The sequence below is a fragment of the Halichoerus grypus genome, chromosome 4 (genome assembly GCF_964656455.1).
Source record: "Halichoerus grypus chromosome 4, mHalGry1.hap1.1, whole genome shotgun sequence".
Classification (NCBI taxonomy): Eukaryota; Metazoa; Chordata; class Mammalia; order Carnivora; family Phocidae; genus Halichoerus; species Halichoerus grypus.
In genome coordinates, this window is record NC_135715.1 from 45,614,787 (window position 1) to 45,686,875 (window position 72,089).

The window sequence follows — 72,089 nt, forward strand, 5'->3', positions numbered from 1 at the left end:
CTTAATGACACTTGGTAACAGGTATTTGATGTTCAGGTATAAACCCCAAGAAGGGCTGATCTCTGTCACGGGACTTTTCTCAAAGAGCTCAATAATAAAACCAATGCCAAATTTTTGTATGTTAAAAAAATGAAGGTTCTAGGACCCCACCACTACTGAATCAGAAAAGGAAGGGGCATACTGGAATCTGAGTTTTAAATAAACATCAGACATGATTTTCATGCAGGTGAAGTTTGAGAATCACTGTTATAAGCAGTGGGAAATTGTTGGTGAATTCTGAATAAGAATGAAACAGGACAGAAGCAGTGTTTTTATATGCTAGGTTGGTATGGAGGATGCACTGGAGGAGGGAGAGAGGGTAGATACCTCAACAGAAGACCTCAGGTAGGGAGCCTTATAATTGTTCAGGAGAAAAAGTAGATTTGTTGGTGCCAGCATGAAAGGAAATGAAAATATGAGTACAAGAAACAGGATGAGTTACTGTGAAATCCTAACACAGAGAGAAGGCGTCAAAGGTGATTCCAAGCTTTTAAGCTTGGATGGTGGGAACACTGATACTCCCCTCTTCCCAGTGAACATAACTGCAGGGGAGGATAGTGGCAGCTGCTGCCTGTAAACCCATGCTGATCTGTAGGAGGTTTCATATCCCACACGTGTGCGTCATGCTCTGTTTTGGAGTACGTGTACCCACAACAAAACTCAGGCTCCGCTCTGTGTGTGGCATCTCCCTCCCCTACTCAGGATGTAGAGGCAAAGTTGGGTGGATAGAGCTCAGCGATGCTGATGCTGCCATGTTTAGGCTGAAATTGGCCTTTAAGCTTACCCTAGCATTTATCCTACTAGGTGATTTTATTTCAAAGCCGTTTTTAATTGCTCACAATGTAATTAAAATCTTTCATATTTATATGTTTTACAAACATATTCCATCTAGTCTCAAAGCAGCATTCTGAGCTAGGCTGAACAGGAAGGAGTTCTCATATCTATGAGGAGAGTCTCGTGTCTGCGCTCCCTTTATATGGCATACATTTCCATTCCCTCCCCTCTGCTATGTGGCCTTAAAAAGGCCCAGTGGAAATGTGGCCTCTTTGAAAGTGTACCCTGTTCCCCTTGATGAACTCTTACTATTTTATTTCAGTTGCTCTAGAACTTTCTACACATTTATATTATTACTGTTATTTCATTGCCCTGTGGTTATTTATTACCTGTCATTCTCTCTGTCATTAGACTCTGGACCAGGAGAGCATCTCTGAACCAAGGCTGTGATTATCTCTGTTCTGAGCTAAGATCAGGGGTGTCAGAGTTGAGAAAGTATGAACAAACTTGTCCCATCAGATTTTGGTCGAAGAGGCGATCTATTCAATGGGCATGATCAGATTCCTGCCATACCATATTTAATCCTACAGTCTGGTTTGGGGAATGAATCCCAGACAGTAAATGAATCACAGAAACTGCAATTAGAGAAGATGGAAAGAGAACACAATCCAGGATTTCTTGATTATTGGTCCTGAGGGCTTTTCCCTTAGCTCAGTCTGTTTTATTTTAGTGAAGAGACAGTTGTTGCAGGGATCTCATTTAAGATACTTTTAGATTATCCATTGTATTTCAAAGTCTGCCTAATTGTGTTTCATGAGATGTGCTATTCACTAAGTATGTTATACACAATTCTGATATACCTTTTCCCTTTCATCGGTTTAGGAAATGCAGTGAATGAGCTTTATTAACTTGAGCATCCCACAACGGCCTGCGTTGTCGTTATCTATGACATTTTAGTTTTTTTTTTTTTTTAGGACTTTTTAGAAAGCATTCATAGCTGAATCAGTTTTATCTATGGTTGAATTTAAAATTCACAGGGACCATTTTAAATGCATTGTGATAGTGAAAATAGGCAACATTTACCTGATTCCCTTCATCCTCTAATTTTATCATTCTGCTGAAAAGAGCTATTGATTGTGTCGGGCATGATTTGTTCTTTATAAAATCATGCTGCTTATTGCTGATGATTCCATCATCCTCTGGATTTTGATAAATTTCATCTCATTGGGCCTGTTTCGTTATTTTACTGTTGATATTAGACTTACGAGGTCATCATTTTCAGCTTCACTTCTCTTGCCTTTAGTGAAGTATGTACTTGCCCCCCATATACTCTAAGATTATCTGTCTCTATTATGCAGTTGATACTACAGTGACTGAAATTTCACCACTTGAGATTTACACAATATAGAAAGCACAACTATTACAGAAAAGCCTCTTTTAAAATGCAAACATTGTGGGAAGTGTGACACACATTTAATACTTTGATGACAATTAGTTTTAATCACCTTGTTTTATATTGAAGTAACATGAGGACACAGAGAGCCCTCAGGAAGCAGGGATATTAGAAGCAGGGAGGGATGGCAAGAGGGAACAAAGGGCAAATGAAAGGTTGTCAATGACCGCTTCTTGCCCTCTAGGATTAATGACTCCTGTTTTTCAAGGAAGGGATCTTATTAGGGATAATTCTTCTACCCTCGTCCGCCACAAACATGCCTATAATAATGCTGGACCAAGAGTTAAATACAAAATGATAATCTACATTAAATTTAGAAAAGGGAAAACTCCCTGATGCACAAATGAACTTTAGGGCAAGCGATACTGGAAAAATACATTAATTTAAAAATGTTGTCTATATCCCAGAAAAAGAGTATGGATTTTCTATAATGATAATAACAGCTAACACTTTTTGGAATACTTATTGTATGAATGTTCCCACTTAATTCTTCTGATAAGCTTAGGGGATAAATGCTATTATTGTCTGCAGTTTAACCATGAGAAAAGTGAAGCACAGAGAGGTTACTTGTTCTCTCAGAGCTAAAATGGAGGGCCTGGGGTTTAGACCCAGTCTGACAGAGCACACGCTTCTCAGCACCACCCTCTGCTCAAGCTGTGGCTGGTGGTGGTAATGCTGTCTTCTGGTGTCTTAACTTTCTGTTATAATCTTGAAGGGATTCAGGCTTTGATCTGGTACTTACTTGTTCTACTTAGTTTTGTCTATTTGTTGTTATTTGGTAAACGTAGCCTTTCACACTGTGATATATAAAATGAAGAGGGGAAAATGGACTTTTCTATAATGGAGGTGCCACTTATGAAAGCCTATGGAAGGAATTAAAACGTTTTCCAGCTGAACAGTCTTTCTTAATGCAGTGAAACTTTATTTAAAGTGAACAAATGCGACTTCTTCATGGTGATTGGGGGGGGTGGGAATGTTAACCATATTGTTTTAATAAAAACAAATCCTTATGTAACGGCTAGAGTTTGAAAATTACCATACTGGATACAGTAAGAGATCTGAAGAAGTAGAAAACCTAATATAACATTCTATTCAGTCCTGATTAGGCATAGTAATATTTATATTTTTATTCTGTCATTTGTCTACCTATTATTTCATTCACTATTTGTTTGATACACCATTGGGTGCCAGTTAACCATAGGATATCTTGTTCCATCTAATAAGAAATAGAACAGGATAGTGATACAATTATGTCTGAAGAGAGCTACAGTACATATAGAACTGATAAGCAAAGGAAAATCTAGCCGTTGTATGGTCTGTGAACACTGTTTCAGAATTTTTTTACATTTTGTTATTAATTCAGACGTTTACTTTTCCAGAACATACATATCATGTCATGTCATGAGTTTTCCGTTCCCATTAAGAACACACAATGTAATGGTCTGTTCTTGCTGATGCATATTAATGTTGGCCAAATGATGTGCATGGTTTTGTCAATAAAATAATTCACTATGTAAATATATATTTTGGGCATAAGGATTAAACCCTACCATGCAATTAAATACCTAGCAAAATAGCATACTTTTCTTAGAAGTATGTGTTCAGTTTGATTACTCAGGGCTCAGACTATGAATAAAGATATTATTATCAAGATTTAATAGGTTCATGATAATTTTCCACAATCTTATTAGTTATCTTTTGTATATATTATAATTTGACACTTTCAAGTTGTCTTGGAATGGTAGAAAAAAGTGGAATTATATAATTATATATCAGTCTGATTCATTAAAATTGTGCCTAGAACCTGAATTGGAAGCGTAAGTATAGTTTTCTAATGTGTGAGATTTTAGAGCATTAGTGTTATTTATTTTTATTTTTCTTCTCCACAGAAGTAGACCGATTCCATTGATGTAATTACACTGGTCAAGATAGCAAATTATTTTTCATAGTTTTGATCATTTCCCATTTTTTTGTTTATATGAATAAACTTATTAAGACATTTTATTTGCAAGTACAAAGACTCCCATAAGCCACTCTTTACAGCCTCCATCTTTTATTCCCTTTGTGAAAATGTGAAGTCCTCACAGCTGCTTTAGAGACATAAAAAGCTCTGATTTGTTTGAAAAAGCTTCAGTGCACATAGGCAATGTTTAAAGAGGCTTTGGCAAAATTAAAAGTAGAAAGCTTTTAAAGCAGATGTAGGGATTCTTTCAACTGTGAAGTGAGTCCAAGATGGCAGGGTACATTGGAAAACCATCTAACTTGAGTCATCAGTTGCTTCTTGAGGTTAGTCTAATATTCTCGTTATGGCTAAGGGTCCTTACTGGCCAGGAGTAAATTCAGCCCTGTCTTCAGGGTCCTCCAAACTGCTTTGCTAAATAACTGCAGTGGTCCAAAATAAGAAAAAAAAAGCAAATAAATGTAACTGCTATTACATATATTTTGCCAAGGCAGTAAAAACTGATTTCTATCATGTTGGAAGGTCTTTTTAATCATCAAAGAGAATTAAAATTATGTTGTCATATTTTTCTTTAGGTATTTAAAATATTTCACTTAAAAGTATTATTTCAGTTCTCTTTGAAAATATTATAGTATGCATAATAATAATGTTTCATCTAACAATAGGAGAACTGATGTCAGTTTTCTTATTCTGTATTTACTGAATGTGGATTTATATTCTGTGCTAGATGCTGTGGAAGATATAAAATGTAATAGGCAAAATCTCTGCCTTCAAAGGGAGTATGCTCTCCTTGGGAGAGAAAATAAATGCGTATATGAATAATTAAATAGCAATGGAAGGAACTCTAAAAAAATGTACTGAGCTCTTTATGCTAGAAAATGCTGGTAACTACATACCAAAGTGATTTACATAGAGACAGTAGTCTTTTTAGAATATTATAGCAGGAGATAGAACTGGCATAGAGAACATTCAGATTTTGAAAAAAAAATCGGGATTTAATATCTGGTCCTGCGACTTACATGTTGACTTACTTTGATTTCCCTGAGATAATTCCTACTTTATGGGGTCCTTTTCACCATTGAGAAAGTATAAGTCAAGCATCAAGCTTGATAAATGTGGACCTGCCAATTTTTAAAAAAAAGTTACTTATTTTTTAGTGAGACAACATGCATGTGTGGAGGATCAGGAAGACTCAGGCTTTTTCTTTGCCAAGAGAAAAAACGGAGTAGAGAAAGTGGAGAGGGGTAGTCTAAAGGTGAGTATTAAAAGGGATTAAGGAAAGGAGGAAGGATGACTAGTTGACAGGATGTCCTCTAGTTCAGTATTGCTCAAAATGGGATGATGAACTAGTGTTGGCTCATGAACTACTTACACTGAAATTTGCACAGGAATTGAGAGTTAAGTGTTTAGAATTTTTTATAGAAACTTGATAGAGTAATTATATGTTGACTTAGTAATAATGTTTGGGGTTATATTTTTTATGCCTTCATGGTTTTTCCTTTTCATTTTTCTAATAATATATTTTTATTGAGTTTTACAGATGTATCAGTCTGTAGTTGGTTCTTTAGTTCAGGTACTTTAAAAAGACCTGTTCTAGTAGAAAATTTGAATTCCACCAATTGAAAGTTGATGTTGTTTAACAGTGATTTTTTTTTTTAACTAACTACACAGTTCCTCCTGTTTTCCAATTACGATGTGCACAATACGCTATTGTCAATATGATATTGGCAGCTGGGGGTTTGAGGACTTCATGGCACCAGCCTGTCTACGACTACTCAAGTGAAAGACTTCCGGGAGACAGGGAAAATACACAGAATTTTTGCCAGTGTCATAGATGAGATGGAAAACTTGTAAACAAATCGGTGAAAGTTTAATAATGCAGAACATCACTGCAGCAAGGGAATAGCAGTTGTCCAACAAATAGCACCAAGGCAAATGCCAGGTCCTCTAGAATACTCATAGGACCACGGACACATTGATTCAGGCTGGCCCATGCTACTCAGGTAAACACCAGCAGTCAGCATTTCCTTCCCTGGTGACTTACGCTATCCAGTCTCAGTCTGGTAAATACCTTGAGGAAGTGAAGACCAAAAAAGGAATATCTGGCATTGAAGTAAACCAGGTGGGAAGGGCAAGAAAGACTTGTACAAACAAAATGTTTCCTGCTCCTATTTCCTTCTAACTTGTGACTGCTTTTTGTGTGTGTGTGTGTGTGTGTGTGTGTGTGTGTAAAGTTCCCATGCACAAATCCTGACATTCTTAGATTATAGATGTCAGGAGTTTAGGATGAGCTATTTTTGGATTTGGTGGTTGAAAATCAGGCAAGTCTGCACTAACCGACAACACTCAGTCTACAGACTGCAAGTAAACTGTCAATGAATGCCTAATTTTGTTTCTTCCTTTTCAAAGGAAAAACATAGTTGGCAAAGTCATTTATTGGCCTATCAATTCTAATCTGATATTTTTACAGGATTTTCAATAGCTATAAAATACAGTTTTACCAATACATTCTTTTATCTGTTAATTTTTTTCATGTGTCCTTCTTGAATAAGAAAAGACCAAAGATAGATGACTTAATTATAGGATCCCCAGAAAATTATTTTAGTGTTGTTTATTTTTTTTAACTTTTTGTTTGGAGATAGACATAAATTCATACTCAGTTATACAAAATAATACAGATATTCCATGGACCTTTCACTCAATTTCCCCCAAAGGTAATATCCTGCATAACTGAAGTATAGTATCACAACCAGGAAATTGACATTGATGTAATCCACAGAACTAATTCAGATCTCATCAGTTTCATGTGCATACACCTTTATATGTATGTGTATACTTAGTTCCCTGAAATTTTATCCCCTCTGTAGATTTGTGTAACTACCACCACAGTCAAGATTCAGAACATTTGCATCACAAGGATCTCTTGTGCTATCTTTTTATGGGCAGAATTGCTTTACTCCTTTTCCTCCCCTAACCTCTAGAAAGCACTAGTCTGTTCTCCATCTTTATTATTTTGTCATTTAAAAAATGTTGTGTAAATGGAATCACACAGTATGTGAGATTAAGTGATTGGCTTTTTTACTTAGTGTTATTCCCTTGAGATCTGCCAGGTTGTTGTATGTATTAGTAGTTTATTCTTTTTTATTGCCGAGTAGTATTCCATGGTATGATGTACCACAGTTTTAATCTTTCATTTCCTATTGAAGGACATTGTTTCCTCACAGACTGTTCTTTATAATTAAAATATATTCTCCTCCATTACCTTCTTTTAGAAGCATAGTAGACATTTACCAAGTGTTCCTTTGTACCAGGTGGTATGCTAGACATTTTTCATGTACCAACTTATTTAAAGTCCAACTCCATGCAGTGGATTCTATTATCTCTGCTTTATACTTGAGAACAGCCAGGTTCAGATAAGTTAAGTAGACTGTCCAGGTTACCATGCAAGCAAACAGTAGAAATGGTATGTGAACTCAGGCATTTTAATTCCAGTACCTATGGTTTGATTTCATCATTTCCCAAAGTAACAAATTAAATGCAGTTACAGTTTTATGGTTAAATGCTCTTACTTTTCCCAATGTATAATTTCATATATTTGTGCAAAATTTCTGAATACATAAATAATGAAAAGAGATATCAAAACATATCTGACATATAAATGGAAAACATTTACTTAAAATGACTGTTGTTTATTCCTGAATGCCAATTTTATATTATCATCCCATAAAGAACTTAGTTAAGCAAAGGGATTTGTAATTGTTTATATCCTCTAAACTATTCCTTGGGCTTGAGGGCTGAGTGCAAGGTGGGTAGGGAAGGAGAAGAGTGTATGTGTGGGGAGGTGGAGTTAGAGAAGGCTAAGTAGAATCCTGAGTTGACCAATTTACAGTTGTCTCAGGGGCAGGGCCCTTCATCCGATCTCTCTTCTGTATTGGGTGATGTCTTCTGTAACAGGAAGGAAAGTCAGATTACCCTGGGAGACTTGGGCTTCTCCTCTGTGTCTGATGATTATCTCACCCTTGACCCCAAGTTTCCTGTTTAGTGAGTATGTCTAGCTTGAAGTACTGGGGGTGATCTCAGTCCCTGGTAGAGTGACAGTGTGTGGGCAGCAAGGTGGCATTCATGGAGATTAGGCAGTAAGTGACCCAGGCGCTCTTAGAAGCTGTATATGTACAGGAATGGCAGTGGGGCCACCATTGGCAAGCTGAGGTTTGTCTTTTTGTGGAGAAACTGAAAAGCCTTGTTTGGGTGATTCCAAAACACAGGGGTCATGGCCTGCATGCTTAACCAGAATTGAGGGATATGGTAGGTAAGAGGCAGGGAGTGAAGCAGTGAAGCATACCCAGCAATTAGGTGAGTAATATGGTGGGAACAGCACTACAGCTTGAGGGAATGTGAGGCCCACTAGTTCATGTCAAAAATCTGGGTGATGAATCCTGAGCGGGTGAAGGGACCAAAGTGGATGTCATCAGTTAGGATATGGGAAATACAAGGTCAGCAGGAGGACAGGCACTCTGGCAGGTTCTCTCTTCACTTGTTTGTCTCTTTTGATCCTTAATGGAGTTACCACTGGCCCCGGTTAGGTCTCAGGTTGATAATTTCAATAACTATTACTCAGTGAGATTTACAATAAGACCTGAAAAGTCTGTGATTTTGTGTAAAACACATACAACACACACAATGGACCTCAACTCTTATTCTGATTTTGCAAACTCCTTTGGAAAAATCACCTCATCACTAGGGTTCTTACATAGAAGATACAAGGGAAATTTTGAGTATTTTTTTCAGCATTCAAATCGTAAAATTCTGTGAAAAACGCTGTAAACAGTTCCACGTTCTGTTGAAGTATCATCACACTTCATTACTAATACTAAAATTATTTACATTTAACAACTCATTTCAAAGTTATTTTATTAATGTTTTTTTGGATACGTGTATCTTCAGAAGATACATGTACATGTACATTAATATATGTATATAAGTATGTACATCTATATAAGCTCATATAATTTCTTCATTATTAGGAAATGTGTAAAGAAGACTCTTTCTGGGGCATACCATTATTGGCTTTCAATATTTGCCTTAAATCTACTGAAATAAAAATGATACTTTGTTTTTTATGCTGCTTTTACTCATATTTCAGCCATGAAAGCGAGATTCCACACAGGAAAGGCAGGGGTGGTGCTTTGTGACTAGATGCTGTGAAACAGGCAAAATCCATTTGCTGAACGGAGTGAACTGTGTGTTGGGGGAACGGAGAAAAGAGAGTGGCATTTGACTAAGCAAGGAGCACCAGAGGTTCCTTGGCCCCAGAGCATTTGCTTTTCAGTGCACTGAAAATTCCTTTAGAATGGAGGTTCTTCCTGAGGGAAGAATTATCATATCCACCATATATAGAAGGGAGATCTATTAGGGACCTGACCTAAGGAGATAAGGGAAGAAGGGACCATAAGGGAAAAGAAATGAAGGTGCAGCCAGCAGGGGTCAGGCTTTTCCAGTCCTTCTGCTCTAGGCTTCCCCAGCACTGTATTGGGTGTTCAAGGATTCCCTGCTTAGGGGAACCACCCCAGGAAAACCTAGAATGAGGTGCTTCTATTATCATTCTGTCTTAACATTAGATACAAATTGCCACTGATAAAAAATTACAGGGAAATTACTCTTAAAGAAGAAATTCATTGTCTAAGTAAAATAAACAATTTCATCTGAATCTGAATAAAAGCAATAATCCTCAACAAAAAGCTTCTTTCAAGACTAAACTCATTTCAGTAGTTTTTTAAGTGTCTAAATCCAGCAATGTCTTTTGTGCTCATTAAAAAAGTTTGATGTGCTTTTGTTTCCAGATGCTTTACATCTCATTTTTGCTAATTTCAATTAAAAAAAAAAAAAACACCTCACAAGCTGTCATTTTTTTTTTTCAAATGTTAACAGGGTTTTTTTTGTTTTTTTTTTTGACTTTGGTATTTACTCCTGATTATTTTACTGATCATTCCACCATTTAGATGAGCAAAGCAATTCACACATGTTAAGAAGAAAACAATATATTGGAATATTTCTATTTATGGAATAATCAATTGTTATAATAAGGCTAGCTTATGTTGATATAATAGTTGTAGCAGAGAAATTATCTGTTTATTATAACAGAAGAAGTGGAACAGCTATTATTTATTATTCCAACTTCAGATGAGGAAACAGAAGCTCAAGGAGTTTAAGGACACTGACCAAGGCATAGCAGTAACAAGGGTTCAAGAGGAATCTTGAAGTTTCGATTCCTGATTATTTGATTCCTGATCTGATTATTTGATTCCTGAGTTATCTTTTCTTCCTTTCACTATTTATGAATTTATTTTTTTATTACTAAAATAAATTGAAAACAACAGTGATCGTTTAGGACCTGTCAGGCTTCTCTGTGCTCTCTATGGTTTTGTGATGGCTTGTTAAAGTTGAAGCATCTGATGAAACATGAGAGAAACCTTCAGAGTGGTATTCCAAAAATCTTGTCAACAGCTTTTTCACCCCTTGACCATTTCAAGAATGTAAAAGAGTGAAGAAGAAGCTGGAGAGACAGAAAGTGACTTGTGAGACCCCTCTGGGGAGGGAGGCTATATATGTGGCTCCCAGCCTCCTAGGGAGCTGAGGGGTGGTGCTGCTGCCTCGGCTGCCTCCTCTGCCTCAAGCCAGGGAGTTAGGCTCGTAGCAGCTCAGAGTGCTCTAGGTGGCTTCCCTTCATTCTTGTCTCAAGCCTGAAAGGCAGATAGAGAGAGGAAAGTGGCACTTTTGGCTACTGTAATCCCTGTGGCGCAAAGGATGAGTGTGCATTTTTCATGGACCAAATGAGCCCAAGGAGAGAAAGAGCTGATTAAAATTCTGTCTGACCAGGAGTTAGGGATAAATAGGTGGAGCCCAGAATAGTTTTAGGGCAGTGAAACTACTCAGTGTGATACTCTAATGGTGGATACATGTCATTATACATTTGTCCAAACCTGGAGAACGTGTACCACCAAGAATGAACTCTAATGTAAACTATGAACTCTGGTGGTGGTGATGTGTCAGTGTAGGTTCATCTGTTGTGACAACTGTACCCCTCTGGTGGGGGGTGTTCAAATTGGGGGAGGTTGTGTAGGTATGTGGGCAGGAGGATATAGGAAGTTACTTGTCCTTTCAGTTTTGCTGTGAGTCTAAAACTGCTCTAAAAAAATAAAGTCTATTAAAAAAAAATCCTGCCTAAGAGGACCACTTCCAAGGGCGAGGGAACACCAACAGCAAGAGGAACCTAAGTCCCAAGTTAGCAATCTAGGGAGAAGAAGCAGGAAAACAGTTAAATCCTTCTCCCTCCCCAGCTGGGATAGGAATAAGGGGTGTTTTATTTTTGAGTGAGGAATGGAGAGCTGGATACTTTTAATTACTGACTAGAGATTGTTAGTTTATAACTTAAAGGAATTCTTTTTATTATTTAAAATTGTACTAATGGGTTATCAATTTAGTGCATTTCTTTCCATTTTGTTCTTTTACTACTGTGCATCATTTTATATTTTGCTTTTGTGTTTTCCTGTGATAAAATTGCCATAAGTATTTCCATGCAGTTATGTAATCTTCATAATCACCATTTTAATGACAGCATTGAGATCCATGTATGAATGCCATAATTTGCTTTCTCATTCCTGTGCTGTTGGATATGCAGGCTATTTAGAAATTTTAAAAATAGCCCTTTCCATGTTTTAAGGTTGTATATTTGTTTTTAGGATATGGGCTTACTCTCATTAAGATCTTTACAGCAATTTTTTAAGTATTGCTTATAATTATAAATTGCTCTCCAAATTGGAATTTCAGTTTCACTGTTGCCAAATACAAATGAGAGAAAATTTTTGGTTTACCCACGTTAACTTTGGGGTTTATCTTTTAAAAAAATTTGCTAATTTAACAAGCAGGTATACATTTTCATTGTAGCCTTGACTTTTATTTCTTTGATAACTAGTGGGGCTTGGTGCTTTTAAAACTAGTTTTGTACACCAGAAGTATCATCTGCTTTGTTTCATTTATTAAAAACTTTTTTTCCAAATTGAAATAATTAGAAAAATATTAAGACTCTAATAGACATATGGTAAAATAATATAAATAGGTAGCACACTAGGGTAGAATTACAACTATGAAGTAAACGTGCTCATCTCAGTAGTTGTCAAATAAATGCAGATTAAAACAATAGTTTGGTTTATAAAGGTATTAGCTCTTTATTTATTACTTCTTTGTAAATTTGAACCCAATCTTCTATTTCCCTTTCAGTTTCTATGAACTTCTGCAGATGCAAGTGTTTTTATTTTTAAGGAGTTAAATATGGGATTATTTCCTCTTTTTGGTATACTTGTTTCATTAGAAAATCAGCCTCTCTTCAAAAAAGATAAATATTCCGATCAGTTTTGTATGATTTTCCTAACTAAAACTTTTTAATTCATCAAAAATGAATTATGCTGTATGGTATGAACTGAAGATATGTGTCGATTCCCCTCCCCCTAGGTCATGTATTGGATGATCCTTTCATTATTCCTTGATTTGTGATGCCTCTTTTATCATATATGTAATATAATTTCTACTTGGTCACTTCTTGCTGTACTCTGTATACTTATCTGTAGACAAATAGACCAGTGGTTTAATTACTATAACTATACAATTTGTTTTTCTTTTGAAAAATTTCAAAGATGTTCTCTGATCTGATAATTTAAACTTTATCTGTTAGAATACTTCCTCAGTATTCAAAATGGATCCCATTACAGTTTTAATCTGATCACATAAACCTTTGGGTTAATTTGGCAAGATTTAGAATCTTGACACACTATTGAGAAATATAAAAGAATAATGTAGATACTTTTTTTCTTAGAAACAAATATAAAATAGTTCTTTATAGTTTTATCCCTGTAGTTTACTCACTTTTTTATTTGGGACAATTCCTACTTAATTTTTTATTGCTATTTCTTTTTGTTTTTTAAAAAGATTTTATTTATTTAGAGAGTGCACAAGCAGGGGAGGGGCAGAGGGAGAGAGAGAGAGAGAATCCTCACGCAGACTCCCTGCTGAGCTTGGAGCCCAACGCAGGGCTCTACCTCATGACCCTGAGATTATGACCTGGGTCGAAATTAAGAGTCAGATGCTTGGGGTTCCTGGGTGGCGGAGTTGGTTAAGTGTCAGACTCCTGTGTAAGACTCTCTTGCCCTCTTCCTCTTCCCCTTCCCTCCTCCACCCAACTCTCTCTCCTTCTCTCAAATAAATAAATAAATCTTAAAAAAAAAAAGTCAGATGCTTAACTGACTGAGCCACCCAGGTACCCCTCGTTGCTATTTCTTTTTTTTTATTTTCTTTTTAAAGATTTATTTATTTATTTTAGAGAGAGAGAGAGAGCACGTGCATGTGAGCATAGGGAGGGGCAGAGGAAGAAGGAGAGAAATCCCCCAAGCCAACGCCTCACTGAGCGAGGAGTCCGAGGCAGGTCTCGATGCAGGGCTCGATGCAGGGCTCGATCCCAGGACCCTGAATTCATGACCTGAGCTGAAATCAAGAGTTGGATGCTTACCTGAGCTACCTAGGTGCTCCTCCTTGTTGCTATTTCTAATGGGAATTCTTGAATTTGGTGTATGGAGTTGGAATTGATGTTTTCGATATTTATCTTTTACTGTTTCTCTTTGCTGAATTCCTCTATGAATTTTATTTTTCAATTGATTACTTTTCTAGGGCTTCTGTATCACATCTTCTGCATCTAGCAAATATATTTTCTACTTTTTTCCTATTATGATTTCACTTATTTTTGGTTCATAAATTGTGAAATCGATAAGAATTTCTTAAATATCACTGGTTTTGAGTGAGTAGGAATCTTAATTCCTTTGCTCCTGATTTTGAAAGGAAAAGCGTTTAGCACTTTCTTCATTCAGTATGATGCTAGATGTTGTTTTGAAGTAAACACTCTGAATCCATTCTTCTTGTCATTGTTAAAGTGTTTTAAAATATAAATGGGCATAATATTTTATCAGACATCTTTTTTTTTTTGCCATCCCAGTAGAGAAATAATACAAATTTTTCTTATTTATCCTTTTTATGTGACATGATGTTAATCAGTTTTATAAACTTAACCACTTTTCATTCCTTTGACGAATGTACTTTGGCATAATAAATTGTTGACTTCTATTCTTGTGCAAAGCGATCATGGACAACATCACTAGCACAGTAGATTTAACACAGGCTTTAAATTTATTGGCAGAGAAGAGTATAGCACAGGCAGGTCACCCAAAATTTCACTGTTCCACTATTTGGGGAAGCCTATAAGACTCATGGCACATGGTGGCTCATTTGCCAGTAATGGGAAGCCCCTTCCTAGTCTTGCTCTATGTATTCATATTGAGAGCCAGGACATATCTATGTGAGCATGTGAGAAATGTAAGTGCCTTGGTCTGGAATGGGCATTTTTAGATAAGGGGACTCCTAGAATGTGGTGGCTGGTATTTGCCTGTTCTTCCCTTGAGGCAGTTCAGATCTGAACCAGTTCTCTGCTAAATTATCAAAAGGGAGAGAAAATAAACTAGGGCTATGTACATTTGATTCTCCTCTGTTCCTTATTACTTTAATTACAGTTTAGCATCCATGTTCGTCAAGAAGATTGGGCTATATTATAGTAGTTTTTGCTTTTAATTTGTTTATTTTCTATATAATTCTGTATTTTGTACTGAAAAAATAGTCATTTAGGACTGTTCTGAGGCTCTGGGGGGATTTTTGTTGAACCATATGATTAATTTTGAATTTAACTTTATTGTAATTGATTCTAATTGTTTAATTTTCTGCATATGACTTTGTTAATTTTATACCTCTTTTAGCCAAGCTGTTTCTTTTCCTATTTTGTGTTCTATTATGTAGGAAATACTCTGTATATTTTTGTCTTCCACACTAATTTGGAAAATGGAGAATTTGATTTTAACTTTATTGGCAAATTTAACAATTTTCATAGATTTTTTAAAGTTGTATTTGTGATGCTCTTATGAAAAGAAAAAATTACAACTTAACTTCATTTTATAGAAAAGTTAGAAGTATTGTACTTCTGCTCTTTTTTTCCCTACCTTGTGTACTTTTCATTAATTTAATCTGGGTTCACAAGCCCTGTTATTCAAGGAAAAAAGTGTTCTGCTATTAAAGCATATTTTGTCATTTGTATCCTATGTTAGTTACCATAGTTACACCAATTATTTAGACTTATAGCATCAACCTTTCTCTTAGTAATGTTTGGTGATTTCTGAAGTTTTTTCTCTTGCTAGTTTCAATGTTTTATTGCTAGTTCTTTTCTATTCTACTATGACTTCCAAATGATAGAGATTTGAATTTGATTTATTTTCATTTTTCTAGTCGACTAATGAACATCCTTAATTTTCTTTCATAGACATATTTGAGTATATTTTCTGAAACACTGAAGCTCTGAGGTTGCTATTCTGCTTTCAACCATGAATGCCAACTTGACTGGTTACCATGTGGTTTGTGTTATCACTTCTCTCTATCTTCACTGCCAAAACTCAAAGACATTTCTCTATTGTTTTCTGTAGATAAAAGAACAAAAAATGGAACTCTGTTTATTAAAGATTAATTTTTGGAGGATTACTGTTTTTCAGTTTTGAAAGTTTCAGGATCAATTCTATTTTCTTGGAATTTAAATAATAAAATTAATAGGAAACACATTACTTATTAAATTGCCAGTTTACTGCAATGTTTATTTATTTATTTAATTTTTAAAAAAGATTTTTATTTATTTGACAGAGAAAGCGAGCACAAGCAGGGGGAGCTGCAGAGGGAGAGGGGGAAGCAGGCTTCCCACTGAGCAGGGAGCCTAGGATCCTGGGATCATGACATGAGCTGAAGGCAGACGCTTAACCAACTGAGTCACTCAGGCCCCAGTGTTTACATATTTAATAAATAGTTCCTGAACCTCCATCATATCAGACAATTTGTAAGAACTGGGGCTACAGCAGTGAACACAGCAGATGAAACCCTGTTCTCATAGAGCTTGCTTTCTGAGGGCAGCAGGGATTGAGAGTAAACAGGCAAACACATAAATATGCAGTATTTCATTTGGTCACAAGTGCTAAGAAGAAAAATAAATCCAGGAAAGGAAAGGAATTAAAAGGTGGAAAAACAGAGCAGGGTTATTTAAGATAGGTTGGTCAAAGAGGTGATATTTTCTGTGGTAAAATTCTCAGATACTTAATCAGGTGAGGAAGTTAGCTCTGAAGATATTTGAAGAAAGAGTATCAGGCATAAGAGCAAATGCCAGTTCAAAATATTAATGATAATATTTATAGAAGTTACAATAATAGTGACAACAGTAACAGGATAATTTATTAAATGCATACTATGTTTTCATCCATTATTCTAAACAATTTCTGTACATCTTTATCCTATAATTTTTTTTGTTGTTGTTAATGCCCTAATGGGATTTTTTGTGTGTGCACAGAAGGGTCTTTTCAGAGATTTACTTTTCTTTTTATGTTTAAAATTTTCTAGTTATGTTTAAAAAATCAACTGTAGATTCATGTACAGTTGGAAGAAATAAAGCAGAGATTATGGTTACACTTCACCTGATTTCTCTCAGTGTTAACATCTTGCAAATCTAGAGTGGAGTAAGACAACCAGGGTATTGGTACAATCCATTGATCTTACTTGGATTTCACCAGTTTGATATGCACTTATTTGCAGCATGTGTACTTAGTTCTATGCAATTTTATCACATGCGTAGATTTGTGTGACCACCACCATGTCAAGATAAAGACAGTTCCCTCACTGTAAGGATTCTTCGCACTGCCTTTTAAGACATACTCCCTCCCTTTCTACTTATGCTCTCAGTCCCTAGCTCTCCATAACCACTAATCTGTTCTGTCTACAATTTTGTCATTTCCATAATGTTGTATGAATTAAACCTTACTATATGTAAGCTTTTAGAATTCTATTTTTTTATTCAGCATAATTTCTTTGAGATTCATCCAATTTGTTGCATCTTTCAGTAGTTCATTCCTTTTTGAGTATTGAGTAGTATTCCATGGTAAGGAAGTACCACACCTTGTTTCAACATTCATCTCTTGAAGACATTTAGATTGTTTCCAGTTTTTGGCTACTACAAATAAAGTTGCTGTGAACATTTATGTACAAGTTTTTATGTGAACGTAAGTTTTCATTTCCCTGGAATAAATGCCCAAGGGTGGAATTGCTGTGTGTCATGTGTTAACTGCATATTTAATTTTGTAAGAAACTTCCAAACTGTTCTCCAGAGTAGTTGTATCATTTTACATTTCTAATAGCAACTTATGAAAGGCCAAGTTTGTCTGCATCATCTCCAGAATTTGGGATTGTTGTAATTTTTTATTTTAGCTATTTAATAGGTGTTACTTTGCTTTTTAAAATTTGTGTTCAGGGGGTGCCTGGGTGGCTCAGATGGTTAAGCATCTGCTTTCAGCTCAGGTCATGATCCCAGGGTCCTGGGCTTGAGCCTGCCTCAGGCTCCTGGCTCAGTGGGTATCCTGCTTCTCCCTCTCCCTCTGCCTCTCCCCCTGCTCATGCTCACTCTCTCTCTGTACCTCTGTGTCACAAATGAATAAATAAAATCTAAAATAAATAAATAAATAAATAAAATTAGTGTTCAGTTTACCACACTTACAAATTCAGAAGACATATTTCATCTTTATGCATGTAAATACAGCTTGTATGAATTATTACTCTATTGATATGTCTACAGAACTTTAGCAATCACTTTTAAGGGGCCTTTTAATAATACTTGGTATTATATACATATTTATTTAATCACTTTTCAACATTTTAAATGGAATTTATACATTTAATATGATTGATTTAAAAAAATACATCAATTGCCAGACTGAGAAATGAAATTTTTGGAGTATTTATTTATATTAATTATTTAAAAAATTATTTAAATTCAATTAATTAACATATGGTGTATTATTAGTTTCAGAGGTAGAGTTCAGTGATTCATCAGTCTTATATAATACCCAGTGCTCATTACATCACATGCCCTTCTTAATGTCCATCACCCAGGAAACCCATCCCCCTACCTCTCTCAGCTTGTTTCCTATTATTAAGAATCTCTTATGGTTTGTCTCCTTCTGATTTTTTCTTGTTTTATTTTTCTCTCCCTTCCCCTATGCTCCTCTTTTTTGTTTCTTAAATTCCACATGAGTGAAATTGTATGATAATTGTCTTTCTCTGATTGACTTATTTTGCTTAGCATAATACCTTCTAGTTCCATCCGTGTCATTACAAATGGCAAGATTGCAGTTCTTTTTTTCATGGCTAAGTAATATTCCAGTGTGTGTGTGTGTGTGTGTGTGTGTGTGTGTGTGTGTGTGTGTGTGTACGTACCACCTCTTCTTTATCCATTCATCTGTCAGTGGACATCTGGGCTCTTTCCATGGTTTGGCTATTGTGGACATTGTTGCTATAAACATTGGAGTGCAGGTGCCCCTTCGGATCACTACATTTGTATCTTTGGGGTAAATACCTAGTAGTGTGATTGCTGGGTCATAGGGTAGCTTTATTTTCAACTTTTTGAGGAACCTCCATACTGTTTTTCCAGAGTGCCTGCTGAAGCTTGCACTCCCACCAACAATGTAAGAGAGTCCCCCTTTCTCCAATCCTTGCCAACATCTCTCCTTTCCTGACTTACTAATTTTAGCCATTCTGACCGGTGTGAGGTGGTTTCTCATTGTGGTTTTGATTTGTGCTTCCCTGATGCTGAATGATGTTGAGCATTTTTTCATGTGTCTGTTGGCCATTTGTATGTCTTCTTTGGAGAAATGTCTGTTCATGTCTTCTACCCATTTCTTGATTGGATTATTTGTTCTTTGGGTGTTGAGTTTGATAAGTTCTTTATAGATTTGGAGACTGACTCTTTATCAGATAAGCCCTTTATCTGATAAGACATTTACAAATATCTTCTCGCATTCTGTCAGTTGTCTTTTGGTTGTGTCAACTGTTTCCTTTGCTGTGCAAAAGCTTTTTATCTTGAGGAAGTCCCAATAGTTCATTTTTACCTTTGTTTCCCTTGCCTTTGGAGATGTGTCTAGCAAAAAGTTGCTGTGGCCGAGGTTGAAGAGGTCGCTGCCTGTGTTCTCTAGGATTTTGATGGATTCCTGTCTCACATTTAGGTCTTTCATCCATTTTGAGTCTATTTTTGTGTATGGTGTAAGGAAATGGTCCAGTTTCATTTTTCTGCATGTGGCTGTCCAGTTTTCCCAACACCATTTGTTGAAGAGACTTTTTTCCAATGGATATTCTTTTCTGCTTTGTCAAAGATTGTTGACCATAGAGCTGAAGGTCCATTTCTGGGTTCTCTATTCTGTTCCATTGATCTGTGTGTCTGTTTTTGGGCCAGTGCCATACTGTCTTGATGATTACAGCTTTGTAATATAGCTTCAAGGTCTGGCATTGTGATGCCACCAGTTTTGGTTCTCTTTTTCAACATTCCTTTGGCTCTTTCGGGTCTTTTCTGGTTCCACACAAATTTTAGGATTATTTGTTCCATATCTTTGAAAAAAGTTGATGGTATTTTGATAGGGATTGCATTGAATGTATAGATTGCTCTAGGTAGCATAGATATTTTTTAACAATATCTGTTCTTCCAATCCATGAGCCTAGAACGTTTTTCCATTTCTTTGTGTCTTCCTCAGTTTCTTTCATGAGTATTCCATAGTTTTCTGAGTACAGATTCTTTGCCTCTTTGGTTAAATTTATTCCTAGGTATCTTATGGTTTGGGGTGCAACTGTAAGTGGGATCAACTCCTTAATTTCTCTTTCTTCTGTGTCATTGTTAGCGTATAGGAATGCAACTGATTTCTGTGCATTTTATATGCTGCCACATTGCTGAATTCCTCTATGAGTTCTAGCAATTTTGGGGTGGAGTCTTTTGGGTTTTCCACATAGAGTATCATGTCATCTGCAAAGAGTGAGAGTCTGACTTCTTTGCCGACTCAGATGCCTTTTATTTCTTTTTTTTTTTCTGATTGCTGAGGCTAGAACTTTAGTACTGTGTTGAACAACCGTGGTGAGAACGAACAACCCTGTCGTGTTCCTGTCCTAGCGGAAAAGCTCTCAGTTTTACCCGGTTGAGAATATTTGCTATGGGCTTTTTGTATATGGCTTTTATGATATTGAGGTATGTTCCCTCTATCCCTACACTGTGAAGAGTTTTAATCAAGAAAGTTTGCTGGCCTTTATCAGATGCTTTTTCTGCATCTATTGATAGGATCATATGGTTCTTGTCCTTTCTTTCATTAATGTAGTGTATCACATTGATTGATTTGCGGATGTTGAACCACCCTTGCAGCCCAGGAGTAAATCCCACTTGGTTGTGGTGAAAAATCTTTGGAGTATTCAAAAATCAAAACATCAAGTTGTATTCCTTAAATAAATACAATTCCTATTTGTCAGTAGAACATGAGGTGTCTCAGTAAAGCTGAGATAAAGAACATAAAAAAGAAAAAGAAAAAATGAGAAAAAAAATTCTCTCCCCTTACATTTTTAAAAATAAATCTAAGAAATTAAACTTAAATAAGATGGAACTGAAGTTCTCTTAAATATTCCCCTATGCCACAAAATAGCTTTGCAGTTGTGATTTAAGTTGAAAGTTAGTTACGTTTATGCATGTTAAACTGAAGTTGTAGTTTTTCAACGAACTTGCAAAAGTAATTCCATGGAGGAAGGGTAGTCTTTTTAACAAATGGTAGGGAACAATGGATATCAGTTGCCAAAAAAATGAACCTTGACCTAAATTCACATAACAAAACTGAACTCAAATGGGTTATTAGCGAACTAAATATGTAAGATAAAACTACAAAACTTTTAAAAGAGGATATAGTAGAAAATCTTCATGACTTGGTGTTAGATGACAAGTTCTTAGACATGATACCAGAGACACAACCCACTAAATTAAAAAATCGATAAATTGAACTTCATTAAAATTAAAAAATGTTCTGTGAAAGACCATATTTAGACAATGAAAAGCCACCAACTGGGAAAAAGTAATTTCGAATTATATTTTTGCAAAGAACCCATATTCAGAATAATAAAATAACTCTGTAACCTCAAAAGTAAAAAACAAAACAAAAAAAACCCCACAATCCAGTTGGAAGTAGGCAAAAGAACAGAAGACTTTGCTGAATAAGACATATAAATGGCAAATAAACACATGGAGTTATGTTTAATGTGACATTAGAGAAATCCAAATTAAAATCATTAGGGAAGAATGAAGGGGAGGAAATCGGAGGGGGAGACGAACCATGAGAGACTATGGACTCTGAGAAACAAACTGAGGGTTCTAGAGGGGAGGGGGGTGGGGGGATGGGTTAGCCTGGTGATGGGTATTAAAGAGGGCACGTTCTGCATGGAGCACTGGGTGTTATACGCAAACAATGAATCATGGAACACTACATCAAAATCTAATGATGTAATATACGGTGATTAACATAGCATAATAATAAAAAAAATAAAGTCATTATGAAATACAGTAGAAGCGAGAGAGGACATCCTTGCCTTTTTCCCAGTCTTAAGGAGAAAAGTGTCCAGTTTCTTACCATTAAGTATATTGTTACCTGCAGAATTTTTATAGATTGTCTTTATCAAATTAAAGGAGTTTCCCTCTGTTTAAATTTTGCTGAGTATTTTTATGATGAAAGAATGTTAGGTTTTGTCATATATTTTCCTGCCTTAATTGATAGATCATATGTTTTTTCTTCTTTATCCTATTGATGTGGTAGATTACATCATCTGATTTTCAAACGTTAAACCAGCTTTATGTACCTGGAACAAATTCTACTTGGCCAAGGTGTATAATTCTTTTTATACATTGTTGGATTTGATTTGCTAATATTTTCTTGAGGACTTTTTCTGTGTTTATGAAAAATATTGGTCTGTAGTTTTCTTGTAATGTTTTATTTGGTTTTGCATTAAAGGAATGTGGGACTTATAAAGTAAGTTAGAGAGTATTTTCTGGAAGTGATTGTGGAGACCTGATATTATTTCATTCTTAAATGTATGGTAGAATTCATGAGTGAAACATCTGGGTTTGATGTTTTCTTTTTTGAAAGCTACTGATTATTGATTTAATTTCTCTCATAGATATAGGCCTATTCAGGTTATCTATTTTTGTGGGTGTGTGATGAATTTTTGTAGTTTGTGTTTTTCAAGAAATTGGTCCATTTCATCTAAGTAATAAAATCAATGGCCCTGGATTTGTTCATAGTGTTACTTTATTATGCATTTAAATTCCCTTTTCATTTCTGATACTGGTAAATATTGTCTACTCTCTACTTTTTTTGTTAACACAGCTAATAATGGTTTACCAATTTTAGTGATCTTTTCAAAAAACTAGCTTTTGCTTTTGTTGATTTTCTCAATTTATTATTTTCAGTTTCATTGATTTTTGCTCTAATTTTTATTATTTATTTCTTCTGCCTGCTTTAGGATAAAACTGATTAAATCTGTATTGTGCTGGTGTCTTGGCTCTGTGACTGACTTTCACAAGTGTTTCTCCAGTGGTATGACTCCCTCTAACCCCTTTCCTTCCACCTCCCCCAGCCCCTTCTCCCTCTCCTGGATGCAGCCTTTTCATTCTTTTTCCTTATTGATTATGTTTTCTCCCCATTTCACTATGACTAGAAGGCTGAGGGGGATGGAATGGGGAGGAATTCCTTTCCCTCAACAGGAAAAAATTTCAGGATTGTGCTCTGGCAAACTTTTTATCCCTGGAGAGTAGACCTTTTTTTATGGAGAAAGCTTTAGGCATGTTTTACAACATTACCCTTCTTCTCCTCCTGTCAGAGCCTTTACACACCTTGAGAACCTGGTGGAGCTCCTGGAGGTAGATTCCATAAAAATGTGGATACCCTCATATGATGGGAATACCAGGAGTTTCTCTCTCTGTAGTCCACACTCAACCTCCAGCAATTTGCTGAAAATTATTCTTTAAGTGTTCCTATCAGTTTCTGGCTCTCCTGGCTTCTGCTCCAGGTATGGAGATCTTGTTTGATAGTGTCTTTCTGAGTGTGCCTGTCTCTCCAGACTTCAGAGTGGCAGTTTGCCAATGATCTCAGTTCTCTCACAGGGCCAAGAAAAGTAATTGATTTTCAGTTTGTCCAAATTTTTTTGTTGTAAGAATAAGAGTGACAACTTCTCATTTCTTCACATGCTGGAGCTGAAACCAAAGACTTCACTGTGTTTATTTCTTTTTTTAAAGATAAATAGATCAAGTACTTTTATTTGCTCTGTGCAGTATACTTTGCTGGGTATTATGAGGTATACAAAAAGCATGGAAAAAATAGCTCCTGTTATCTAGGAGTTTTAAATCTATTCTCTTTCTTCTTTTTTTCCTTTTTTATTGAAGTGTAGTTGACATACATACAATATTATTTTAGTTTCGGGTGTACAACATAGTGATTCAACATTTATATACATTAAGAAATGGTCACCATGATAAGTCCAGCTACTGTCACCAAAGTTATTACAAGATAATTAACTATATTCTCTCTGATGTACTTTTCATCCCCATGACTTATTTATAACTGGAAAATTGTATCTCTTAATCCGTTTCTCCCTACCCCCTCACCTCTGGCAAACACCAGTTTGCTGTTTGTATTTATGAGTCTGTTTCTGTTTTTGTTTTATTTATTTTGTTTTTAAAATTTTACATGTAAGTGAAATTATAAGGTATTTGTGTTTCTATGACTTATTTCACTTAGCATAATATCCTCTAGGCCCATCCGTGTTGTCTCAAATGGCAAGATTTCATTCTTTTTTATGGCTGAGTAATATTTCAGTGTATACCATATCTTTTTTTTTTTTTTTTAATCTGTTCATCTATTGATGGACACTTACGCTGCTTCCATATCTTGGCTATTGTTGAGTAATGCTCTTGTGAACATAGGGGTGTATATATCTTTTTGGATTAGTATTTTCATTTTCTTTGAATAAGTACCAGAAGGTAGAATTGCTAGATCACATGGTATTTCTATTTTTAATTTTTGTGAAACTTCCATACTGTTTTCCACAGTGGCTGCACCATTTTATATTCCCAACAGTGCACAAAAGTTCCCTTTTCTTCACATTCTCATCAATAGTTATTATTTCTTGTCTTTTTGATACTAGCCATTCATTCCCGACATGTGTGAGATAATATCTCATTGTGGTTTTGATTTTCTGTTTCCTTGATGATTAATGATTTTGAACATCTTTTCTTGTATCTGTTGGCCATCTGTATGTTGTCTTTGGAAAAATGTCTATTCAAGTCATCTGCTCATTTTAAAGTCAGATTGTTGTTTGGTGTTGAGTTGTGTGAGTTCTTTATATATTTTTGATATTAACCCCTTATGGAATATATCATTTGCAAATATCTTCTCTCATTCTGTAGGGTGCCTTATCATTTTGTTAATAGTTTTCTTCACTATGCAAAAGTTTTTTAGCTTGATATAGTACCAGTTGTTTATTGTTGTTCTTATTGCCCTTGCCTGAGGAGACAGATCATATATATATAGCTGAGTTCACTGTGTTTTCTTTCAGGAGTTTTATGGCTTCAGATACTACATTTAGGTTTTTATCCCGTTTGAGTTTATTTTTGTATATGGGGTAAGGAAGTGGTCCAGTTTTATTCTTTTGTATGCAGCTGTCCAGTTTTCCCAACATCATTTGTTGAAGGGACTGTCTTATTCCCAATGTATATTTTTTATTTTAGGTTAATTGACCATAAAAGCATGAGTTTATTTCTGGCTTTCTATTCTTTTCCATTAATCTGTGTCTCTGTTTTTGTGACAGTACCATACTGTTTTGGTTCCTAAAACTTTGTAGTATAGTTTGAAATCTGGGATGTGATACCTCCAGCCTTATTCTTTTTCAAGATTGCTTTTGTTATTCAGGGTCTTTTGTGGTTCCATACAAGTTTTAGTAGTATTTCTTCTAGTTCTGTGAAAAATACCATTGGTATTGAATTTGTAGATTGCTTTGGGTAGTATGGACATTTTAACAATGTTAATTCTCCCAATCCATGAACATGGTATATCTTTTCATTTATTTGTGTCATCTTTAATTTCTTTCATCAGCCTAATAGTTTTCAGAGTAAGGTCTTTCACCTCCTTGGTTAAATTTATAAATTCATTGTCTTCAGAATTGTGGATTTTAAAATAAGTAATAAGCTTTATAACTTCAATGATATATTAATTGTTAGAACATAAGGCATATTAGGTAATTTTAGAAATATATTCAGGAGCTACAAGAATAAATATCAACTATGAACTGGATATAATGCTGTTAGGATGAGTAGTAGTTGAAAAAACTTTGAAGTTGTTTCTATAGCTGCTTTGTTTCTGATATGAGTTTCTGCTGAATCCAGTATTATTTTATCTTATTATAATCACTTTTTATAAGTCATAGTTCTCTCCATTGATCTTCATATAGACTTTTATATTATAATTTGCTTCATAGCTGTTTTCTCCCAACCTTCCTATAAGGTAAATTAGAATAAATTGTACTACTAAGGGGTAGAGAGTTTGAATGACTTGATCTGTGTCTTGCTGAGAGCCAATTATATAAGCAGACTTTAAAGGTATAGGCTTTGCAATTTAGCCAACAGAACCATAGCAATGTTAATGAAAAACATCACATTTTAAAATCAAAGTTTGATTTTTTTCCAAAACAAACTACTAGTAATACTCCTGGTTTTACTTCCTTTTCTGACTTTGATCAGTTAGAAATCAAGTTCAAATATATATTTCCTGTTTCTTATTTAGGAGATGCTATTATGTACCCTGCATTGTGGGTACCATATTGCATAAGGAAAGGTCCTTACCCTCCAGATGATCATGGCATGTAAAATGAGACATATTTATAAAGAAGCACAGGGAAGTGTTATGTGCTATGAGAGAAGTTTGAATGGGGTATAAGGGGGTGGTGGTCAAATTTCCCTGGGTGAGGAGAATTAGACACTTCCAACTTTTTTTTTAAAGATTTTATTTATTTATTTGAGAGAAAGAGTGAGAGAGAAAGAGAGAGCATGAGCAAGGTGAGGGGCAGAGGGAGAAGCAGACTCCCTGCTGAGCAGGGAGCCTGATGTGGGGCTAAATCCCAGGACCCTAGGATCATGACCTGAGCCGAAGGCAGACACTTAACCAACAGAGCCACCCAGGTGCCCCTAGACACTTCCAACTTTTTAATAGTCATATTCATTAAAATGGTTTTCAGGAGTTATTGTTGAAGAAACAAATACTTTATTCAGTGACTACAGTGATGCTCCATTGAGTTATGTTGACTCAACTTTCTAATATTTTAATTTTAGCATATACACAAAGGGGGAAACAACATTAAACAAAACAGCCATAATTATGAGGCTCTCTCTCCTAGAGAAGGATGGTATTTTCATGTTTATAAAAATACTTTGCTCTGTCTATTTCCTTCATGGTTTTGGTACCTGAGAAGAATATTTCCTTTCCTGATTGTGCTGTCTTGTTTCTATTATGGTCCATTCAGTCTGTATTGATTTTTGGTGCCATGTTGGTATTTCTCTGGTCTTCTGACCTCTTATTCACAGTGAAAAAAACCACACGTCACATACCTTTTACAGTAAATGGTGTTTCCAGTATATATCATATTAATGTGTTTTGAACCCTCTTTCAGTGCTTAAAATCAAATATGCAAAACCTAATCTTACAATAAAAAGATAAAGGTAGCTATTCATATTTCTTTTGGTAGGAGTGCCTGGCATAGATTCTGCCTATAGCGGGTTTTCAGAAATATTCCTGAATAAATAGGAGGTGGTCCTAGTAGGTGTGGCTGTCCCTTGAGAATAAATGAAAAATTATGTAAGAAAATATGTTTCTATTTGAAAACCATAAAGTTTGCAAGGATTAATTGCATAGAAGTATTTTTTTAGAGTTATGATTGAACTGTTATTTTTAAACTATATGAATTTAAAAATGATTGCAAATGTTGATGTTTATTGAGGATTAATTAACACAGTTGTTTTTATGAAGATCATTTGTAATGTCTCCCTGTTCTCTCTTTTCCTACTCATTTAGTCGTCTGCTTTTTTCTTTTGTGGGACACTTTCCCTAGCACTATATGTGGCTTAACTATCTTTTGCACATTTATTCAATCATGTTTGGGGACAAATATGATACTATGTTTCAGAAGTTGAAATCTTTTGTATCTGGCTGTGTTTCAATTTTTATTTATTTTTTTCACAATTTTGCTTTTGGTGTGATAAATAAAATGTGTGTCAATATTTTCACTGTGTTTTGGATGACTGAAAAAATTTATTACAGAAGGTGGTGGGAGGAGGATTTGAAGGAACATTAACTACTAGAGCATGGGTGATTACACGCAGAGATTTGCTAATATTTGGATAAAGAGAAGAATTAACCAGCTACTCAAAAATACAGAGAATTTATGCCTGCTAATTTTTTTATATTGTTTTTCTTTTTCAGTAGTGGTTGATTACATCTATATTTTCCTTAAGAATCACTTCTTTGCAACAGCTGTTCATCCTGATATCAGGTTTTATCAGAATGGTTGCTAACTTAAAAGGTCTTGCAATACAGTTTATTATATACCTAATGAGAACTGACATATTACTACTGAGAAATAGGGCACCACATCGGAAACATCTAGATTTGTGCTTGGATAGATTTGCTGAACTAATGCAGCCTCACCGTGAACCAGGGCTATAGCATTTTCTTGAATATGACACTACCATTTAACTTTAGAAATATTTTATGTTTGGAAGTCATAAATCTTGACATAGAAATGAACATAAGTTTATAAAGAGAATTAAAAAAATAACAGCAGGAATAACCAATCATCATTCAAGAAGTATTATTATTATTATTATTATTATTTTTTTTTTTTTGAGAGAGAGTGCATGGGCCCATGAGGGCGGGAGTGGGGGCTTTTAGGGGGAAGGGGAAGGGGCAAGAGGAAGAGTAGACTCCACAGCATGGAACCCCGTGCAGGACTCAATCTCATGACCCTGAGGTCATGACCTGAGCCAAAAGCAAGAGTTGGAGGCTCAACTGACTGAACCACCCAGGTGCCCCTATTATTACTATTTTTTAATGTGGTCTTTGCTGTGGTCTGGCTGGAACTATGGGATAAATTTAGAGTAGATGAAAGCTGTGAGCTCCTCATTTGTCTTCCAGCTATTTGAGCTAGCCAGTTTCATGACAGCAGTAAGTTTAATAGTGAGGGTGTGGTTATTTTCAGTATATTCAGGTTTTAAATAAGGCCACAGGCACTTAACAAACCATGATTAGCCTGTCTGACAGGTTGACTAAATGATTTCCCAGAGGATTGGTATGGTTGGACTAAATTCATTCTGAAAGCGATTTTCCTTAACATGGTTAAGTAATGTTAATAAAATAATTCTAAAAGTCAACTTATCATAATGTGAGCTAGAGAAGGTCCACGATGAAATGTGAGAGAAACCCTCCTACACAGTCACTATTCACTTTCACTAAGGATTTTTGGATGGCTATAGATTCAATATGTTGGAACTGACAAAATGCTGTCAAGCAGCAGACAGTCCTGTAACATGCTATAGAAAAGATAAATAATTGATATCATTTTCCTCGATGTCTTGGAAAAGAGTGAAAGAGACTTTTTTGAGAGAATTGTGGATGGAGCAATGCTTTTCCCTTAAATATGTTATGTGTGCAGCAAGAATCATAGGTGTGCTAGTAATCTTGGGCTTTAAAATTAAGTTGAGAGAATTTTTTTTAATAATGAATTTTTTTTTTTGGCTAATTTAACTTTGCTATTAAGTGATACTTTTCTGTTCTGCTAGTATCAGTGAATAACCTGCATAAAAACCCTGCACTCATTCAGTGTGTCATCACACCTTGCCCGAAAGAGTAAAATGTTTCATCTTTTCTAAGAGAACGATAATGTGAATTAGGAGATAGGCATTGATTTGTTGAAAATATAAAATCTGCTTAATTCATTACAGATGCAGAGGAAGGAAATACAAAGTCCATTGAGCCATCTATAGTCAGTAGTCCTTTGTTTTAATAATTATTGAAGTATAATGGCAGTGTAATGATACTAATCTTTACATCTTTTATGACAGCTTTACAGACTTAGTGATGCATATTTGCTCATCTACCCTGTAAATTGAAGGAGACTGCACTTTGACCCTGAGCAGGAAGTTGTATTAGGCATATACCAGCCTTAGCCATATCTCTAAGTGAAGGGAGAGGAAATTCTTACTCTTGAGTACTCCTACTATAAATTCATCTTCAACCAGGAGACAGAACCTTTATTTTAGTTATTAAGCATTGACTTTTATCAAGAACATGCCTTTTTTCATGGGGATATTACAGGAAATAATCCATGAGGTTGTGCATGTGAGGAAGACATGGTGATCCCATGGAAGTGGCTGTTTCTTACTTGCATTGTTTAAAATTTCTTTAGTGGTATATTTAAGAGATTCAGCACATTCAAAACTTTTTTTTCAACAATAGAGTGGTGGAGACCTGCTGAACTTCTGTTTGCCTCCTGTGTGATCATTGTTTTATTCTTTATGCCTTTTTGCAAGTATTCATAGTAAAATATTTAAAAGAACTAAACAGGAAGTAGCATAAATCCACTCTCAAATACTATTGGGAAGAAAATAAATATGGACTCTATTTTTTAATTGAAAATGGTGGTCTGAAATCATTAGTTCAATCATTCCTCACTATGTCCCTCTTTCTTTTACCCTTTACACCCGTAGTTATCCCAGATTACTTACTGTTTTATGTCTCTGTGCCTTTGCTTATGCTTTATCCCTTTCTATGGAATGTTCTCTTCCATTTCAGGAAATCTCATAGAGGAGCTTTATACTACTAAATTTCTCTACTTCTGTATACTGCTTTATATTCTATAAGGCTTTTAAATTGCCTTGAAACCCATATATGGTTGTCTTCTGATTGCTCCATGCATCAAGCATGAAACCACCCTGGTCACTTCTTTGCATTCTCCCAAAAGAAAACATACTTCCAAAGGCATTAGTGAGAAATGTGGAATTCATTGAAGGATCCATAGAGAAACGGAAGAAGAGTCCTCCACCACACATATCACAAGTATTTCACCTCCAAATATCCACTGGCAATCTTTTCTCTGATGCCAGTTACGGTGTCTCCCTCTATCTCAGTCTTTCCCCAAACCTCTAATTGTCTATATTTCCTCTTACATTCCTGTGTTGTATAGAAATTCCATGTAGTTGGTTCCCAGGTTTGCATTCCTAGTTATCAGCCCAGACTCTAAGCAGAGTTATCCAAACACTTCATGAACAAATGATGGGATCTCCTTAAGATGCTCTCTTTCTTCAGCTCTTAAGAAAAACAAGGTTTTCCTGCATATTGTTATCATAGTATAGGTAGTGATAGTATGTCTTTTATTAGATTGTATTTCTAAAAGGCACTTATCTCCACAGTACATTTTTCTCCTAATGTGTCCATTGTCTTGCTAAGTTCTCTTATAATCCAGTCAGTCTCTCAAGCTAGAAGAGAAACCTGAAAGTGAAAAAGAGGGGATCCCACTGTGTTCAGAGAAAGTGCAGACTAAAGTTCGTTGAATAGCACTTCAGCTCCTTGGCAATTTTATCCCGGTCTATTTCTTTGTTTTATCTTGCATCACACCACTCCATACACCACATGTTCTAGACACAATGAAGCATTCGTGCCAAGTTCCTGGTACCTGACATACATGTCAGTACCTTTTTGACTTTGCTGATACTGTTCTTTATGCCTAGGATATCTTTGTCTCAATGTCTTCACCTCACAAACTCCAGATCATCCTTCAAAGTCCAGCACAAATGTCAGCTTTTCTTTGAAGCCTGCCTGCCCTGTCCCTTCTATACGGAATTGGATCTTCCTCTCCACAAACTTGTATAGTACATTTCTTTATTATAATACTTACCACACTGCATTATGCCTTTAATTATTTGTCTAGGTTTCTTTCCCATCAGCAAGGAGTGCAGGAACTGGGATTTATTTATCTTAAAAATCTCTCTTGCCACCTCAGTACCTAGTACATATTAATTGATTAATCATTCATGCATTCATTCATAATATATTTTAGGCAGTAAAGGGGTTGTAGCTACAATTTAAAATCAAAACTATGAGAATTACCCTGACAGAAATGGTATTATGAGACTTGGTCTATGCTGGAGGAGGTTGATTTTGAAAAGTCAACATAAGTGATATAAGAATGTAAGTTATATATATATACACACTAAGATGTAAGACTTGAGTAAGAACTAAATAATAGCAATGAGGTGTCTTGGTGATGAGCATTTCAGTTAGGGGGAGAAACAGCATGCACTCCAGAAGGTTGGAACTTGTCTTGTTTAACATGTGGAAGAAGTTAACATGACCTGAGCACAGACAGCAGATGGAGATGGTAGGAGAGGCAACAAAGAGAGAGGCAACAGCTAGGAATGTGAATGGTGTTTCAGAACACATAAAAGATGCTTAATGAACTAATGGAAACCCCTTTCAGGTTTCTAGCAGAGGAGGACCTGGTCAAACTTGCATTTTGAAAATATTCTGGTTGCAAAATGGAGATTGGAGGGAGGCAAGAGTGAAGGCAGGAAGACCAGTCAAGATATGATAGAGGTAGGAAGAAGTGGGTACCTTTTGGGAAGCAAAAAGCAGCCAGATGGGTATTACATTGGTTAAGGAAATAATAAGGGGTGTATTATGAATGATGCTTAAATATATGGTGTGTGCAACTTAATAAGGTTTTACCATTCCATGAAATAGCATAAGAATAGAGTGAAACGAGGGGTAGTGGTAATGGGTGGGGAGGGTGTGGCAGATCATAAATTTGGTGTACTTCTGAGGTGTCTTTTAAACATCCATGTAGAGGTGTTAATTAGGTGCTCAGAGAAATGGCTAGAGCTTCAGATAAAAATTGGTAAATTGGTAAAATTCTTGTATTAAATTCTTTAATAATTAAAGCAGTCAGCATGAATCAGATCACCTGAGAAGGAGGATTACTTTATTTAAAAAGCAAAGACTTGTGATCAAGTCAACATTTGAAGATCTAGTGGAGAAGTTTGATCATATAAAGGAGATAGCAGGAATGGCCCAATTTAGGAACTTAGTCTGAAATCATGAAAGGTGAGGGCAGTGGGTGTGTTTCCAAAACATGTGGAAGAATAGGGGGGTGAGCATCAAGGATAAATATAAAAAAAGATACATAATAAGATAACTACTAAAAAGTATCTCTTGGACTTAACCATGGATTGAGAAGTGATTGGGAGAAAGTGCAGTGTACACAGGAACTACACGGAAGTCTTTTGAGACGTTGTGAAAGGAGATAAGAAATCCAGTGTTTGTTAGAAGGCGTATAGAGGCTTTTGCATTTATTATTTTTGTATTTATTTTATGAGAGAAATTCAGCCCACTTTCTTGTGAATGGGAAAGAACTAGTTAAGAGTGAAAAGTTAGAGCTTAACATGCCAAAAAAAAAAAAAAATGGTAATCTAAAATCCTGAGGAATTTGGTGGGATGGGCTGATAAAATGGGAAATAATAGATTTAGTCATAACTTAACCTTTTCAGAAGCTGGAAGACTTGACTCTGTTGGCTCAGTTGTGATTGATGTCTATCTCAACAGTCGTGATCTCAGCTTATGCTGCATGGCGTTTTGACAATGTTGGTAGCTTTATACTCTATACCGGCACAGTTCTGGCTGTTAAGGCTTTAGAAACTGCAGAAGCTCAGGCTATGATGATAGGATTTCCATCAGTTAGGATAACTAGTTTTCAAATGTATGGTAACTATAAATGAACTTGGAACTTACAAAGAGGCTCCAGGATAATTTTGTCTTGACAAGAAGTCAGTAGTGTATTCTTTGGCATCTCAATCTCTCTCTCTCTCTTTCTCTCTCTCTCTCTCTCTCACACACACACACACACACACACACACACACACACACACAGAGACATATACCCCAGAGCATATAATCAAATTTATTAGCAACACACTGGACAGACCACTCCCACACTTAATGATGACATGGAAATTTGTGTAATCTCTACTTATATGTAACAATGTATATGGAACTTTGTGTAGTCTCTACTTACATGTAACAATGTATACAGTAGCAATCTTCAGCTCACTTCTTACACTGTATGATTATACTGCAGAAAATTGAACAGGCTTCATTCTTTAGATAGATCACAACATTAGCATGTCTTTATTTCAGAGTATATTTTTCCTGTTTATTAGTTCTTGAAGAGAACAGTGTTTTGTAATTGGTAAAAAGTGATCAAAAGTAAAAATCACAAAGAAGTAAGTGCTTATTTTGAAAATTTGAAAAATGTGGAAAAGTATGAGGAAGCAAATGAAAGTCTCTTATTCTAAGAATCCACATATAACCATGGGATACATTTTCTGTGTTTCTCACCAGTTTCATGTATCTGTTTTCTATATCTAAATATGGACAGAGAGACAGAGACCATAGGAATTCCAGTAAACATATAATTTTGTATTCTACTTTTTTGTTCTCCTAATAGCCTTTTATCACTTCATTGATCATGCATTGAAAACATCATTTCAATAGCTGCATAATGTGCCATCTTGAGTATGTGGCATCATTATTTATCCATTCCTGGATACTTAGGATAACTTCAAACTTTAATATAATAAATAATATAATATTTGGCATATTTACACTAAAAATTTATTCATATTTCTAATAATTTCAGTGGGATAGAGTCACAGAAACAGACTTACTGGGAGATTATGTGTGTATATGCCTTCTGCAAAAGCTAATCCAACTCATAGCCCTACAGGCAGTTTGTGAGCTTGCTCATCTCATTACATCCTTACCAGCGTTGAGTATTTCAGCATTTATGCACTCATTAAGTACTCCTGTTTTCTTTTTTGTCTTTTCTAGGGTTGATGTTTTTTGCTCATATTTATCTTAAAGTGTAACATTTACCATATTATTTGCGTCTTTTATTGAGTATTTATTACTATTTGTCATATTCATAGCAATATTTACCAATTAATTTTTACCTTTTAAATTTTAAAAATACTTTTTAAATGTTCATATAGTTCAAGCATCTTAATAATGATCTTTCACTTCACCTTATTTTGTTAGGTATTTTCTTTCCACCTAGTGGTCAGAAAATATTTCCTTAATTTCTTGTCAATTTTTATTGGAATAATTTTTTTATATTGAGTTCTTTAATTTACTTGATTTAAAAAATTTTTTTTTGTATAAGACATGAGCTCTTATTTTTTTAGGATTCCAAGTATGGTAAAATATTCCTGATTGTTTCCTAGACATGGAGTCAATTCATCATATCATATATCACATTTCACATATCAGCTACTGAACCAGACTTAGTATTTATATTTTGCTCAAAATCAGTACAAGAATAGAGTTCCAGTTTGCAACTGGTTTCAAAAAGAAACCCACTCATACCAAATCTTTTATAATTTTGTCAAGTTTACTTAAAAAATGACATGGTCATTCATTGCTATGCTGAAATCCACCACCTCATTTGCTTTTTTGTCTGTACTCTCCATTTTTTTTTTCTTTTCTTCTTGGTCTTCCTTCTTCCTCTCCAGTCTCACCATGAATTCCCATCTCAGACATTTGCATCTTTTGTTATCTGAACTGCCTTGGAGTATCACCTTTAGTCTAATTACTTATCAAGCTATTTATTTCAACAAATACAGAATTCTTTCTAAAATGAATCCTGGTAAACTAGATATTATCCTTCGGTTTTAAAGATTAACTGTGAAAATGATTCATGGAATATCTTATTATTTAAATACATCAAATATTGAGTCAAAAAGTTGAGAACTTCCAGGGTTACTTTTCAGGTTAATTGCATCAGTGCCTCTGACTTTCATTCCATTTAAGAGAAGTTCTTCTCACAGTTGATGACAGAAAAACTAAATAAGAAAGAAAATCCCTCAGTTTTCTGTGCATGAATAAGCATCTTCACGTTCTACCATGATGCTATGTAAAATGAATTTGTGTCCTGAAGACCAGCATGAGGACAATTGCTAAGTAGTTGCTAAGCTGCATCTGCCTTATTACACTACCTCTACAGAACAGAAACAGTTGCTCAGCTAAGGAGTTTTTGATTTAGCCACAAATGCCACAGGTGATGAGACCCCAGTTGCCTATTCTTCAGTAAGTTATTGCTCGGGAACCAGACCTTGCATGAACATTCATGTGAACTGTCTACGCATAAAGCATACATTTTAAAGGAGGGAAATTACATTGTTGTTCTCAAATGAAGTGACTGCATTATGTTTGCCGCACTAAACACACACATTCTGAAATGTTTGCGTAAAAGCTTTGGCTTTAAAATGTAGTTGGTATTGTGAAAGTGATTCTGTTTATTAAATAAAGTCTTTAAGGGCACATAACACATGCCCACATGCCAACTGGCAGTTGTAACATAGCCAGAGCACTTACTCTGCTGGGTAAGGGGATGAAAGAAGCCATAGTTAAGAGCTCAGATTATGGGGCGCCTGGGTGGCTCAGTCGTTAAGCATCTGCCTTCAGCTCAGGTCATGATCCCAGGGTCCTGGGATCGAGCCCCGCACCTGGCTCCCTGCTCCGAGGGAAGCCTGCTTCTCCCTTTCCCACTCCCCCTGCTTGTGTTCCCTCTCTTGCTGTGTCTCTCTCTGTCAAATAAATAAATAAATAAATAGCTCAGATTATTTTGCTGATCATTCTAGAGAAAACAATTTATGATTCTGGGAGACTGTTCAACATTTCTCCAAGTACTCCTAGTTCTAAATTAAATCTCTGTTGCCTGGGCACAGCTGCCTCTGTGTCACTTATTTGTAGCACCTCAGATCGACAGACATTATTGTTTCTGTTCTTTTTTTTTTACCTTAGTTGAATTTGAGGAACGTGCAGACAGCAACCTTATCTAACTTGTCACAATTGTGCCTCATCACCCTCAGACAAATGGTGAGGCTGAAAGCAGAACGCAGATAAGTAAAGCCCTTCTGAAATAGATTGTTGAAGAAGACTGGCCAAGAAGACTTGCCAAATTTCCCATTGCTTAACCTTTCACTCCACATTCAATAGGAAGAACCCATCCCGGTAATGGTCTGACAACATAAGTTGCCTCGCACATTTCCATCCACATTTAACTAAAGGAATATAAAAGAAATAAGAACATTTTCAGGAGACCTTTTTGTCCATACCTTTGCTTATGCAGCTTTCACTGCAATGCTAAGTCTTCGCTAAGAACTGTACACCTACATTAGGGTAGCTTCTTTCCACTGTAGGGAGGAAGCTGTGGTGGTTGTGCTACTTTAAGTTTAGAGTACCTATAGTCAGGATTACTGGGTTGATCATCTGGACAAGTTTCAAGAGCTCTGGCCATGTGATGTAGATTCAGTGGATGAAATGTGGAGAAGCAGAAATTTTTCTCTGCCCATTCATAGGTCTAGATGGCAACGCCTCCCATCCCTGTAACTGCTCTGAAAAGCAGAGAGTCCTCACACCAGTCTACTCCTTTACTGGTTGAAAAATAATTTTAGCTCAGGAGTAAAGGATGCCTTGTTTGCAAGGGGTGCCATAGTCCATTTTGTGTTTATTCTTTTTAATTTGTTTTGTTCTTTTTGAGGACTCCGTAATGCTTCAGGGATGTAGAGACAGCTTAACCATAAGTGATTGTCATAATCAAGTACTATTTTTCTGAAGACCCTTTCACCACTTGTGTAACTGCTACCCAAAACAAACTGATGTGAACATGAACACAAACAGAACAGTCAATAAAAGTTGTAATGAAGACTTCAGCATAGCTTTGTTCTTAGCTCATTCAGGTGTTACCCATCACCTAGTAAGGAATTCATTTCCTTTTATTCCTCTTCCTTTAATTCTCTCCTTTCCATTTCCAATTCAGATGATCATTCAGATGATCAGATTCAGATTATTATTATTCAAATTATTTATAATAATAAAATAATTTTATTATTATCCAGATTATTTATTTTTATATACATAAATTTCTAGTAGCCTCTGAGAGCATTGGGAAAGAGACCTCAGTTTTTTAAATTATTCTAAGGAGCTGGGACTGCCTTGTAGTGCTAGTGGATGGAGGGTCATGGGTGGAAGGCAGATAAGAGGCAAAGCCAGTACGCACGTGCTATATCCTCTTAAACCAGAAGGATGTCTCCTTTCCCTCTCTCTCATATTAGGTTTTGCTTTAGCTTTGGTTCAAAGCAAATGAACGAAATCACAGAACTATCCAACAGTCACTTTGTGTCTGGACCGTCTTGGTAGTTGTGAGGGCCTATATGTGTGTTCACAGAGGTATGGCAGATAGAGGTGTGTGGCAGTGGGGGGTGGGTGCATATCTATATTACCCTAAGAGTCAAGTCAGTTTGCACATGCTAATCCCCAAATTCAGATAGGTATCCCTGTGGAGATGTGTGTGTGTATGAGACAGAATAAGAGTGGGAGAGTGACCAGAGAATTCGAATGTTCAGGAGGAGATGTACGGAGGAGGATGGGGTACAGAGGTGGCAAGTGACCAAGACAGAGTCAAAGGACTTTTAAGTATTCCACGGGGCTCCCTGTCACATGTTTAGAGAGAGGAATTAGATAGAAGAATGGCTTGCCCATGATCCTTGAAATGGGGCACTGAACTAAAAGAAAGACATGAACATTTATTTAATAATTGTTAATGTGGAATTATCCAGCAGAATTTGGGAAACCTGATTACTTGTGAGAGGAAAAGTAATTATAGTGAGAACTATTCTGATTTTCTGACATCTCTGTAATATGTGGTTGGAATGCAAATGTTTTTGCCCAGGAAAAGGAAACTGGGAAGGTGGAAGCAGTTATAGAGAAATAAGACTGCTTTTTTAGATCATCCTCTTCCTGACTGGAAGGGCCAGAGTGTTTTCAAACAAGCAGGACTGGGTGAGTATTGATACGGAGAAGGCATGCATAATAAGTAAAATCAGCACAATCACTTTTGCTTAGAATCTTCCTCCTTCCAGAGGGCATGTGCCCCATCCTGGTACCTATTTGTTGTTGGCATAAATTCTTCAAGTTACAATTAAAGTTCTTTATGTGTCTTTGGAAACAACACAGGAAAAGTGGACTATAGTTATTGTTTCAAAATGTATGTAATTTACTTCTTACTTAGTAAATAGTGAAATTATTATTTTACTGGATCTTGATGACCATTTAAAAATAAATTAGAATAGCATATAAAAGAAAGAAACCACAAATCCCTTAGTGTATCATATGTAGTAAGTATTGTTTCAAGAAGCTTTTGTGTCATTTCTTTGTGTGTGTGTGTGGGGGGGGGGTAATGATGTGAAATCTGTTCTCACCATATCTTCAGACATGTTTCAAAGCCACTGATTTTGGTTTATAAAACAACATTACTGTTAAGTATGATGGAGGAGAGAAAAATAAACCCCAAAAACTGTTGATGGAGAATTAGAATATTTGAGTTCTGCTAGTTGTTATACCACCAAATAGCTGAGTGACTATGTTGATTCCCTTTACTCAACTATAAAATTAGGCATTTAATTAAATTATCTCTGAGACCCTGAAATTTAAACATAATCTTACCATTAACTGAGTGGTTGACATGATGATGAATGAAGAATTGTTCAGAGATTAAAGATCTGAAGCACTGTCTTGTGTAATGTTGATTCTCTTACTGTTTTCAACCAGAAGAGGAGGAAAGCTCCAGCCTCTATCTTATTTTAATAGATGAGCAGAAGGACTAATACTATTCTCTTTGTAGGTTTTTAAAAAAATCTCTACATTGAAAATCTGAAAGATTTATACTGATTTTACATCTGTTAATAAGACTCTTGCTTGGTAGCCAGGGCCCAATATAATTTTATCTTTTTTTTTTTTTTTTTTTTTAACTTTAACTAGCCTGTCACTCACAGAGGTTGAATCAGCGGGCTATTAGTTTGTCCAATCTCAAGTTACAAGGAACGGAGACTCAAAGCCACTAGACTTTCTGACTGTGGAATTTACTTTTCATTTTTACATGGAGCACTGTCTTCGGATCTGACTTTAAACCTAAAGTGAAAACATAAGTGTCTGGCAATGAATTTGAAATCTCTTAAGGAGAATGTTTTTTAATGTGTCTTGCTAGTGTTGAAAAATACATCACTATGTATTGAAAATGTGACAAGTTCTTATTTTTTATTTTTTTGAAGATTTTATTTATTTACTTGACAGAGAGAGACACAGTGAGAGAGGGAACACAAGCAGGGGGAGTGGGAGAGGGAGAAGCAGGCCTCCCATGGAGCAGGGAGGCCGATGTGGGGCTTGATCCCAGGACCCTGAGATCACAACCTGAGCCGAAGGCAGATGCTCAACAACTGAGCCACCCAGGCGCCCCCTTATTTTTTAGATTATGTTTATGATATATAAAATCATAGTCATTATAATTTGTCTCTCAGTCAAGTGATTAGGATTCATTTTAATATTTCATATGTGCTTTCCTAAAAAAAAAAAAGATAGTCTTCAAAAGTGGGAAATAGATGAACAGCAGTAAGAAAAAAATGACTATCAGCAGGACAAGAAATATTGTATCGGTGCCCTTTTAAAGATGCTGTGGGGAAGCAATTCTTTTGTCACCATTTAAATGTTTCTGAAATGGCGTTTTTGTATGCTAATTGCATATAAATCCTCATTTCTTAATTGAACCTCCACTATGCAAAATCTACAGTTTGATAGCACAGTAAGATTTATATTCTTGAAAGAGCTTTTCTTTTGGGGGTAAGATGGTTGGAATATTCTATATTTTGGTACTTTGTCTGATTCTCTTCCTTAATCCTGGAACTTAGCACAGCTGTCAAAAGTTACCAACTAAAAATATGAACCCAATACACCCTGCACCCACCATTCCCAAGAAAATTCTGCATTTAATGCTAAAGTGTTCAGAGGAGGAAAATAGAGTAATTCACCCTTACACAACATAGTTCAGTTGTTTTTGCTTTCTAGCTTGTCAGACAACTCTTTCTCTAAATAAAAGTTATCTATTTCTCCATGCTTAGTCACTTCCTATGCAAGCATTTGCAATATATTGTGGATGGGCAAATTATGTGATTAACAAAGACTTTTGATCAGAGTTAAAAAAGCATAGATCCATTTAATTCAATTAAAATCTTTTTATCTAAGAACATATTAGATTGTATCCTTCAAGTTGGACTCCAAAAATATAAAAATGATTATAAGATCCTGCCATGGAATAACAGGCCATTTATTAGTAGTTGAAAAATAAAACCATAAAAAGACATATCTCTGCCTGCTGCAGGTCTAGATTTTATCCTATGAATACTATATATTTACTTCCATAGAACCTTTCAATGTGTTATATTTATCAGCTAATACATGAGGATATTTCCCCTATTTACATATAAAGAACTTGACACTCAATGCTTTGCCTGATGAAAATTTCAAAAAATGGTCTTATTGCTAAATTTCCTGCAAGTTCTACAGCTACAAATAAAGAAAACTCCAGTTACTTTCAAAACTGCCTCCCTTTGTATTAGATTAGAAAACCACTAATAGCTTTTGAGCATGATTGTCTAATATTTTATTCAGGTCTTGCTTAGAAACACATTGAAATCTTTACCTGACTTTTAAGAAAGAGAACTTCTTTTTGCAATTAAAAATAAACCCACTGGCACACCCAAGCTCTTATTTCTTTTGCCTGGAAATTCTCATTTGACTTTCAAATGGGGATATCAACCAGAAAAAAAGTGGTGTTTCTGGAGGTGACATTTTTTAAAGTTGGTTTGGGCAGTACTTAGCCACAAAATTAACCTTTTTGTTTTCCTAGTATGGTCAACAGAACAAACAAAAAATACATACCAGATAGCACCTCGCATTCCACTTTGTTTTCCAGGGGTCGTTTATTTTGTTTGGAATAATGGTAAGCAAAATCCTGGAAATGTTCAAAAATATATCACGTTAAATGGATGTTCAAAGATGAACTTCTGGAAGTTTTAAGCTAACTTAACACAATTCGTGACAAATCAGTACGTCTCTATTCAAATGAACTGTGATAGCCACTCACACGCCAAATAGTATCCATCAGGATCCCACAACTGGATGAAATCAATAATAACCAGATAATTAAGATGGTGACTACATGGCCCTCTAGCCTAAAGACTCAACTAATGGAAAGAGCAAACAAGTGATTCTTCAGCCTGATTACATCAACAGTGGTAAATGAGAATAAGGCTAAACTGGTTGGTCACACTCAGCCTGCTGAGAGAATAACCAAAGGACGGAGGTGGGGGGAGGGGAGGGGGGCATTGTTAAAATAATAAACAAATGAAAACTCTGAAAACTCCAAGTGGACAAAACCAGTGTAATCATATAAATAAAGCTTAATTTAGCTTATTTTGCAAGACTAACTTGACCTGGGTCACTTCTTGCTTACATCTCTGAAATAATAAGCAAAACTTGAACTGTTTCCCCCAAGGTTAATATGAAACACCAATGACCAACTGCCTATCATTTAAGAAAATTCTAAGATAACCAATATCTATATGTATATTAATATCTAATATAACCACAGTCACTGTGAAGAGTAAACAGTCACTGCTTTCGCACCGTATAAGCTGCTTTATAACAATATGCCCCTGAGTCTCATTCCATGTTTTGGTTTGCGGCCTCTTAGTTCACGAACTATCTTTTTAGTATGTACACAATAAATTCTTACTAATTGCTACTTCAGTGATTCATTGGTTTTACTTTGGTTATTTCTGAGCTTTTAACACACTCAAATTATTAATTAATGGTATATTAACAAAGAAGATAAAAAGTAAACAAAAATAATTTATAAAAGGTAAAAAAACCACTGTGAAGGAATTAAAGACAGAAAGCTATAAAAACATCAAGGAAGAAAACTGCAGGAAAAAATTGACTACATATTTTAAAAGGTATGTAACTAATGTAATATCAAACATAAATATTTGTCTAAGTATTTTTTCAGAACTTGGCTTTATTCAGCAATTTATGGTCTTAAAAGATTCATGCATTTATTTATTTTTCAAATGTTTTCCATTTTATTTTGACTCTTAAGATAATCAGAAGTTCAAAATAAAATTCACTGAAGGAATTTCCTTAGTTATGTATTTTATTTTGATGCTTGCTCAAAAGGCCATTAAGATGTGTTCAGTGATCAGTGGGCTGATTTGAAATTTCTTGTGTGCCTATAATGTCATATTGAGATACTGCATTATTCTAAGATTCCAAAAATTTTTAACAAAAGTTAATAGAACTATTCCAGTTATTCCACCAAGTGTGAGATTGCAAAATTGCAGTATATCTTTAAGCCATAGACATGAGCCATACTGTATGAAAATAGAAAACAAGCTTAAGAATTGTATAGTGTAGTCATTGATCTTACAAAAGCATCTGTCTGCTGGAGCAAAGCTGAATCCTGTACACCCAAACAGCCTTATACTTATTTAGTGCTCTCTCAATCTTCTAAGACACATGTACCCATCTTTTAAGTCAGGAATAAGATTGTGTCACTCTGGACTATAAAATTATCTCCAAAATACACATTGTGAATTACTTCTTTTGGCAAAGCAATAGACAAGATAACATGTATTACATTTTCTTTGATTCTTTGCATTTTGTATAGAAGTCCAGTTGAATGGGGGCAGTGGCAAACAACATATTCAACGTCATGTGTCATTAATGGAAGTTTCTGAATTCTGGAGGGATCAGGTAGGGAGAAAAAGAAAAACGTTTCAACTTTTGTTGCAAAGATACACTTTACCAAATTGCTCCAAGTTATAGATAGCTTAAAAGAGAGGTGAAAAAGGGGCCCTTTAAATGTGGAAAATAAAACGTTAGAGAACCAGCAGTGTTTTAAATGAGGTCATAAAAATTATAATCACCTTCATCAGTTCATTCACTGTTATATAATTACTTCTTGTTTTGCTTCATTTTGGGTTAGCAGCTTTATTAATCAGTTTTCCATTAGAGTTTGAGAAATTCTTACCCAGTTCAATGTCATGATCCTAAAGTTATCAGAAACCTAGCATTTTAGAGTGTTTGCAAGGGTCTTCTCCATGAATCTCTTTGAAAATGAAACACTTTTTGCAGGAACATTTTTGCAAAAGTACCAGAGTAAAATAATAACTGTAAATGACCAAGACTTAAAAATAGCCATGGTTAAAGGTCTGCTAATAGTTCACACATGTACACACGCACACACACACACACACGCACACACACACAAAGATACAATTGACAAGTAAATTTGGTTATTTCTGTGACATATACTGGAAAATTATGACTGATAACGTACCAAAACATACCGGATTTTTATAAATTTCATATAATTTCTGATTTATTTTAATGATATATTTCCCATATAAATATCTAAGAAGTTTAAACTTTACTTTTTAATCGACAATATTTTTAATGCAATTTAACATACCAAAAAAGCCTAGATAAATTAACATTTATATTTTACTTCATTCAGAATTTAATTGGGGGAAGTTTGTTAAAAATGTCAAAAGATTTAAAGCATTTGATCAGATAGGATCATAGGTCTCTGTGAAATAATACTTAATTATCCATTCAATCAAAGACAATTACACGATTTCAAAGACAAATAGAGAAAGTAATATAGTTGTCAAAAAAACCCTTAGCCCTTTTAATAGAAAAGACTCGGTTATTTTTCTAAGTAATCAAAGACTGGATAAAGACAACATGAGGAGTGCCTGGGTGGCTCAGTCGTTAAGCGTCTGCCTTCAGCTCCAGTCATGATCCCAGGGTCCTGGGATCGAGCCCCGCATCGGGCTCCCTGCTTAGCGGAAAGCCTGCTTCTCCCTCTCCCACTCTCCCTGCTTGTGTTCCCTCCCTCGCTGTGCCTCTCTGTGTCAAATAAATAAATAAAATCTTTAAAAAAAAAAAAAAGACAACATGAAACACAGGAAATTATTTTCTTAAGACATAGAATCTTTGTTTTCTATGCAATTACTTTAAAGTTAAAGAAAAACCTTTGTTTAGAATCTCTTGAGAGTGGAACAGTAATCTAAAAAAACCCTCTCCTTTTAACAGAGAAAAAATAAAATTCTAATTTTGCACCAGTGTACTTTTGATATTAAAATTTCTTTTTTTAACATAATAAATTGATTCCAATCTTAGCTTGGCTACACATAAAATTCCTTTCTAAGATTCCTTTCCCACAAACTTTCTACAGTTTTTATATCCATTTAGATTTGTCTCATCCTTTTCCTTTCTTATTCTGAAAAAATCATTTTACTTTAGGACAAAATTACTTTCTTTTTTCCCTTACCAAAGCCAAACCAAACCAAAGTAAAAAAAATCTCAAACTCAAAAACACTTGTCTTTTATGTCTTTCCTTATCCAAACATTCTATTTTTCTTATCTATTTTTCATGTATAGTCATTTCCTTACATCATTATTATTTCTAGTAGTTTTATTTTTACATATTGATTATAAATTTTAACTATTAGTAATCTTTGTTTTCCAGTGACAACTAGGAAGCTGACAGTTGTGAACTATCATATATTAGCACCCTGTAGTAAATTTGCAGATACAATTCATAATTTCTAGACATATATTCTTCCTCGTAGAAAAATTTTTCAGTGTGGCACAAAACATGTTTATTAATAGACGCAAATATCATTTGTCTCTCTGTGGAAAAAAATGTTAAAAAAACAAAAATAAACTTATTTTAACATTTAATATTAATCTTACTTGGAAATGACTCAGATATTTAGTGAATATAAATTAAACTCAGTATTCACTATTATCTTCTTTGTTTATTTAAATTACTTGTTTTTAACAATTATGCTTGGATTAGACATCAAACAGCTAACTATCATCTTAAGTTATTTTTCTTGTTGACAAATTTTGAAGACAGGCCTACTTTTGTTAACCTTAGATTAGTTTTTATTTATCAAGATTATCTCAGATCATGTGAATTTGAAAAATATTTGAGTAAGTTTCTCTATTTCTGAGAGTATACTTGATTTATGTAAATACTTAATTTTCTTTAGGCCAATTATATAGAACTCTTTATAAACTAATTTTGGCAATATCATCTGTAGGTAGAAAAAAATAACATATAATATACATACATAGACATACATAAACATACCGACAGACCCAAACAGAGATCTTAACAGCTTTTGTTTAAAAAATTTAAGCCATCATTGCAACTACACTGTGTGTAAACCTTCTTTCAACTAACATCTTCTTTCATTAAGATGTGTTTGTAAATTTATGTGTGGAAGCATATGGGAATAGCTATATACTTAACTCATTGAAACTATATTGTGTATAAACCTTTCAAGTAAGATCTTTCATTAAGATACAAGTGTTTGATCAGTTAACCTTTGACAGAGAAGGAAAGAATATCCAATGGGATAAAGACAGTCTCTTAAACAAATGGTTTTGGGAAAACTGGACAGCAACATGCAAAAGAATGAAATGGAGCACTTTTTTACACCATACACAAAAATAAATTCAAAATGGATTAAAGACCTAAACGTGAGGCATGAAACCATAAAAGTTCTAGAGGAGAGCACAGGTAGTAACTTCTTTGACATCGGCCATAGTAAATTCTTTCTAGATATGTCTCCTGAGGCAAGGGAAACAAAAGTAAAAATAAACAATAGTTTATTGTTTATAGTCCCAATAGGGACTTCATCAAAATAAAAGTTTCTGCACAGCAAAGGAAACAACAAAACTAAAATTAGGCAAACTATGAAATGGGAGAAGATATTTGCAAACGACATATCTAATAAAGTGTTAGTATCCAAAATATATAAAAAACTTACCAAACTGAACACCCAAAAAATGAACAATCCAATTAAGAAATGGCCAGAAGACATGGATAGACATTTTTCCAAAGAAGACATACAGATGGCAACAGATACATGAAAAGATGCAATCATCAGGGAGATGCAAATCAAAACTACAATGAGGTATCACCTCACACTTGTCAGATGGCTAAAATCAACAACAAAAGAAATTACAGGTGTTGGCAAGGATGTGGAGAAAGGGGAACCCTCTTGCACTGTTGGTGGGAATGCAAGCTGGTGCAGCCATACTAGAATACAGTATGGAGGTTCCTCAAAAAGTTAAAAATAGAACGACCCTATGATCCAGCAATTGCACTACTAGGTATTTACCCGAAGGATACAAAAACACTAATTCATAGGGATACATGCACCCGATGTTTACAGCAACGTTATCTACAATAGCAAAATTATGGAAGAAACAGCCCAAGTATCCATTGACTGATGAATGGATAAAGATGAATGGATACACACACATACATATATACACACACACATTCATATACATGTATATATGCACATATATATGTACATATTTACATATATATAATAGAATATTATTCAGCCATTAATGAAATTTTGTCATTTGCAATGACATGGATGGAACTAGAGAGTATTATGCTAAGTGAAATATATCAGTCAGAAGGAGACAAATACCATATGACTTCACCCATATGTGGAATTTAAGAAACAAAACAAACAAAGAGGGGAAAAAAAGAGAGAGGCAAACCAGGAAATGGACTCTTAACTATAGAGAACAAACTGATGGTTACTAGCAGGGAGGCTGGTGGGGGGATGGGTGATGGGGATTAAGGAGTGCACTTATTGTGATGAGCACTGGGTTTTGTATGAAAGTGTTGAATCATTATATTGTATACCTGAAACTAATATTACACTATATGTTAGCTAACTGGGATTTAAATAAAAACTTTTTAAAAAAGAAAAAAAAATTAACCGTGTCTCAAGTACAAAACTTATAAGAATGGTTGTGTCCATATTGTAATTCTGGCAGATGAGCTGAGTTAAGTTTACCTGCTCAGATGCACAGAGTTATGCTAAAGATTTTTTATTTGCATGTTGTAAGGATCCTTTTAGAGCTTTTTTGGGAGTCATTTTGTCTTTTAGAAGCTTCTGCATTCCACTCAAATAATGCATTTCATTGTCTCTGAGAGGTTTGGAATCCTCTCTTTTAAGGGTGCCCGTTAAGGTGAACTTATCTAAGTTAAATGTTCCCCACGGTGGCCGCTACAATTCTAAAAGTTCACCCATTTTCCAAAAAGGCACAAGATCCTGGTCCATCAACCATCTTTGCTTTAGATTCCCTAAGATGTCTTAACTATAAAGAGCACTGTTTTCCAACAGCTCTTTCAAAACACAGGGAATTACATGTTTTCTCCACTTTTGAACATAATAGGGTGACTTGCAAAGAAACTTTACCAAATGAAATATTGGTATGCACAGTAAACGTGGAGAGCTCAAAATGCAAAGAGAGCAGCTCAGATCCAAGAGAGGTTTACTTTCAAACTCCACAGTCAGGGAGAAAGCAATGAGCTCATTGGGCTTTGTGGGCACCAGCATCTATTTGCTCACCAACCTTGGAGTTATTTGGGATCTTCTTTGGATCCCACTTCTGATGCCATAAAATGTCGAGAGCTCTGTTATCAAAGTAGTAATTAGTAAAAGTTTATTGTGCACATACCAAAAAAGTTTGTAAACTAGGGGCACTCAAACCAAAACAAAGAATGAGGCTCAGGGGTATATTGTTATAAAGCAACTTATAAAGGGAGGAGGCAGTGACTGTTTATTCTTCACAGTGATTGGTTATAATATTGGAATTTTCTCAGGTGGTAGGCAGATGGTCAGTGGTTACCTCATATCAACTTTGGAAAACAGTTTAAGTTTTGCTTATGATTTCTGAGGCATAAGCAAGAAATGACCCAGGTCATTTTAGTCTTGCAAAATAAGCTAAGTTAAGCATTGTTTGTATGACTAAACTGGTTTTATCTGCTCAGAGAATTTTCAAGGCTGGTCTTCATTTGTTTTTGGTTTTAACCAAAAACACAAATGTTAGTTGTGTTATTTACAATATAATGTTAATCTTGGTTAATCTTGGTTCACTTTCTTTACTTTTAAAATCAATTAAAAATGTGTTAATAATTTGTAAAGGTACAAGAAAGAGATAAAATTACTCAATGTGTTATCTTCTCCAAGTCTCAGATGGTTTCATTGTAGACCGGTGCATTTTACAAATATACATTAAGGAAAGAATCAACATCACCAAGTTCCTGCCCTATGGTCTGGTAAGAAAATTTAGTAATATAAAGACAGCTGAGCTGTTTCATGAGGTAATGAGTTCTGTCTTAAGAAAGTTTGGACATAAGCTAGATGGCTTCCCAGGAACAATATGCGGATGAGGTAGCAGAGAGGGTATTTTCATGATTTCCATGATCCTTTCAAATTCCACAGCTCACTTGGGGTAATTGTTATCTCCTATTGATGGTCTATTCAGAGAGGCTAGTGGCTGAGAATGAATGGAAATAAGATGCTTTGCCTTGCCACAGATGAGGGTGGGGTTCTTTCAGGGGGCATTACTTTAAATTGAATACCTTCATCTACAAGTAATAACACTTCAGAAAAAAAATGTATTGAGGATAAAGAAAATTTATTATCTCAGATAACAAGAAGTCTGTATGTAGCTTTTAATGATTGGTTTAGCAGCTCAATATACATGACCCCTTTGTCTTTCTGTTCTGTCACCCATAGTTTATCATTGGTCTGCATTTTTGGTCAGAAGATAATGACAGCAGTTTCAAGCCTCAGTCCTCAGGCTGAAATAGGAAGAAAGATAAAGGTTGGGGGTGGGAGAGAGTGCTGAATCTTTTGTCCTGGCAGATAGCTTTTATCAGGGAGAAAAATATTTCCAGGCTCCCTCCAGTAGGAGGGTCTCTTGTAGCTTCCAGAAAAACAAACAAACAAACAAAACAAAACAAAACAAAAAAACCCAAATTAAGTATATTAAGATTCTGGCATCTTCACCCTCAGAACTTTAGGGCTTTGACGTTAAAGAAGAAAGGACTAGGAAATAGCAAAGCTATTGGATAGGGAACAAAAGTGTCTTTAACAAGTTATAAGAACACTGTGGCTCACCAAATAGATTTTCAACATTATTTCTAATTAGAAATGAATTGCTGCTATCAGTGGAGTTGAAAATATTCCTCTAATTTTTGCCAAAGGTATAGATACATGACCAAGAACATGGATATTAGAGAGGCAACTGTGAGGGCAAACACACCAGAAGTAGTCTTGGAGTTGTAATTGGTGATAGATCTTTTGTTTATACAGTTCCTAGCTAAATGATGTCCCTGTCAGAGTCATGCTTCAGTGGGTTCCAGTAATTTCCCCATTCAGCTGTCTAGTCATGTGGTGACTGGGTGTTCTCTCAGACACATGGAGGCTGCCTCCCCATCATAGCTTTAACTCCCTACCTTGCTCTTCAGGTCTCCACCACACGTTTCATTCTCCTTCCTCCCCCTTTAGGTTTGTCAAATAACCAATTGTTCAAACAACATGAGCAGAGGGAAAGAGAGAAGAAGGGGTGGAACAGCAAGAAGTGGCTGGAGATTGGTTGATACTGGGTATTTGGAACCAGAATCTTGGGCTTTTTTCTTCTTCTTTTCCTGAAGAGCATGAGACAGCTATAGATCCTGTGGGTGAATCAAGAGGAAGCTAGTGCCAGTAGGTGAAGTGGTGACTAATGGATTCCAAGTTATTAATTGAGACAAAAATAGAAGGTGAAAAGAAAATAAGGGGGCAGAGTACAAACTACAGTTACTGATGGCCAAGGTGCTGGGCTTATTTTGCCAGGAGAAAGACAGGCTTGGAATGTTCCTAGGAAAAAGGGCAATGGCAGTCATGGGAAGGAGGGGGTGGAGGTGGTAAGAGACAAATTTAAGAGAGGGTGACATCTAGGGCTTCACTGCCACTCCCTATGGTATGTGTTCTTCCAACTATCAAATGTGTTTTGGATGGCTGTCACTTGATCTTCCACAACTCACTAAGAAGGTACTACCCACCAGGAAGTAAATTGTCAAAAATGCAAATGTCTTTAAAAATTCCACTGGAGAGCCCACTAAAGCACCTGTCTTTGACAGCACCCCAGCAGACTCCCCATTCAGTACCTGAGCATGGTGCCTTCTCATGAAGATTATGGGCAGCCATTTCTTGTGGAGATTTAGAAATAGGTTCTCCTCAGTTTGGCTGCGTAGCCTTCTCTCTGCCTGTATTGTAAATATTTAAAAAATTTTTTTTGTATAATATGATGTTTTGATATTGTAAAAAATATCTTTTTGGCTGGAGAGAGGCTGCCTCTCCCAGGGCTAGCCAGTTCTTAGAGATAGCAAAGGATTCAGCCAGATGCATGTCTTTATATGTAACTAACCAGTCAAGAGTCACTTCCCCTCTCTGGTCTGGGCATCCTTAGAGGCAATATCTCTCTGCTTTAATCCTTCCAGGCTCGGGTACCAGGCAACTAGGGACCACTGTATCACCCAAAGCCCACTGAAGACATTACTCCAACTAGCCAATCCTAAGCTGTCAACCCTGCCCTGCCTAGCCTTTCCAACAGAAGCCTAGCCCACAGAAGTCTAAACCCACCCCACAACTATTTTCTGTCTCCTGAACACCCTAATGCTTTCTCAGGTGGCCCTTTATGGTATGTAATGCCTTCTGTCTCTAGAATCTGTGAGTACAGTAAACTTTGGTTTTTCCCGAATCTTCCCCCATCTCCTCTTGTAGCTGCACCTGCCTGACCATTTTATAAAAGAGTTCAAAATACCCACGCCAAAATGTTTACCATGATACAACTACCTGGACTTTGTAATAAATGGTAAGATTTTGGAGCAGGCTTTCCACTCTATGCAGTGTCTGATCTAGGAAAAAATGTCCTGGAATTGCAGTGTATGTTGATTTCTAAAATAAACCACATGTGCTGGAATTTATATTATTAATTCATGTTACTGCTTATTGCAGTTGCTATTTACCAATCAGGATGGAAGTATTTAAATATTTTAACAATCAGTACTGCCATAACAGTACATACTGGCTAATATCAACCCTGGATCCACTGCAGGTGAATGTTACCCTCAAGATTCTGGCCCCCTGTGCAAAACCAGGTCAACAGCACCTCTTAGACAATACTGCCTTTGCAGTGATAAATATTATCCTGGATTTTGATGCTTTTATATTTCCCATATATATAATGTGATCTTAACTCTCTGTGGATTCTAAGAGGGGTGAATTTGGGGCAATGTTTGATTCACTAGTAACTTTACAAGAGCTTTATAGAATTTTGGATACTTATTAAAGAGGAATCAGATACTAGATAAAGTACAAGATATTTTGTTGACATGATATGATTTAATCTTCAATTTCATTTGATTCTCTCATTTTTTTTTTCTTTTTAAAGATTTTATTTATTTATTTGACAAAGAGAGAGAGTTAGTGAGAGCAGGAACACAAGCGGGGGAGTGGGAGAGGGAGAAGCAGGCTTCCCGCCGAGCAGGGAGCCCGATGCAGGACTCGATCCCAGGACCCTGGGATCATGACCTGAGCCGAAGGCAGACGCTTAACGACTGAGCCACCCAGGCGCCCCTGATTCTCTCATTTTTAAGTAAAGGCTGTTAATCCTCATGTTTCATCTAATCTCATTATTTTGGACTAAAGGCTATTACAAAATAACAAATGTGACATTGTCTCATGTCATTTGCTACAGTTCATACAAACATAAACTCATCTATGGTTTTGGAAAGGGTCACTCACACAGATCCTACTCCCCTTCAAATATTCAGAAGAGGGAAGAGAATAAGACACAATGGAAAGAATACAACCTTGAACAACAGAGTGACCTTGTTCTAAATTCTGCCTCTACTGCTTCCTTGCTCTGTGAGTGTAGAGATTATTTAAATTTTCTTAGCTACAGGTTTTTAATGCTTTCCTTTCTCAATCTTTTTTATTTTTTAAATTTTTAAAAAATTTTATTTATCTCTTAGCTGAGATATAATTGACTTTACCCAGTATTTGTGTGTGTGTGTATTAATTGCCCTGTACTTGTTTACCCTCCTGGGGCTACATAAGAAAGCATCAGGAGGCACCATGGGTAGATCAAGGACCAAGGACTACAGTGCGATATTTGGTATGCTAGCTGAAATAAAGACTGGAGACTGAGAAAGCAAAGAAGGGGAGATTTAATCTAGTAATTCAAAGTCAGGTGATCAGCTTTACATTAGAGCTAAATGTATGTGAAAGGTAAGGAGACCCTTATACTCTGCCCTTTTCCTCATCCATGCAAATACGTTTTGTTCACTATTTTACACTTAAAGGTCTACTCTCCCATGGGCTATTTTGACTTTAAACTAGATGAAGGAATTCCTTGTTCCTGATCTCTTTCTTGCTCTGCTCTGTTGCTCTTTTGCTTCTGCTCATCTTTTAGCCTATTATTTTCTCCTTTTGAGGGTTTCTTAGTAAAAGAATTTTTGAATTTTAGCTATTTTCTCCTCTTCAGTTTTATATTTTTGTCATCTGTCCAGGAAGCTTTAAATGATCTCTGTAACCACTCTTGCTCCCTACATCCATCTCTACATGGACCAGCCACCAGTACCAAAGCTTGTGGGTCGAGGAGCAGAATTTGTCTTGTAACAACAAAAATGCATTTCTATACATATAGTCTTCATGTGTTTCTAGATATTATCCTGGTTTTTTTTATTGGTTTAAATTTATTTTATTTATTTTTTTAAATTTTATTTTATCATGTTAATCACCATACATTACATCATTAGATTTTGATGTAGTGTTCCATGTATTCATTGTTTGCGTATAACACCCAGTGCTCCATTCAATACGTGCTCTCTTTAATACCCATCACCAGGCTAACACATCTCCCCAGCCCACTCCCTTCTAGAACCCGCACCTCTAGTTTATTTCTGAGAGTCCATAGTCTCTCATGGTTCCTCTCCCCCTCCATTTCCCCCTCTTCATTTTTCCCTTCCTACTACTTTTTTTTTTTTTAACATATGTATTATTTGTTTCAGAGGTACAGGTGTGTGATTCATCAGTCTTACACAATTCACAGCACTCACCATGGCACATACCCTCCCCAATGTCTATCACCCAGCCACCCCATCCCTCCCACCCCCACCACTAAGCAACCCTCAGTTTGTTTCCTGAGATTGAGAATTCCTCATACCAGTGAGATCATATGATACATGTTTTTCTCTGATTGACTTATTTCGCTTAGCATAATACCCTCTAGTTCCATCCATGTCGTTGCAAATGGCAAGATATCGTTTTTTTTTCTTTTTTTTTGAGGGCTGCATAATATTCCATTGTGTGTATATATACCACATCTTATCCATTCATCTGTCAATGGACATCTTGGCTCATTCCATAGTTTGGCTATTGTGGACATTGCTGCTATAAACATTGGGGTGCATGTGCCCCTTTTATCACTACATTTGTCTCTTTGGGGTAAATACCCAGTAGTGCAATTGCTGGATCATATGGTAGCTCTATTTTCAACTTTTTGAGGAACCTCCATACTGTTTTCCAGAGTGGCTGCACCAGCTTGCATTCCCACCAACAGTGTAGGAGGGATCCCCTTTCTCTGCATCCTCGCCAACATCTGTCATTTCCTGACTTGTTAATTTTACTCATTCTGACTGGTGTGAGGTGGTATCTCATTGAGGTTTTGATTTGGATTTCCCTGATGCTGAGTGATGTTGACTACTTTTTCATGGGTCTGTTGGCCATTTGGATGTCTTCTTTGGAGAAGTGTCTGTTCATGTCTTCTGCCCATTTCTTGATTGGATTATTTGTTCTTTGGGTGTTGGGTTTGATAAGTTCTTTATAGATTTTGGATACTAGCCCTTTATCTGATATGTCATTTGCAAATATCTTCTCCCATTTTGTCGGTTGTCTTTTGGTTTTGTTGACTGTTTCTTTTGCTGTGCAAAAGCTTTTTATCTTGATGAAGTCCCTTGCTTCCCTTGCCTTTGGCGATGTTTCTAGGATGAAGTTGCTGCTGCTGAGGTCGAAGAGGTTGCTCACTGTGTTCTCCTCTAGGATTTTGATGGACTCCTGTCTCACATTTAGGTCTTTCATCCATTTTGAGTCTATTTCTGTGTGTGGTGTAAGGAAATCGTCCAGTTTTTTTTTTTTTTTTAAAGATTTTTTTAATTTATTTATTTGAGAGAGAGAGAGAGTGAGAGAGAGCGCAAGAGGGGGTAGGGTTAGAGGGAGAAGCAGACTCCCCACCGAGCAGGGAGCCCGATGTGGGACTCGATCCCGGGACTCCAGGATCATGACCTGAGCCGAAGGCAGTCGCTTAACCTACTGAGCCACCCAGGCGCCCCCTGAAATGGTCCAGTTTTATTCTTCTGCATGTGGCTGTCCAGTTTTCTCAACACCATTTTTTGAAGAGACTTTTTTCCATTGGACATTCTTTCCTGCTTTGTCGAAGATTAGTTGACCATAGAGTTGAGGGTCCATTTCTGGGTTCTCTATTCTGTTCCATTGATCTATGTGTCTGTTTTTGTGCCAGTACCATACTGTCTTGATGATGACAGCTTTGTAATAGAGCTTGAAGTCTGGAATTGTGATGCCACCATCTTTGCTCTTATTTTTCAACATTCCTCTGGCTATTTGGGGTCTTTTCTGGTTCCATACAAATTTTAGGATTATTTGTTCCATTTCTTTGAAAAAAGTTGATGGTATTTTGATAGGGATTGCATTAAATGTGTAGATTGCTCTAGGTAGCATTGACATCTTCACAATATTTGTTCTTCCAATCCATGAGCATGGAACGTTTTTCCATTGCTTTGTGTCTTCCTCAATTTCTTCCATGAGTATTTTATAATTTTCTGAGTATAGATTCTTTGCCTCTTTGGTTAGATTTATTCCTAGGTATCTTATGGTTTTGGGTGCAATTGTAAATGGGATCGACTCCTTAATTTCTCTTTCTTCTTTCTTGTTGATGTATAGAAATGCCACTGATTTATATTGTGCATTGATTTTATATCCTGCCACTTTACTGAATTCCTGTATCGGTTCTAGCAGTTTTGGGGTGGAGTCTTTTGGGTTTTCCACATAAAGTATTATATCATCTGCAAAAAGTAAGAGTTTGACTTCTTCTTTGCTGATTTGGATGCCTTTTATTTCTTTTTGTTGTCTGATTGCTGAGGCTAGGAGGCTATGTTGAGTAGCAGTGGTGGGAGCCATGTTCCTGACCGTAGGGGGAAAGCTCTCAGTTTTTTCCCATTGAGAATGGTATTCGTTGTGGGTTTTCCATAGATGACTTTTATGATATTAAGGTATGTACCCTCTATCCCTATACTCCAAAGAGTTTTGATCAAGAAAGGATGCTGTACTTTGTCAAATGCTTTTTCTGCATCTTTGGAGAGGATCATATGGTTCTTGTTCTTTCTTTTATTAATGTATTGTATCACATTGATTGATTTGCGGATGTTGAACCAACCTTGCAGCCCAGGAATAAATCCCACTTGGTCATGGTGAATAATCCTTTTAATGTACTGTTGGATAATATTGGTTAGTATTTTGGTTAGAATTTTTGCATTCATGTTCATCAGGGATATTGGTCTGTAATTCTCCTTTTTGATGGGGTCTTTGTCTGATTTTGGGATCATGGTAGTGCTGGCCTCATAAAATGAGTTTGGAAGTTTTCCTTCCATTTCTATTTTTTGGAACAGTTTCAGAAGAATAGTTATTACTTCTTTAAATGTTTGGTAGTATTCCCCTGGGAAGCCATCTGGCCCTGGGCTCTTGTTTGCTGGCAGATGTTTGATTACTGCTTCAATTTCCTTCATGGTTATGTGTCTGTTCAGCTTTTCTGTTTCTTCCTGGCTCAGTTTTGGTAGTTTATACCTCTCTCAGAATGCATCCATTTCTTCCAGATTATCTAATTTGCTGGCATATAGTTGCTCATAATATGTTGTTATAATTGTTTGTATTTCTTTGGTGTTGGTTGTGATCTCTCCTCTTTAATTCATGATTTTATTTATTTGGGTCCTTTCTCTTTTCTTTTTGATCAGTCTGGCCAGGGGTTTATCAATCTTATTCATTCTTTCAAAGAACATGCTCCTAGTTTCTTGATCTGTTCTACTGTTCTTTTGGTTTCTATTTCATTGATTTCTGCTCTGATCTTTATTATTTCTCCTCTCCTGCTGGGTTTAGGCTTGATTTGCTGTTCTTTCTCCAGCTCCTTTAGGTGTAGGGGTAGGTTGTGTATTTGAGACCATTCTTGTTTCTTGAGAAAGGCTTGTATTGCTATATAACTTTCCTCTTGTATTGCTATATACTTTCTGCCTTTGCTGCATCCCAAAGGTTTTGAACAGTTGTGTTTTCATTTTTATTTGTTTCCATGAATTTTTTAAATTCTTTAATTTCTTGGTTGACCCATTCATTCTTTAGTAGGATGCTCTTTAGCTTCCATGTATTTGAGTTCTTTCCAACTCTCCTCTTGTGACTGAGTTCTAGTTTCATAGCATTGTGGTCTGAAAATATGCAGGGAATGATCCTAATCATTTGGTACCGTTTGAGACCTGATTTGTGACCTAGGATGTGATCTATTCTGGAGAATGTTCATGGGCACTAGGGAAGAATGTGTATTCTGTTGCTTTGGGATGGAATGTTCTGAATGTATCTGTGAAGTCCATTTGGTCCAGTATGTCATTTAAAGCCTTTATTTCCTTGTTGATCTTTTGCTTAGATGATCTGTTCATTTCAGTGAGGAGGTGTTAAACTCCCCTACTATTATTGTATTGTTGTCGGTGTGTTTCTTTGATTTTGTCATTAATTGGCTTATATAATTGGCTGCTTCCATGTTAGGGGCATAGATATTTACAACTGTTAGATCTTCTAGTTGGATAGACCCTTTAAGTATGATATAGTGTCCTTCCTCATCTCTTATTATAGTCTTTGGTTTAAAATCTAATTTGTCTGATATGAGGATTGCCACTCCAGCTTTCTTTTGATGTCCATTAGCATGATAAATGGTTTTCCATCCCCTCACTTTCAATCTGGAGGTGTCTTTGGGTCTAAAATGAGTCTCTTTGTGGCAGCATGTCGATGGATCTTGTTTTTTTACCAATCTGATACCCTGTGTCTTTTGATTGGGGCATTTAGCCCATTTACATTCAGGGTAACTATTGAAAGATACGAATTCAGTGCCATTGTATTGCCTGTAAGGTGACTGTTACTGTATATTGTCTCTGTTCCTTTCTGGTCTATGTTACTTTTAGGCTCTCTCTTTGCTTAGAGGACCCCTTTCAATATTTCTTGTAGGGCTGGCTTTGTGTTTGCAAATTCCTTTAGTTTTTGTTTGTCCTGGAAGCTTTTTATCTCTCCTTCTATTTTCAATGACAGCCTAGTTGGATATAGTATTCTTGGCTGCATATTTTTCTCATTTAGTGCTCTGAATATATCCTGCCAGTCCTTTCTGGCCTGCCTTGTCTCTGTGGATAGGTCTGTTGCCAATCTAATGTTTCTGCCATTGTAGGTTACAGACCTCCTGTCCTGAGCTGCTTTCAGGATTTTCTCTTTGTCTCTGAGATTTGTTAAATTTTACTTAGATGTCAGGGTGTTGACCTATTTTTATTGATTTTGAGGGGGATTCTTCGTGTCTCCTGGATTTTGAGGCCTGTTTCCTTCCCCAAATTAGGGACGTTCTCTGCTATAATTTGCTCCAGTGTACCTTCTGCCCCTCTCTGTCTGTCTTCTTCTTCTGGGATCCCAATTATTCTAATGTTGTTTCGTCTTATGGTATCACTTATCTCTCAAATTCTGCCCTCGTGGTCCAGTAGTTGTTTATCTCTCTTTTTCTCAGCTTCTTTATTCTCCATCATTTTGTCTTCTCTATCACTACTTCTCTCTTCTGCCTCAGTTATCCTAGCAATCAGAGCCTCCATTTTTGACTGCACCTTATTAATAGCCTTTTTGATTTCGAGTTGGTTAGATTTTAATTCTTCTTTTTCTCCAGAAAGGGTTTCTCTAGTATCTTCCATGCTTTTTTCAAGTCCAGCTAGTATCTTTATAATCATCATTTTGAATTCTAGTTCTAACATCTTACTAATGTCCGTATTGATTAGGTCCCTGGCAGTCGGTACTGCCTCTTGTTCTTTTTTTTTTTTTGAGGTGAGTTTTTCCATCTTGTCATTTTGTCCAGAGGATAGCAGATGAATGAGAGAACAAAATGCTAACAGGGTAACAACAACCCCAGCAATATATACAGTAAACAAATCAGAAGAGACCTGAGACCAGGGGAAAAGAAAGGGAAAGAAAGAAAAAAAAGAAAAAGAAAAGAAAAAAAAAGAAGAAGGAGAAAAAAAAGAATATGATCAAATATGACCAGGCTGGTGAATAGATCAGTCCCACACAGTAGAGTTTGGGCATATTTTGGTCTGTTAGAAGCAACTGCCTCCCAAAATTTTAAAAAAAGAAAAACTTATATATGTACAAAAATAAGGGTAAATACGATGAAGGGATGGAATATGATTGTAAAGATGAAAATTATAAAAGATTTTATAAAAGGAATTGATAAGAAGTTGGTTGAAAAAAGAAAGAAGAAAAATTAAAAAAAAAAGATTGGAGAGAATGTGATCAGGCAGCAGACTAGAACAAAGCCATACACTAGAGATTTAGGGTATATTTTGGTCTGGTAGAAGAAACTGTATCCCAAAATTTTAAAGAGAGAACAACTTATATACATACCAAAAATAAGGTTAACTACAATGAAGGGATGGAATATGACTCTAAAAATGAAAAATAAAAAAGATTTTTGAAAAAGGGATTGATAAGATGTTGGTTGAAAAAGGGAAAAAGAAAAATTAAAAAAAATAGAAAAAGAAAATTAAAAAAAAATTAACTTTGAAAGAATCAGGGGAAAAAAAGCCATGAATTCTATGTGCTGTATTCCCCTAGCGCTGGTGTTCTGCAGTTCTCATTGATTGGTAAACTTGGTGTTGGCTGGCTGTTCTTGCTGATCTTCTGGGTGAGGGGCCTGTTGCAGTGGTCCTCAAACGTCTTTGCCCGAGGCGGTATTGTCCTGCTCTTGCCCGGGGCCAGACTAAGTAATCTGCTTGGGTTTGCTCTTGGGAGCTTTTGTTCCCTGCAAGCTTTCCGTGAAGCTTTGGAGGATGAGTGTGAAAATGGTGGCCTCCCAATCTCCGTCCCGGAGGAGCCGAGAACTCGGGGCCCCACTCCTCAGTGAGCCCCTAGAGAAAAACAATCAATCACTTCTGTCTCCCCGGTCTCCGGCTGCATTCCGTGCTCACCCAGCCTGTGACCCAGCATTTCTATCTCTGGCACACGACCCTGTTTGGAGTCTCCAAACCCAGCAGATTCCTGTGGTGCGCTCCCGCGCCACTCCTCCCCGGGGAAGAAGGGGAGTCTCCCTGGATCTGCCACTTGTTGGGTCCCTGCTGGAAGAGCAGTGGCCCAACTGTGCCACGGATCATGGTTTATGTCATCCCCAAGCTTTGAGCCCACTCCTCCGCTCCGTCTTTGCAGCCGGCTTCCCTGCTCCGATACCTGGGAACTCTGCTGCACTCAGGCACCCCCGGTCTTTCTGTGACCCCGAGGGTCCTGAGACCACACTGTCCCAGCGAGGGTTCCACCCCCGTTTAGCCACTGGAGCGATGTCCTTCAGCAGAGCAGACTTCTAAAAGTTCCAATTTTGTGCTCTGCCTATCACTTGCCGGTAGCCAGCTGACAGAGGCTCCCTCCCTCCGCCGTCTATCTTCCCAAATATCACCTCGGATTCACGTCTCTGCACGTCCTACCTTCCAGAAAGTGGTTGCTTTTCCATTCAGAGTTGCTGCTATTCTTTTCTTCCATCTCCTGAAGGGGCAGGGGAGGGAAGAGGAACCAGAACCTGTGGAGAACTTCCTGTTGGTTTAAATTTAAATTAGTGGGCGCCTGGGTGGCTCAGATGGTTAAGCGTCTGCCTTCGGCTCAGGTCATGATCCCAGGGTCCTGGGATCGAGTCCCGCATTGGGCTCCCTGCTCAGCTGGGAGCCTGCTTCTCCCTCTGCCTCTCTTTCTCTCTGTCTCTTGTGAATAAATAAAATCTTTAAAAGAAAAAAAATTTAAATTAGTAAAACTGTTTATCTTCTCAGCTTTAATATTTGTATCATATAAGTTATCACATCATATCATTTCATACCATATTTTAAAAGCTACCTGATACTAAACCATGATGGAATAGTGAAAAAGTGGTAATGGGTGTCGTACTAATTTAAATTGTGTTATGTTCATTGTCCATCTACATCCTTGGCAACGGCATTGATGGGTCTGCCCTCACCAGCCTGTGTGTGTGTGTGTGTGTGTGTGTGTGTGTGAGAGAGATAGAGAGAGAGAGAGAGAGAAATAGAGGGAGAGAGGGTGGTAAGGATTAGGGATGATTATACACAGAAGTAGGATGTGAAACAGCTTGAGCTTAGTGAAGGAAAACTCAGCATATATCTAGTTTAAGCTATACAAGCTCAAGAGTCCAGAAAATTCACCTTCAATTTTGAATATATATATATATACATATTTTTTCATACATGAAATACTCTGTCAAGGGAGGAAAAGAAGTGAAGTCAAATGTCATGTATAGGTCAGTTCATATCTGATTTCCAAAAGTCACATTTTGTATGCTTCTTTACTTAGAGTGTATACATGTACAATGTATTTTAACTCTTCTTAAGTGCTAATGGATTTTTTTTTTTAAGTTGCTCACATTATATTCATTTAGCTGGAAAATATAAAGCAAAAGTAATTTGTTATGCATTGGGATTGATGAAACCAGGGAATTTACTCTAATAAATGTAGGGATTTTTAAATGGAATTTTTATTAAAAACTTTGAAGTCCTTATATAAGTCTTGACCTTTTCCTTGCTAGCATCTATGTTTTGTGTTAACAGTGCATATTAACTTTCCTATATAAAAGATCTTGGGGGACTCCTGCTGTAGCATGACAGAGTAATTGGCACTGGGCTAGCCCATGCACTATTAAACACTGATCAAACTGGATACAATATATAACAATTATTCTAGTCATTCAACAGGAGGCAACACAGGGCTGTGTTCTCTGTGAGAAAAGAAACACAAAGTGAACCCCATAATCACCATTACTTTTTCTTGGGGGCTATTTCCAGATTGTAAAGCAGAAGGATGGAGCTTAATTAGAGTATGATGGTCTTGTGGAGTTTAGGGGGCAAAAATTGGAGTGCAGGGTTTCTAAATGGGTTAGAATTTGTAGAACCAAGGACCAGAGAGAAATGAGCTATGCAAAGAAATAAATCTGCCAAGGAATCATTTTAAGTTTTTCACCGAATATTAAGTTGGGAGTGTGCAGGGGAAGCTGGGGAGCTGTGAAAGTAAACATAGACTGTGGAGGTCATACATTTCTGAGAACGATAGGGGCTGCAACCAGCTGGAGCCTTACTAAGCACTATGGACATTCAATGTAGATTCCTGCATGTTTATAAATTAGGAATAGGGCTACTCTAGAGTTAGAATAAGAAACAATATAGATCTATTCTAACAATCATACTGATTCAATTTCCTGCCTGAATAACACTCAGCACTCTTCAATGAAAGATTAAGAAAAAAACTTGCTTTCAGTAACATAGCATCCATAATGTTTTGCTTGAAGTAAAGTATCACTACATAGGCATAGAAGCAAGAAATTGTGTGATTCATAACCAGGGGTAAAAATAGTAGTAGAGACAGGCCCAGAGATGAAGAGATGTTGGAATTAGTAGGCAGAGTGTTCAAAACAGTTATTTAAATATGTCTAAGAATTTAAAGGAAAGAATGAACATGATGAGTAAAGAGATGGGAAATCCCAGTAGAGAAATAGAAACTTTAAAAAATGAAAAATTGGAACTCAAAAACGTAATAACTGAAATGAAAAACTGATAATTTATACCTGATAAATATTAAAAAGTTTTGCTCTTGAAAAGACTAAGACTGAAAATATTTATGATACATATATCGGACATTGGACTTCAGACTATATAAAGAACCTTTAAAAATCAATTTAAAAAATTTCAAACCCATTTTTAAATAAATGGGCAAAAGACCTGAACAGACATTTATGAAGGAATATAAACAAATAGCACATGAAAAAATATTCAGTATCATTAGTCATTAGACTTATGAAAATTGAAATCAGTAATTTAACATAATTTTAAAAGGTTGACATGAGTAAATATTAACAAGTATTCAAGCAGCTGAACAGTGACTCATTAGAGATTGGTATGTAAAAATAATACAGCTAATTTGGAAAACCATTTGGCAGTTTTTAAAAAATTTAAATTCAATTAATTAACTTATAATGTATTATTAGTTTCAGGGGTACAGGTCTGTGATTCATCAGTCTTACATAATACCCAGTGCTCATTACCACACATACCCTCTCCAATGTACATCACCCAGTTATCCCTCCACCCCTCTCCCCTCTAGCAACCCTCAATTTGTTTCTAATATTCAGCTAACCTTGCATTTCTTCTGTAAACCAACTTGATCATGATAAATGTTCCTTTTTACCAGTTGCTTGGTTCTATTTGCCAATACTTTTGAAAGATTTTGCATCTGCATTCAAAATGAGATTGGACTATATTTTATTTACTCTTCTTATACTCTCCTTTTTTGGGTTTTGATATGAAAACTACTTCTCTGGAAGTCTGTAGGATTTAAATGAGTTTTTCCTTAAACTTGCCAGTAAAGTGAGTTGGGCCTGTAGTTTGTTTTAGAGAAAGCTTTATGTTATTGGTTCAGTTTCATTATTTTTATCTGTTTATTATTTCCTTTGGCAAATTTCTATGTTGTATTTTTCAAGGAATTTTCTAGCACAGTTTTTACGGAATTCCAAATTTATTGAAATAAAGTTGTTTGTAACATACACTTAGTATCTTTTTAATATCTGTAAGATCTTATTTATGCCCACCCTCCTATTTTATTCCTGATATGAATTACCTCTTCTTTATTATTTTTTTTATCAATCTTCTCAAATGTATATTTTCACATGATATTAGTCTTCAGATTTTGGCTCTGTTTGTCTTTCATATTATGTTTATTATTTTATTTCATCATCACCAATGTTTGCTCTTTTTCTTTAATATTTCATTCTTTCTGCCTTTTTTTTCTGTTCTTTCCATAATTTCCTGAGATGGATGCTGAAATCATTACATTTAAGCCATTCATCATTCTTCTTCTTTTTTTTTTTTTTAATATTATTTATTTATTTATTTGAAAGAGAGAGAATGAGAGAGAGAGAGAGAGAGCACATGAGAGAGGAGAGGGTCAGAGGGAGAAGCAGACTCCCTGCTGAGCAGGGAGCCCGATGTGGGACTTGATCCCAGGACTCCAGGATCATGACCTGAGCCGAAGGCAGTCACTTAACCAACTGAGCCACCCAGGCACCCCCATCATTCTTCTTTTTAAATATATGTATTTATTTTCTTTTCTATGTCATATTTCAAAATTTGGTATGTTATATTTTTATTGTTGTCAGCTCAGTATATTTTTAAATTTCTCTCTTGATTTCCTTTTGACATTTGTTTTCATAATGTCCAAACATACAGGGATTTTCTAATTATATTTTGATTGTTGATGTCAAGCAGCATCTACCTTATGATTACTTTAGTGTTTATTGATGTTTGCTTTATGGCATGGTATATGGTTCAACTTTTATAATTGTTCTACTTGTTCTTAGAAGAATTTAACTTGTAGTGTTGGGTGCTCTGATACCCATCAAGTCAACTTTTTTCCTCTCTTTCTTGAGTTTACATGTGCTACCACTGACTGTACATTTGGCTTTTACTCCTTGTAGTCCTGTTATTTTATAAATTTATACATTTTAAGTCACATTACTGATTGCATACATATTTTAAATTGAGGTTTCTTCGTGATTCTTTTGTCATTATTATGTCCTTTATGTTTAATGTAGCAATTGTCATTTCTTCTTGTATCTCAGCCTCTTTTTTTGCACCAGTTTTGTTTTGTCTGATGCAAACTCCTTATTTGCTTTCCTTTAGACATCCCCTTTGCTGAATAATAGTCAGGACTTTATGATAACCATCAGGACTTCTTTATATTTCAGGGGCCAACCTAAGTGAAACAAAACATAAAAGCTGTGCAGGATCATTGAATACCTATAATGTATTAGGTGTCATGGCAACGGTTAGGGATAGCACAATGAACAATAAAATCAATGAACTTTAAAACAGTAAGTGAGAGGTCAAGACAATAAAAATATAAGCAACATAATTGTGATAATTGCTATGAAGGATAAAATAAACTGAAAGAATAAAGCAGGAGGGGTGTTTGGATCTACTTTAGAGAGAATAGTTAGGAAGGGCATCTCAGATGACTTGACTGAGCTCTGGTTGAAGAGGAGTTATGCCGGCTAAAAGTAGAAGATAAAGTATTCTAGATAAAGGATGGAGCTTGTTTAGGCTCTTAGATGACTTGTTTTGGGAGAAAAGGGAAGCTAGGGTGGTTGAAATGTAGTGAGCAAAGAAAAAGTGAAGTTTGATAAGATAGGCAAGGGGTCAGATCATGGAGGGCTTCCTAGGTCTTGACAATGAGTTTGACTTATATTTGTAATGTTTTGGGAAGCAGGTGGAGGATTGAAATAGGAAATTGACATAAAGTTCACTATATTTTTTTTAAATATCACTTTTGCTGTTATACAGAGTAAGAATTGGTGGAAGGCGGACATGGAAGTTGGAAGATAGGATTAATGATGTCTTTGAATAGAGTGGTGGCAGTAGAAATGGAGATAATTGGACCAATTTTAACTGTACTTTGGAGGTAGAATGGATAGCATTTACCGATGATGTTGATGCATCGTAGTTTATTATTATTATTATTACTATTTTGCTAGAGACACTGGGGTAAAATGTGGTATTGTTAGTTAATTGAGCCAGATTAAGGGAAAATGTACAGTAAATGGGAAATTTGGGGAAATTTAATATTCCCTCTTGGATGGGTTAAGCTTGGTGGAATGTTTAAGTCAAGAAGTCATTTGAGCATTTGGATGTAGAAATCTGGATCTCAGAGGAGCCCTGGGCTGAACATAAAAATTAAAGTGTCATCAGCATTAAGTGTTTTTAAAGCTCTGAAAGTGGATGAGATTACCTTGGGGGAAAGTATGGTGAAAGAATAAAGAGCTAAGACTGAGTCCTGAGGAATTTTAATATCTAAATGTTGGGTGCAGGATATAGCCAGGCCAGGGAAAGAGGAGGAATTCAAGGTGCCACAGAAGTCAAAGACTTGAGAGTTCCAAAAAGAAGAAGTTTTTTCCCATATTGGAGGAGTGTTCACTAATTTAATCTTACAAAATGGAAAAATGGAACCCCTTCTTTCTTGACTAGTTTAGTCTCAAATCCGTAACAGTGTTTACTGTGATCTTTGGCTTTCTTAAACCTCTGCTCAGATGATTTGGCTGTCGCCCTTACTGAAGACATTTTGAAGGCAAAAAAGATGATTTTTGGACTCCAAGATAAAATAGGCCATCATAGTTTGAAATAAGTAATAAAACATTAATCAAAAGTCTATTCAGAAATTGCTTGAAAAAAAAAAAAACGGAGACATTTCTTTCAGTTTTTCTCTGAAAGTCAGCAAGAGAATTATGCTGGGTTACATGAAGTTATAGGGAAAAGATAAATTTGCTTTGGATTTCTCCATGCCCTTGTTGATCATAGTTAGATCAACTTTGGTGATGGTTATCTTTAAATGAATATTGTCAGGAATACCACGGGTTTCAGCTTACACAGAAACTGCTAGAAGGCTGATTGCAGTTAAGTAGTGAACATCTCCTATTAGGCTTTTATAAAACCTCACCACTGATCAGAAATGCCAATGCGTAGGGGAAAAAATGTCTATTGTTGGTCAGAGTTGTAATTAAAAACTATACTTTGTTTTGAATCCAATTTTGAAAAGAATACAGGAGAAAAAGCAAGATGTAAATTTTACAATGCCTTGGCAATGTATCCATTTCTCAGTTGAATAAAGAAGCTTATATGCAGAAAATCTTGTAGGAATAAAGCATGTAAAATAATAAAAAGCTTCCAGTGCTTAATTCCAATCTTCTCCACAGCAACTGGAGCTGCTGATAAGACACCTACTTGGAGTAATGATGCATAATGTGAAAATGCAATAACCCAGACCTCGTAAGTACGGACGAATGCCATCTTTTTAAAGGAAATGGTTGCAAATGTGAAGTGCAATGTGCTGAGCCATTTTCAAAGATACTTTCATAAACACGGCAAAATAAGGTTTGGTTTTTCCCAACATGATAGGAAGAACAAGGGATGTAACTATTATAGGGGCATCCAGTATTTGTCCGTGTTGTATCATATAAATGTTTACGTACTGTCGATTCATTATTAGTGGCAGTTTTAATGGGAATATAAATATTATAAAGTGTGTTTACTACAGATAAATCATAGGGGTGCTGAAGTAATTTGCAGTACCAAAGCTCATTTTGGATAATTACAGTGCCCCTGAAGAATGTGTTTATGTATTACAAAGACAGAGATTGTTGAGGAAACTGTTTTGGAGTTAGTGACATTCTGAAAAGAGTAGAGGCTGATACTGTTTGGGACTAGTTTAGGAATGTGTGAGAACATTAATGAAAAAAGATTTTGTGAGTTGGAAAGAGGAAAACCACAGTAATTTCAGTTGCTGGGCTAACCTTAGTCAAATTTCATGCAGATGACTTAGTGTAACTACAGAAATAACATAAGAAATGATTGGTTAAGATTATGCTGGCAGTAAAGATACTAATATTTTATTGCACATTGAATTCTAGCTTACATTTTATGTAGATGTAAATTAGACTGCAATGTTGTTTATCCTAGTTTTATGAAGGCTATTTTCATGACAGTATTAAAGGTTATTATTGGTTTACCTCCCACTTCCTATTTTATTCGAATAAGGTGATCTTTAGCTTCCTTATTTTCCTTGAAATTCATAAGACACAGTAAACTTTAAATACAATGAGTTAAAGAGAATTAAACAGTTGTGTCCTAGGCTTTGGAGGGTCATGTTATAATGAAATTAAGATTTCCCCCCTTCAGGTATTGTTTATTTGTAAACTAGTCTGGCTTGGTCTTATAAATGTTCTTCTGATTAGATTAATTTCCTGTGAAACACAAATTTCTTTTCCTTTTTGACAAGCTGGTCAGAATCTGCCAGTTTGGTGATTGTTTAAGAAAAATGCAGCACAGAAGAAAAAAAAAATGCAGCAAAGTGAAATGAGCATAAAATTAGATTTAGCTGAGATTGAGGTATCTATATTGTCATTTAAAAGGGTATTCAACAGCCATTAAGTGAGTTTTGTGTTTAGGTTTGGAGGGTGAGTAGCAGCTGGATTGAGAGAAACAATGGGCTTTTCTCCTCTGGCTGCTTCCCCCATAGCTATCTGCTTTCTGGAATGAGTCCTTTGCCCGTGCTGTGTGGTGTACTGTTCTGTGGTTTGGCTTTCAGGGTTCCATGCATGAGTGCATTCACATGTGTGCACTGGTGCAAACAGATCAAATAGAGTCCCTAATAAAGAGTGTTACTTGAATAAATTTGTTATTTATGTTACTTGCCTCAAAGTGTTAGTGTTCTCTCAATATCAGTCTCTCCTCAGGGAAAGAATTTAATCAGCTCTACCTGGCAAAAATATTCACATTCTTTACTGGTAATATTTCCTGGCTTTCTGACTTCAGTGGAAACTTGGGAAGCCTGGTATAGTTCAGATGTAATAACAGATGTTTTGGTTCTTCTTATCACATTCAGATTTGGTTTACTTAGTATGGCTTCAAAGCTCTTGGTGGTATCTGATGTACAAATTCATTTCACTACTCATCCTCTACATTCCATTCTTTAAAAAATGAGTGTCAAGAATAATGTTCATTTTTTTAAGTAGAGAGGCTCTGAGGTCTTAGTGTTTTCACACCTGTTCCAGTTCTCTTCACAGTCAAATATGATACCATTTTGGTTTCAGATGTTAACACGGGTTAGTTAAGTGTTTAGAACTGAACTTTTATGTTCCATTAGTGTATAGATGAATGCCAGCTAACTTGTTTAGGGAAATAGTCCTTTTTTTTTTTTTTTTTTTTTGATGGAGAAATAGTTCTTAAAAGCAAGTCAGATTTCTCCACTGGTTATCATTACAAACTGGATTTGCATTTGCTTAGGGAAACAAAAAAATTGAGACTGTGTTGAAAACCTTGGATGGAGATAGAGGATTGCAACAGTATATGCCGAACACCGTAGTGTAGCAGCAGTGTTGGGACTTTTCAGAATTACTTTATCCAGATTTTTCTTTCTTTTCAGTACTCTTCTTACTCTAAGAACATATTCACCATGGTAAACAAATCTTGTAAATTGAGGGAATTTTTATGATGCTTACGTACTCACCCTATGTGTGCATATATCTAGGATAATTTTCTTTCATTTTCTCCCAGCACCCAGTTGGTTCACTCTTGTGTTTATTATAGATGATTAGGTAAATTTAGAAGGATTTATACACCAGCAATCAAAACTCCAGGATAAACCTGTGGCCAACTGGTAGCAGGATCCCATTAGTGTAAGAATTCAAAATCCATACTTTGGAGCTTCCAGATCGGTGAACAAGAACGCATATATGTGTGGAGAGGGTGGTGCATCCCAGACTCCATGGTGATTGAAGCTCCTGTGCTCAGGACCCTTCCAGACTTTGTCCCATGAACCTCTTCATCTGGCTGTTCATTTGTGACCTTTAATATCCTTTGTAATAAGCCAGTAATCTATTCTACTTTGCCCAGGAAAGGAGATTAGGAGACCAGGCGATGCAGTAGCAAACGTTAAGAGTTGTCGTAGGTGGAGGGAAGAGATTTTGTAGAATGCAGGACTGTAAACAGATGGAGAGCTAAGACATAGCCTGGTGACCTTGACTAGCATGTATAGCAATAGCAGACAACGTTCCTGGACAAACAACAGCTATTATAAAGATGATTGATCACGAAGAAAGAGGGAGCCTGGGAACTTGATGACATTCTTGAACAGTGGTGCTAGCCCTGGGAGATTTACCTCAGCTCCTCTTATTAAATGAAATATATCAACTCCCTTCTGTTTTACCCACTAGAGTAGAATTTTGTGTTAGAGTGAATCCAAATCTAACTTATGATGCTGGCAAATTGATATGTGTGTTAGTGTGATTACAAGCTCTTTACGTACTAACTTCTAAAATTCTCACAATGACCTTATGAGATAGATCAGAGTTTCTCAAGGTGTGGTCCCTGGACCAGCAGCATCAGCATCACCTGGAAGCTTGATAGAAATGCACATTTTGGGGCCTGACCTCAGAAGTCCTGAATCAGAAACTCTGGGGATGGGGACTCAGCAATCTTTGTTTTAATAAGATCTCCAGGCAATTCTGATGTATGCTGAAGTTTGACAACCACTGAGATAGGGTATTGCATCTATCCCCATTTTACAGATAAGTAGACTAGTTGAATTTAAGTCCTTTCCCAATGTTAATATAACTAGCAAGACTGACTCCTAAGTCTGTATGTGTAACCACTACATTATACCCCTGATACCCATCATGTGTTAAGAACTTCTGCTGTAGGGAAGTGGTCTTCAAATTTTGAAAACATACTCTTTTGAAAAATTATGTAACTCCTTGTACATTTTTAAGTTGACATCTAAAAATTTCATATCACAAGGTTAAACAATTACAAAGAATATGATTTCCAATACATTGTAAATTGTGACATTTTAAAATGTGTTCCATCGGTCTTCTAAATGTATCCTATGGAATGTAAATACCATAGTGTTTTAAATTTACTATCATCCATTAAAAAAAGTTTTTCTTTCTTTTATTTTTTTTTAAAGATTTTATTTATTTGCTAGAGAGAGAGAGAGCGAGAGTACAAGCAGGGGAGCAGCAGGCAGAGGGAGAAGCAGGCTCCCTGCTGAGCAAGGAGCCCGGTGTGGGACTCGATCCCAGGACTCTGGGATCATGACCCGAGCCGAAGGCAGCTGCTTAACCGACTGAGCCACCCAGGCGTCCCCCAAAAAAGTTTTTCTTTAATATTAAAAAAATTCTAATATAATTTCAGCCCCAGCTACTTGTGCAAACATGGATCACAGGAAATCACAAATGAGATCTGGGGATATGGATTCAGAAAGACCACTTACTGCCTCTTGTGGATTGTATCATTTGGCAAGTTATTTTACTTATATAAACCTCTGTGTCCTCCTCTATAAAATGATCATATTAATATTTACTTTTCAGGGCGTTGTGAGGATCCAATGAGATGTAAAATACCCAGTGCAGACTCTGGCACTTACAGGTGCTTAGTTTCCTAAGTATATCTTTTTTTTTTTTTAATTAACTGTCATGATTGACTTGATTGCTTTCTATCTCCCCCTGCTTCTTTTACTTCTGTTCTTCATGAGTTTTCCTTCACCTGACCTTGGAGGAACTCATCTTGAATTTGACCTCCTTCTGCCCATGTTCATAAGACTGGGTATTGGACTTAACTGGTGTTGGGGCTGGTTGCAGTACCTGCTAAGTTAGGAGGAGTTGTAGGTCCACCTAGCATCACATATTCCACCAGTGCAACGACACCTTCTATCAAATGGCTGTTTTCTCCTATTACAACTGCACGAAACCCAGACACATGAAACCCAGACAGTGTCTATTCAGAGGGTGCCAGAAGTGTGTGAGGGTGAGTGAGCAGAGAGGGATCAACACTCACAAGGAGCCAACAATATGCCCTGACCTGACATCCATTATTTTATGTAATCCTTACAGTATTCCTAAAAGGGGGATATGATGCTTCCCCTTATAATTCATATAATATAAATATTCTGCCTGCATCCATGCAGCTAATATGTCAGAACTGGAATAAGATATTCTGATTTAAAGTCCAAGAACTGCCTGCTACACCACACAGAGATTGGTCTCAGAAAGCTATAATTTCAAAACTGGTAGATGTGTTCTAGAGGGGAATGAGCTCTGAAGACAACTCCAGCTGTAAAGATGCTAAATAAGCTGTGGACCTCCTGGCTCCACTTCTGTCCATTTCTTAATTCTCACTGGGTTTATTGCCTGATTTATCCCATATATTCTATAAATCCCCACCAAATTGGTCTTGTCGAGCATCTGGTCCTTTCTATGCTTCTGATTCTTCTTTCCTTCAATAATCAGGCTCTTGCATTTTGCCCACCATTTTCTGGACTTCAAACACTTAATGAAGACCAGATTTTGTCTTGACTTAGTAACCTCAGATTCTACTCCACATAGTGGATATGGGAAATGTCAATTCTATGGACTTGACTTTAGGATAAGTTTTTAAAAATAAATTCAAAACAAAGGATTCCCAGGCATTCCAAAAATTACATATGTTGAAATGTAATTTCACTAATTATATAATATTTAACTGTCTCCTTATGATTAATGATAAGCTAAGTACTACTGGTTAGCTGAGCCTTGCTTTTAAAAAATTCTCTTTTAAATTAACGGTGACTAGTTTACTTGATTCAGTCTTCCCCTTGATTTTTAGCTATTTGTGCATTCACACTTCCAAGATTAAGTAATTTTAATAGTCATTATGGTTATTATATAGTCATTCTGCATTAAACTTTTCATATCATGCGTATTGCTCTTCATTTCCAGATCAAGTTGTCTTCTGAGTCTGGTATAGTCTGAAGAACTACTCCTGAGAGTGAAGCTTTATAGAGCAAACTTTTTGCCAAGCTTCTAAAATGTCCTTTTAGGGGCGCCTGAGTGGCTCAGTCGTTAAGTGTCTGCCTTTGGCTCGGGTCGTGATCCCAGTGTCCTGGGATCGAGCCCCACATGGGGCTCCCTGCTCAGCGGGAAGCCTGCTTCTCACTCTCCAACTCCCCCATCTTGTGTTCCCTCTCTCGCTGTGTCTCTCTCTGTCAAA